Here is a 72,089-nt window from a genome sequence, read left to right as displayed (position 1 = left end):
ATGTTAGGAACCTTGTTAGAAATGGAAGCTTTATGCTCCACCTAGACTTGAAAAATTAGAAATTCTGAGGTCAAAACAACAATTTGTGTTTCAAATACTGACATTCAGGATTAAATGAAATCATGTGCTGAGGTAGTTTTTTGCTTTCCCAAACTGTATTAGTTATAAGAGGAAATATATATAAAAGTCACAAATTGTAATATTTTGTTAGCAAATGTTACTTTATGCAACATAAACTAGTGTTCCTGTGTAGGCTTAGATTTTTCAAAACCAATTACTTCTCAGCCTTTTGGCTAAGATTAAGTGTAGATTTTCCAAAACCTACCTTGCTTAGTTTCTTAAATGCTTTAAAAATCTTTCTATCTTGCTGACCAGAGGTAACAGAGGAGAAAGGTTAATAGATAAAGGGGATGTGGGGAGGCAGTTCTTTGTGGTAATTCTAATCTTCATTGTCAGGATATCAGCAGTCCAGGTCAATAGCAAATATCAGACAAGGATCCGATTGCAGGAGTTTTTGGAATAGGTAGGAGTCAGCCTAAGCAGCAAGAACAATCACAATACCACAGGAAGTTCCTTCGTGAATTTCTCTCTAAGAAGTGAAGACCACTGAAGACCAGAGAAGCACTCCAAGGAAAAACAATGCAAGAGCTTCCTCTCAATGTCTGTGTGGTTAAATTTATATTACATCGCATGCCCTCTTAAGCATCATCTCCTGAGAAATATCATGTGCCATCTCATGTGCCTGCTTTAGCAAAACATCTTCCCACAAGACGGCTTCCAGGAAAAAAAAAAAAAAAAAAAAAAAAAAAAAAAAAAAACATCTCATGACACAACTGAGTTTCCAAAGAAACCAGAAATTTAGACTTTATCTTTATTTGTTGATCCCCAATATATTATATTATTACCAACAGAATCTTGTGTCAAAAGTCTTCAGAACATTTCACAAATTTCAAATAAGCTCATTTTCCTCTTTTATGTTGAACAAATCAGATTATTTGAAGCATATTTGAAAGCTAAGGCATAGAAATATTTATTGGAAAGACTGAAAGGAAACTATCAAGTATTTTATAGTTAGTGTTTACTTAGTATTAGATTCATCAGGAAATAGATGTAATGTAAGCAATAAGTACATTTTTTAAATAAAACACTGGAGGTAAGGTGTCGAATATTTATATATTTGTCCATAATATGGTCCAACAGAGACATTTTGAAATATTAAAGGTTCAGTTACTGCTAAAGATTGTTTCTTCGGGATTCTAGACATGCATATTTGAGTTCATTCAAACATATATATCTTTACATTTTCTACAGCATTAATTACAACAAGCAGTAAGATTTACAAGTATGAGAGGAAAAACAAGGGTCAAATATAGGCAAGGCATGAGGATGGATATTAGTCTAAATTCCTTGCAAGAAATGCGAATTACATTGGGACATGTATCTGTAAACATATATGGGCGCTACATAGCTGTAGACAGCAAATTAGCACAGTAATTCACTCATGCATTTAGAATGCAAAGAGTTTCCACAGTCTATATCTACAAGCAGGAGATGCTGCTTTGCTTGTATTGTTTAATTTGTTTCTAAAAACTTAGGGAACAGAGAACTAATGCCTAAGAAGATGAGTATCAAAATTTAAATAGAGACATGTTTCCTCTGAAATTTTCACTTTAAACCTGACTCATGTACAGAGAAACACAAGGACTCACCGAAATATATATATCTATATATATATATATATCAGTAGAAATTTTGTAATACCATTTTTAAATATTTACGGGGTTGGGGATTTAGCTCAGTGGTAGAGCGCTTGCCTAGCAAGCGCAAGGCCCTGGGTTCGGTCCTCAGCTCTGAAAAAAAAGACAAAACAACAAAAAGACCAAAAAAAAGAAAACAAGGTAATGGGGGCTGGAGTGATGGCTCGGTGGTTAAGAGCACTGACTGCTCTTCCAGAGGTCCTGAGTTCAATTCCCAGCAACCACATGGTGGCTCACAACCATCTATAATGGGATCTGATACCCTCTTCTAATGTGTCTGAAGACAGCTACAGTGTACTCATATACCTTAAATAAATAAATAAATCTTTCTTTAAAAAATATTTACAAAATGCATATATAATTATGTATTATATGTAAATTTATTCAGGTAATTTGAATAATTTTCCAATCAAATCTATATCTTTGCTCAATTTAGTTTACTATTACATTCCAGGTAGCTCTCTCCCAAATCAAGTTCTACAGAGCTATTCTCAGTTAGAAACATGACACCTTCTTATCTTCCTTGCCATATTAGTCATGATAGGAGCAATCTCAACATCTGAAAAACAATTGTATTGTTGCCAAATGCAATAAAATTCTACTTGGTCTTTTAAAAAGTTTGCATTATGGTAGATGAATTAACCAGGCTCATAAATATAAATTTCACATCATTTCATTTTGTGTAGAATCTAAATATTCAAGTATTCAGATGGACAGATGTTAATGGTAGTTACCAGCATCTAGGTTTATGGGTAGTGAAAGAAAAATTATGGCCAAAAATGTCCAAAATCTCAGTAAGACAAAAATGGTCACTTCTGGTAAACCATTGTGCATCAAGGATCACATTGCTTCACAAATGTCAATGTGTGTAAATTTGGTCCTAAGCCTGTGGTGATATATTGAGGTGATGTAGTGTATTGAGGGGGAATTTACATGGCATCGGCACTCACTTAAGTTTCTGGATTTGGCCTCTCGAAGAGGATACTGAGATCCTGAAATCTTCCTAATCATTTGTTTCCTAGCTACCAAGTGATAAGAAATATTTGGGATACATCCTTCCCATTATGTTTTGTACTGTAATATTCATAAAGGCTACAGAGCCAAGAGTTATGGGTTAAAATTTTGAAATCTTGAGACAGAATATCTTCTTATGAATTGTCTCAAGTGTATTGTCACATTAATAAAAAGATGAGAAATTTAAAACAAATACAAATGACAATTATAGTTTATGCTTCAGATTGCTAAAAGAACAAAATTTGAGTGTTCTTAGCACAATGGGTGAGTAGAGGAAATAATACATATATTAACTAGACAGACCAAATCATGGTATAGTGATACCATGGATGGTGCATACTATTGAATCATATAGGTACACAGTTACTAGCTTTCAAATAAGCTTTAAAGGAAAAAAGTGAGTTTGAAATTTAATATTGAAACAATTTTACTAATTTAATTCACTAATTTAAAGTCAAGCCAATAACTTTCTTGACTTCACAAAATTCTCAGCTTTTAATCTTATACTTAGCATTGCTAAAATCATGGCAGAGACCCCAAACACTCTGAGGAAAAGAGGGTTCAGAGAATAAAATATCAAACCAATTCTTTCCAAGACATTTTCCAACTAGGATGCTTATAAAGTTAAATTCAACAGGGAGAAACATCCAAGCAGAATTTTAATTATGCCAATATGCAATAACCTTTTCTGAGAGCAAAATCTATTTTTACAACATTTTTTTTCTGAGCAATTTCATGTTAGCAATTTTTTACTAAGCTAAATTTATACAATTTCAGGAACCCTCAATACCACCATTGATTATTAAGTAAAATTTCTATAAGTGAAGTCTGAGATGTGGGTTTTCTCTGCATGATTCATTTAGATTTTGTTTTCTAGTGACATGGACCAGGCATTCAGAATCTATTAGGATAGGAGGGCAGGCATGGCTGTACATTTAGCTGGTCTAGACTTGACTTGGGGGGAAATAGGTGTTCTGTATCATACATGGCTCACACTGACCATTTATGAGCTCTTGTTACAGACAGATTTACTATCAAATGAATTCAAAATGGATGACATGAATTAAATATCAGAAGCATCAACCAAAATATTGAATCTTGGAGCTGCAATGTTTCTGGTAACTATTAACATCATATTTTGTAAGTTTGGAATTCCAACAGAATCATGGGAATTACTTAACAAAAAGTATGTTTCAAAGGGAACACAGGCTCTATCTGTTTCTGGGAATTATTAACGGGTTTAAGTAAACTGTGGGTAACATGCAATCTCTGTGCACAATGGCTCTGAGTTTAGTAGAACATTTTGTTCTCAATTAAGGGCAAATCATCACAATTCTGCTTGAAGTTGGTGATCATTTCTTTTTTGAAAAATCTGTACAAACCCTAAGCTACATTCCTAACATCTCATTAATGATGGGTTAATAGCCGAGGTGCTGTTAACGCAGAAGGTCGGCCACTGTTAACTTTTTGTTTTTAGCACAAACAAAACTTTTCTCTTTTATTAACATTTTTTTAGCTTCCAATAAGACAGAAAACCTAATAGGCTTGATTCTAACTTCTTTCTCTCCTTATGTTTAAGAAAAGACGTCAAGACTAGTACAGGAGAAGATTGGTATCATCAAGAAGAACTGAAAAAATCTGGAGTCTTCTAGTGGAAGAAACATGAGGAATGTAGGAGCAATTGATACTGGCCACTCAAGCTTCTGTTAATGGCAACATCTTTGTCCAGGGCGACTGTATTGTGTTTGGAGCCTTCTATCTGAAGCTGGGAATTAACTATCAAAAAAATAAGTTGCAAAAGGAGTGCTAGGTAACTCTCTTCCTCGCCATTGTTAACATATTTAAGTAAACAGAGGTCACTTGCAACCTTTATACTTAATGGCTCTGGGCTGGGTGGAACATTTTTTGGATTAAGGGCCACAGTTGTTGAAACCATCACTCTTTGTTCCTGACATTGTCCATCTGTAAAGGAGAAGAAAGAAAGAAAAGAACAGAGTAGAAACTTGCTTTTCATGAATTTCACTTTTCTGGAAGGCAGCCACTCCTTTTAGAGTTAGCCAATATTCAGCTCTCCAACTACAGACAAACACAGAACTATATACATGTCTGTGAGGGCTCCTAAGAACACCCAGAAAAGCCTCCACAATTAAGAGGTGAAGTGAAAAGTTCCGATTTCCTGGCCTGCTGAGGGGGAAGCTCAAACACTTGAAGCTCAAGGCGAGGGGCTGAAAATTCTACTAATCTTGGTGAAAGGAACAAGGAGGCCTCCAAAAGGCAATAGCAATCCTATGTATGTCACCCTTGTCTCTGCCTTGTGACTTTGTTTCCATCTTTTTTATATCATCCTCACTCCCAGCTCAGAGGAATGTTCAACTTTGTACAGGTGGGCCCAGTACATATATGTCATCAGATACAGACTATTGTGGAGATTTGTTAAGACATACTCAAGTGGCATTTGGCTGAGGCAAGAGCCATGGGAGGACATGAGATATTTTGAGGGAGTATAAATAGAACTCAAGGGAAAATGAAGGCTGGATTGCATAGCTTTGTAAAACTTTATTGGTCTCAAGTTTCCATCTTCACTATCTTTATTTCTTGGAGGTCTGGCTATTTCTCCTGGCTCAGGACACCACAGCATTTGCAGAACTGAATTGCAAATATCCTGGGAATGCAGATTGGATTTGCTCCAAAGAAATATTTCTAAGCAGGTCCACTTGCTCTGAATCCTAATAACCTTCCTTTTCCACTTCCTCTTGTGGGTGGTGGGCTGGAAGGGAGGTTAAAGCATTTAAGAACCCTTATTAAAAGTATGATTTTGTTGGTAAATAATGCTGTCCTTTCCATGGGTTTACTGGATATTCTCTGTATTTACATTTCAAATGTTATCACTTTCCCCCCACTCCCAATCCCCCCCCTTCACTTGCTTCCATGAAGGGGCTCTCTCTCCCAACCACCCTCGCGACCTCAGTGCCCTGGCATTCCTCTATACTGTGAAAACATGCCTTACTGGACCAAAGGCTTCTTCTTCCATTGATGCAAGACACTGCTATCCTGTTGTAGATTGTCCTGCAGCTGTTTGTATTTTGATGTTAATTCCACCTTCTTAAGAAAGGCTGTCTAGTCCTGTACTCAGATGACCTCACCAGAACCTTCTTCCCATTTTAATTAGTAAAATAAAAGTGAGAGCCTGTAATTGGGTAGGAGAAGGGAAGGTAGAGAGAGGGTCCAAAGGAAGAGAGAGAGAGAAGGAGAGAGGAGGATGAAGATGGAGCTCTGGAATTATGAATTAGATCTAGGTGGACTTAATTGGAGATAGGTAGCTATGAACATTTTAAAGATTTTATAGGTCTTTTATCTCATGTAGAAGGGCAGATTGTATCTTTGTCCACTTGATGTACTCTTATTGTGTAGAGGATTTGTGGATTGAGAGTTTGATATATAAACATGAATGAAAAGCTATTGGGCCTTAGAGTCATGTTTGTGCCGGACAGGGCTGTAATTCCACTCAAAATGGGGGCAGAAGAACCAAATCAGGCAGAGTAAAGTGCCAGGGAAGGAAGCCGTGTGGAGAATATGGCAACTCCATACTAAGAGCAGCACCTTCAAAATGAGACCACAGTGCTGATAAAGAGATAAGCAATTATTTTCTTAATATTTACTGTAACACTATATTTATTAATAAGTATATTTTCTTAATGTTTACTGTAACTCTGCTACATATGCAACTGAAGGCACAGGTCTCTCCATGTTTGCTCATTGGTTGGCATTTTAGTCCCTGGGAGTTCAAAAAATAGAAGTAGGTTTGAATTTGAACAATCTAATCCTATATACAGGAAGGGAATTTTTGTACTGATATCTGGAGCCCAAACACCTGTTTTGGTGTCTGTGTAGGGACAGCCACAGACCGCATGGTTATGATGCCCATTTTACCAAGGAGCCAAGCGTTAGAGCTACTTTGTGGAATATTTTTTGGGGGGGCTTTTATTCTATTATTATTATTATTATTATTATTATTAATTATTATTATTATTATTCCATTTGTTACATCTCAAATAATATCTCCCTTGATTACCCCTTCACAAAGTTCCCATCTCATATCTGCTCAATCTCCCCTCCCCTTTGCCTCTAGGAGGTTGCTCCCCACATACACAGTCCTACCTCATCATTCCAGTGTCTGTCTGTGCTGGGGCATCAAACCTCCACTTTCTAGAGTCTTGCAGTCCCTTGGAAATGACTTTAGAAACCACTGTCCCTGTGTAAAGTCCATGCAGCTATGCAAAGAAACAATTGAAGACAATATAAGTGCAGAGCCAGTAGAGATAAGTAAACACAAGTAATTGCCAAAAGATTTACATGTATGGCACTGTACTTTCTACTTTTCCTCCTCTTTAAATTAAATTATAGTGCTTCTGCATGCCAACAACATGTATGTGCACATACATGGACACACAAACATGCAACAAATGACTATTCACTAAATTTGCACATAAATAGATATATTTCTCACACTAGAGTGGGCCTGAAGTTTAATCAAATCATGATTGGTCCTGCCACTATTGTACAGGTAAGCAGAACTAGCCTGGCTGGCCTATTCTATATGGTACAATATCTGTTACCAATAGCTAGTTAAGACATGAATGACATTTTATCAGTGGTGGCCTTCACAATACCTTACTGCAAAAGGATTTAACCATCTGGTTCTAATGAGTATTCAAGACAAACAAGAGTAGCATGGGTTGCATGGTGATACCTCAAGAACTTGCTGCCTCAGAATATTCAGGGAGGACTGCTGTCTTTGGCATTGGAGATTCATTTAAAAGCCCATGAAGTCTGGTAGCAGTGCCATCCACATATACAGAGTACTTCATTTTTAAATTATATTTTTATGACTTTTTAAAATACATTTTTACTTAGCTTATTTTGTAGTATGTTTTTCATGTAATTTTCCCCCAAAGATATGTGACTTTTTCACAATCACCAGAGAAGTTTAACCTTTGTCCTTTCCGTATTCTCATGCTCTTGCTCCTGTACAAACGTTTCCACCCCAATTATTTTCCTATTCTACCTTTACATCACAAGTGTTTTGCTATTTTTCCATATTTAGACCTCTTCACATTCTCTAAACACACTTCTTAGGGCTCTTTCTAGGTTTCCTAGCCTCTGGTGAATCTTACTACACTAAGACACAGTCCTGAAAATTCTAATCTGAGATGCACACATGAATGAGAATATACAGCCTTTATTTCTTCATAGAAGAGAACTAACAATAAAAGTTATGCTCTGCAGTTATCATTTATAAAATTTTCAATGAGTAATACAACTCAATTAGTATTTTTCTGTTTTGATTACATTTATTGGAGTACATTATATATTTCCATTGATTTAGTAGTAAACCTATTCAGGGTTTCATTTTCTATGAGGTTGTATTCAAATTTTAAATAAGTAACGTTTTCTATTGTATGAAAATATACAAAATAAAATAGAGGCTTAAAAGTTAAAATCACTTTTCTGAAAAGTTAGCTGGAGATGCACTAACATGTAGAGTTTGTGGGAGTCAGCTGTGCTCGACTCACACTTGTACCTTCATTTCCCAACGACTGCTATAATGAAAGAATCAATTATCTATTGTTCAGACTCTGCTTCTCCTGTGCAGGTGAAGTTCAAGATTGAATTGCAGCAGTCTGTATCCCGGAGCTATTCAATGCAGACAAAACCAAGCCTCTCACAAGCCAGCTCTCTTAACACACAGTGATCAACATCTAGTGAATTTCTTCCCACACTAAATCCAGGAAGGCCTATGCTGAAGCTTGAATGACCTTCAAGCCTCAGCTGAAACACAGATACACTGGGTCAGGTAGTGAGAGCACAGTCAACATTCCTGAGAAGGATAAGTACCTTACTTCTTGTTTCTTTCCTTTGATTTTTGTCTTTGTTGTTTGTCTGAATTACGCACTGCTTGTTTTGAAACTGATCCCATGTAGTATTCTATGAAGAAGGTATCATAAATCTATGCTTTCTGTCTGAAATCCACAAACTCAACCTGCCTTCTATATGCCTGTTTGTCTGAATAAGCAAATGCTACTCTTAATTAGGAAAACTCCCATTTCAGTGAATAGATGTATATGCAAAACCCCTGACTGTTAGAAATCCTGAGGTAAAAGGATGGCTAGTTCTTAGCTCTAAACAGAACATGTATGTAACTCGCTCCAAAGCTCAGGAAATGCTGCAGAAGATAAAATTGAAAAAGTATGCAAAGAAGAAGATAGGAGGAAAGGCTATGAAATGTCATCTTGTGGTCATGACAAAGAGATTACATTAATGAACTCACAGCAGCTGAATTTACCTTCTAAGTACCTGCAGAAGACTGACCACTGAGCCAACAGTCAGTCATTGATGAGAAAAGGTGTTTGTGGAAACCTACATCTCCATAATGAATTATTGGCTATAGATGGGTGATGAGGGAGGAGTGGGTATTGTCTTCAGTTGTGTATCCACTGCTTAACCTATCAGGATTCAATGAATGGTTTGAAAGCAATAGTTATATGTGTTTGGGTTAAACCCAATGGGTTACCAGAGTAAGAATTATGAAGGTAAAAAGAGGATTTGTAGAGAACAGTGATATGAAGTGTGTAAGACAGAATTGATAAATAGCAACCAGATGCATTATATATATGCATATAATTGAAAAAAATAATAAATATTAGGAATACGTTCTTTTTGTTTAGGCTTCCTTGGCTGGACAAAAGTTTGATCTCTTTTCTCTTTCTTTACTCTGTCTTCCTTCTTTCTTTTTCTTTTTCTCTTCTTTGTCTTTTTGTTGTTTTGAAAATATTAGCATCTAATGAACCTCCAAAAGTGACTTTAAGCCACCAGAATACAAGGATATCCAATATTTTTAATCTTCTTCAGCCAATCTGGTGAAGAATTTGGCCTTCTTGAATATGACAGGCTGTGTAGGGAGCTTTTCCTTTTCCTAGAACTTCATAGTAGCCTACAACAACCTGATTGAGAACAGCTCATCTTGTTTTTGTAGCAAAAAGTACATATTCCTACTTTTGTTATTTATTAGCCAGTGTCTGCTCAATAACCAATATCCACAGTTTATCCAGGTTGACAGTTTGGGAGAAGCTATGATTCCTTCCTAAATGGTAATTTCTACTACTAATTTTCCTAATGTAACCTAGGTGATAATTCTTGAAGTTAATTCCCTGGAGATACATGCCTACAGCATTCCAATGGCCTTCTTGTGCTTGTAAAGCTTACTGATGCAGACGTGGCTCACATGGTCCGGTCCTCGAATTTCTGGGTGTTCCTCAATTTGGATGGCATGGTGGTTGTAGAAAAACAATGCTGTTATCCTTTTCAGTCATACATTGTTCTGTAATTAGTGGGGGTTTTGTTTGTTTTTTATTTTAGTTTCTTTTTATTTTTCTCATCTGTTTTGGTTTGCTCTCTAGTAGAAAGTTCAAAAACATACTACCATCCTCAATTCCTTAATACAATCTATTTCTCTTGCCTCTTAAATGAATATTTCTTTTTTTTTTATTATTTTACAAAGTCACTGCTAAGATGACCTTCATATAACCAGGCTTCTCTTTCTCTCTCTCTCTCTCTCTCTCTCTCTCTCTCTCTCTCTCTCTCTCTCTCTCTCTCTCTCTCCCATGTGTATGTGTGTGTGTGTGTGTGTGGGTGGGTGTGTGTGTGTTTATGTGTTTATGAGTGAATGGGTATAGAAGTGGAGATAATTGTGCATGTATGTGTGCAGTAGGTATAAACATATAAAAGTCATAGGACAACTTTGGTGTTCATATCTGTACTATTTTCCTTCTTTTAGATTATTGTTGATTGTGAGACAGAGTCTTTCACTGTGTTAAAGTATCAATTAAGTTAGGCTGTCAGATCAGAAAGTGCAGTAGCTCCATTTCAATTTTAATGTACTTTCTTGTTGGAAATTCAGAATTTACCAATCTTCCAGTTCTCTTTCAAATTTGTAAAAATGTCCTGTTCTGGCTTATATCTTCATGCTTGAATTACCTAGAAGTCAATCTTTAACCCCCAACTTCCACCCTAGCAACAAATAATATATGAATCAACTTATTTGACCCTATACCATTACACACCTTCAATTTCCTGGTAGATCTTAAGTAAACATCATTAACATGAAAGTATCCCTAAAACTGAGTCTTACCAAGGCAACTATTTAATAAAAATCTCCATTGCATTATTTTTTTAAAGATTTCATACTTCTACAAATTGAACATCAATTCCCTCCTGCCCAAAAGATTTTGTTCTTGCTAGTGATTTTAATTTAATGATATGTGTCACATTGTCTTAGCTATTGTTTTATTGCTATGAAGGTACAGCATGACCTACACTTTTACAGAAAAAGCATTTAATTGGAACTTTGTTTACAGTTTTATCATCATCTATCGTTGTGGGAGCAGACAAGAATAGTACTAGATGAGTAGCTGAGATCTTTACATCCTGATCTACGGGCAACAGGCAGAGATAAAAAATAATTGGCCTGTCATGAGCTTTGGATCCTCAAAAGTCTACTAGCACTGACACATACTGACTCCAAGGCCACACTGACTTCAGCAAGACCACTCCTCTGAATCCTTCTCAAACAGTTCCATCCCATCTTGAGTAAGCAGCAAATTACAGGACTCTCAGTAATTTTCATTCAAACCACCATACACATTTACCCCAGTTGTTGAAACTAAACATTTGAGAGTCTAAGGTCTCTATCTTTGTTGTGGTTTAAGTTATTCTGTTTCATCCTGTTAAAACTTATATATTGAAAATCTCTGATTAAAATCAGCCTGGATCCTTTAATGTAGTAATATATTTTATATTTTAATATAGTAATATATTTAAAACAGTAATAAATATATATATTTATATATTCTCTTTTACTATTTTCAAATAGCAGCATTAAAACATGAAAAAACATCATATGAGTACACCTCTATCTCTAAGTCAGTGATATAGAAGATTTATTCCCATAACAACCAGTCAGTAAATCGCAAACACATTAAGAAAAGGTGAGAAATAAAGATCTGATGATTTTAACTAATGAAATATTATAATCACTCAGTACAGTGAGAGCTAACGTTCTCAATAAAAAAGTTCATACCTAAAAAAATTATTGGAAACAAACAGAATTTTTAAGTGCTATTGATGTAGTGGTTGGGCAACATGATGTAATGAACTGAAAGACAAAAGAAAAGTATGTAGAAGACTGTTGAAACATTGTTATATATGAAAATGTCTGGTATAATTTCATCTACAGAAGCATAAATAAGGTACAACAGAGGACCTATAATTTAGTATTGCCTCATAAACCCAGGGTAATATCAGTTTTAAAATGTTACTTTTTAAAATATATTTTAAAATTCATGATGGAATTATTGATTGTTAGGAAGAGATGAAAGAAAAATGTGATTATTAAGTAAGGTACTATGGGTTCAAACCGCCTAATTTTCAGAGCCATGAATAATGAGTCAAGAGAAATAAGGGTAGAGGAAGAAGCAGCCATGAAACTTAGCATGAAACACAATTTCAACACTAGTCTACAAAAGCCTTTACATTAAGGTAACTCAGTTTAGCATTAAAAAAATCCAATTAAAAATATTATTCCAAGATATTTATTCTGTGCATTCAAAAGTTGACTGTCATTAATCAGAAAGAAAGTAAGTCGAGATATGTAGAAAATCTCAAGCTTGGGGACTAATTTTAGGTGCAAATTTGTATTTACTGGCACACAGAACTATCTGGAAGCAAACAGATAAAAATGCTTCCTAAGTTTTTTTGAGGAAATTATATTGCCAAAGAAACTGCAAGCATGGTCTAAAAATAGTCTATGACTGTTTGCTGAGTCTTAAAACCCTCTACTAAAATAACCCACTGGCATTAGATGAGGCTTTGACATGAAGCAGCTGCCACAGATATGTTTCCCCAAAGAGGACAGAGTCCCTATCACCTACTTTAGATGTGGCCACAGAGGATAAGAGACCAGGAAGGAGTTTCTGAGTGGAGGCAGAATCTTTGCAAAATAGTGCACAAGGGATTTTATCACAAAACAAAATTAAGTTTAACTGGACCATTTCCTGAACTCTGGTGAAGAAAATTGAACAAAACATGTTTCAAGGATTTAATTACTTCTTCATATCTGGGTCTTCTATCCTTTCTCAGCAAATGCTGCTATTGTAATTTCCATGCCTCCATTGAACGAAGCATGGACCAAATGCACCTTGGAGAAAAAAAAAGGATTTTGTCTCACACATCTAATCACAGTTAATGAAGGAAGTCAGAACAGGAACTGAAGGCAGGAACCTGATGCCAGGAAGAATAGGAGGGCTTTTACAATTCTTTGTCACAGTCTCCATAGTTTGCTTTTTCATATGACTCAGTATCACCTGCCCAGGGTTGTATGTACTGGAATGTGGTTGTTCCTTGCATATCAATTATTAATCAACAATATAGCCAAACACATGGCTGCAGGCCAATCTGATGAAGATTATATTCTCAATCGGAGTTACTATTTCAGGTTACTCTAGCTTATGTTTGACCAATAATATATAATAAAACAAAATAATAAAATAAATGTTATACTAAAATTCATAACTTTATTGGATAAAGAAAATATTAAGATTCTTTTCATTCTATACCCCCCCCCCCCAAAAAAAAACCAAACGCAGACATGAATAATGTTCTCCGGATTGTGTTGAATGCTCATTGAATTGAGCTGATGGAAATGGTTCTGAATCATTTTACTGAGAAGGAAAATGAATGTTTCTTAAGGAAGGAGGAAGGATAGCCTACACAAGTGATTAACTGACTGATTCGTGCTGAGAATGAGTGACTAATTTTTGAGTAAATATTTCACATTTTTTGGCTAGGCATCTACAGGGATTACATCTTCCAGTTTTATTTATAGTTAGTTGTAACCAGGGAAATAAAATTTAATTCTTTCTTTCATATCAGAGATTGGAAAAAGAGATATGTAGGCTTCATAAAAAATAAAAAATAATATTTCCTGGACAAAACAAAAGAAAAGAAAGATGTCTAATATGTGTAGGGTCTGCTGAACCAGAATAAGAACACTGCAGAATGACACCTAAAACTGAAACTATCATTAAAATCTTGCATTTTATAGCAATTAAAAGGATATAGTTATCATTACTAAATGCATTATAATTTTACATTTTAAGTTATATTTCTAAATAACATATTACTTGGGAGATTTACATGTAGATCATAAACTCAGCTATCAAATATAGACACAGACATGTACACACATAAGACAGGAAAAAGAAACACACAAAGAGAGCCAAAGACAGTCAGAGAGAGAAAGAAAGAGAGAGAGAGAGAGAGAGAGAGAGAGAGAGAGAGAGAGAGAGAGAGAGAGAGAGAGAGAATCCTATGCTTCTTTCAAATTGCATTATCTATCACATGGTAATAGAGAAAAAAATAAGAAATACTCTATTTTTAAAGCTTTCAGTGTTATAGACAGCAAAAAAAAATTCTCAGGATCAACATGGTTATCAGGTCAAGTTCAATAGAGAACAAATATCAAGAGTTTAATTGAAATTTTAAGTAAAATCTTTATTGTACTAAAAATTAAAACACCAAATACTAATGATAAAATAGAATATAGTTGATGAGAGCTAAAGTAAGTTATTCTTCCATAAGATGGCAATGGCAAGAAAATCTAGTCTCTGCTAATCTACCATAAACATGATCAACCCTTCATGTTATATAATAAATATCTGATCATACCTGTACTGCTCTGCAGTATGCCTAATTTCATTCTGTGGTATTTGTTGTTTGTTTGTTTGTTTGTTTGTTTTCAGTCTCTTCATAGTACATTTTAAGTACTCACTTATAATTAGATATTAGACATGAATTACAGAATTACCATGCTACAAATCTCAGAAGCAAAGAAGATAAGTAACAAGGAAGGACAAAGGGATGATGCTTCTCACTGAGAAGGAAAAGTCTATATCAAGGACACATGAAAGAAAGGAGCTGTGTGTGAGCAGGGGTAGAGATAGGAACAGGAAGGACTCAGTATTTGGAAGATGGAAAGAGAAAACTGGGAGTGAGACTTAGAGTCAGAGGGAGAGGGAGCGTCTCTGGGACTGGCTAGAAATCTGGAACAATGAAAACATCCAGAAACTGATGAGGGTACTCCTAGCTAAGTCAACTAGCTGTTGTAGATATTGACCCTGGAATGTACACTTCCATTAGCCAGACAAGGTTTTTAATAGACAGATGGTGACACTAGTAAATCCATAAAATTTTTGACCCAGAATTTGCTCTGCAAACAAGAAATACAAGAGAAAAGATGGGGTAAAAACATGAGGAAATGGCCAACCAATGTCTGGCCCAGCATTAGAGCTATGCCAGGAAAGAGAGCCCACCCCATGACACCACATGACAATATTAATGATATTCTGCTTTACCTGCAGAAAGAATCCTAGCATAACTGTCATCCCACAGGTTTTACACAGTAACTGATAGAAACAGATGCAGAGACCCATAGCCAAACATTAGGCAGAAATCTTGGGATTCTTTTGGGTAAAAAGTAGGAAGAATTGAAGGAGCCAGAGAGGTTAACTACCCCACAATAAAGCCTACAAAGTCAACTTATCTGGGCCCATAGAACACACAAAGACTGAACCACCAACCGGAGGGCATACACTGCATGGACCTAGGTACTCTGCACATGTGTAACAATTTAATTTTAGTTTTGGACTAAAACATCATGAGCAGGGGCTATCTTTGTCTCTGTTGTCTGCCTTTAGATTCCCCTAACTGGGCTCCCATGTCTAGTCTCAGTAGAAGAAAAATTCCCTAATCCTACTGCAATTTGATTTGCTAGGTGGGTTGATATACTTGAGAGGCTTTTCATTCTTTGAGAATGAAGAAACGGAGAATGGGGCAGGGACATAAATGGAAGTGACTAGGAGAAGACTGAGGGGGATCTGCTAACTGAATGTAAAATTAATTCGTTAATGAAATTATAATAACTTAAGAAATGCATTGAATAGAAACAGAAAACTATGTCAAGTACTGTTTCACACTGTTCCATGAGTGTAGAAGCAGAGACAGGAAACTCAGGAATTCAAGGCCAAACTCAGCTATTCAATGAATTTAAGATCAGTGTTGACTACCTAAGACCCTGGCTCAATGATCCCTAGAACACATATAGTTCAAAGAATACTGACTAATTTAAATTGTCAAAAGACAATTTAAATTTTGAAATACACATGTTTACAGATGTGAGACAAAATCAAAGGAAAATGAAAGTTTATAAGAATGATAATTAATGGCAGCCATATAACCTCATATCAACAACAGTGGGAGATATTTCAAAGGTAATAAAATTAGAGAAAGTCTTTTTTAATAAAATTAGAGAAAGTCTTTTTTATAACATAAGTCACACATAGGCAACAAAATTATTATCTTCTATTCATAATAACTTGCAAATATACTTTATAATTTTATAAAAATATACACTGGGCTGTACAGTGAGAAATAATAAGGCCAATTATATATTTACTCTGGTTACTCATTTTGAAGAATAATATTTCTTGAATTTGATGTCACCTAGTAGACACATTTTGGGTGTGTCTAAAAGCACATTTCATCTGGAATAACAAAAGACCTAGAATAACTAAATCTATCCTCAACAACAAGTAAACATCTGAGGGAATTACTATCCCTGACCTCAAGCTATATTACAAGGCAATTGTGCTAAAAACTGCATGGTACTGGTACAGAAATAGGCACGTGGATCAATGGAATAGAATAGAAGATATAGCAATGAGCACCTCACATATATGGTCACCTGATTTTTGACAAAGGAGCTGTAAACATTCAATGGACAAAGGACAGCCTCTTCAACAAATGGTTTTGGTCCAACTGGCACACACCATGCAGAAGAATGAAAATAGACCCTTTCTTATCTCCTTGTACAAAGCTCAAGTGCAAATGGATAAAAGATCTCCACATTAAACCATGTACACTCAAACTATTAGATGAGAAAGTAGGGAAAACCTTACAACACATAGGCACAGAAGAAAATTTCCTGAACAGAACACTGCTCTAAGGTCAGATTGACAAATGGGACTTAATGAGATTGCAAAATTTCTGTAAGGCTGAAGATACTGTCAGGAAAACAAAACGGCAGCCAACAGAGTGGGAGAAGAGCTTTACCAACACCACATCAGATAGAGGCCTAATATCCAAGGTATACAAAGAACTTAAGAAGCTTGACACCAGAGAATCAAACAACCCTATTTAAAAATGGGGTACAGAGCTAAACAAAAAGTTCTCAATTGAGGAATATCGAATGGTTGAGAAGCATCTAAGGATTTGCTCGACATCATTAGCCATCAGGGTAATGCAAATCAAAACAACCCCAAGATTCTACCTCACACCAGTCAGATTGGCCAAGATCAAACATTTAGATGACAACAGATGCTGGTGAGGATGTGGAGAAAGAGGAACACTTCTCCACTGTTGGTGGGGTTGTAAACTGGTACAACAACGCTGGAAATAGTCTGGCTATACCTCAGAAAATTGGACATAGTACTATCTAAAGACCCAGTTATTCCACTTCTGGGCAATACCCCAGAGACACTCCAACATACAAGAAAGACACATGCACCACAATGTTCATAGCAGCTCTATTTATAATAGCCAATAACAGGAAAAAACCCAGATGTCCTTCATAGATGTGTGGATACAAAAATTGTGGTACATTTACACAATAAATTACTACTCAGCTATCATAAAAAATGACCTTATGAAATTCTTAAGAAAATGGATGCATCAAGAGAATATCATCCTGAGTGAGATAACCCAGTCACAAAAGAACAGACATAATATGCAGACACTGATAATTGGGTACTAACCCCAGAAAGCTCTGAACACCCAAGAAAAATACTCACAGACGGTGTGAAGTTCAAGAAAAAAAGACAAGAAAATGCCATTATGTTTACTCCTTACAAACCAATAAAACCTTGACTAATTCCAGGTTATGTCTTGTTTTACATTTACTTAATGTCATACTAACTAGTAGGCTCTTAATGCACACTATCAAACCTTATTTTTAAAAAAAGCCAAGCAATGACAAAAATGTACTTGTATATCTTTATGCAAAAATGCTTAAAAATTGTACATTTATCTTTTTTTTTTAAATAAAGTTCTTCAGTAAAAAAAAAAATGAAATAAAAGGGCATTTTAGGAGGGATTTGACTAAGCAGAGGATACACATCTCAAATGTGATTGATTCATGACAGGCAATGGCTGGGAATATGCAATTAATAAAACCTTTAAAAAAAAAACTCAGATGTGTTTCAGCATTTATATTTTGGATTTTCCTATTTTCTCAGATGCACACAGCTTCAACTGCTATGGCTCTCAACAATGTCTACTGCCATGTCTTCTCAAACAGGAGGGGCTGTACCCACAGCCCACAACCCCAAATAAATCATCTTTCCTTTTAATTTATCATTCCTATCAAATGTATAATTTTATCTACATGGATATATAAAGTTCTAGGCAGTAGTTGTCATTTTATCCAAATATGTAGATTCCTTATACAAAATTTCTCATCCTAAGATAGACAAGCTAACTTATAAAATGAAGACATTTACCTAATTAAAATGTAATATGAAAAGGTTTTTATCTCTCTCCAAAAATACTCTCAATTTGGTTGTTTTTGTTTCCAAAACAGACTTTATTGTCATCCATATTATATTTTCTTTGTTTTTTTTCTATTTATTCTCAGACACATGCTTTTGCAATATTATACTATGTTAAATTACTTTTCCTCAGCATTTTTTAAACGACTTTATTTTACAAAAAAAAGATAAATGTACAGATTTTAAACATTTTTTGCTTAAAATTATACTTTTTGTCAGTACTGGTTTTTCAGACATTAAAATAATTTTTCACATAAAACCATGTGAATATATTTTTTTTAGTCAGTACTTGATTTTTTTCAAGGGCCCGACAGTACGCATTGAAAACCCAATAGTTACAATAAGCGTAAAGTACATGCAAAACAAAACGCAACATGGAAACATTCAAAGTCTTCTTGTTTTGTAAATATATGTATTTTTTTTTTGTTTTCTTTATTTCTTGGACTTCATACAGTCTGTGAGTTGTTTCTGGGGGAGTGCAAGCCTCTGGGGTTAGCATCCCACTATCAGTGACTGCATATTATGTCTGTTCTTTTGTGACTGGGTTATCTCACTCAGGATGATATTCTCTAGATGCAGCCATTTTCTTAAGAATTTGGTTAAGTCATTGTTTCTGGTGGCTGAGTAGTATTCCATTGTGTATATGTACCACAATTTTTGTATCCATTCGTCTTCTGAAGGACATCTGGGTTCCTTCCAGCTTCTGGCTATTATAAATAGAGCCGCTATGAACATTGTGGTGCATATATCTTTGTTGTGTATTAAAGTGTCTCTGGGGTATATGCCCAGAAGTGGAATAGCTGGGTCTTCAGGTAGTACTATATCCAATTTTCTGAGGTATCGCCAGACCAATTTCCAGAGTGGTTGTATTAGCTTGCAACCCCACCAACAGTGGAGAAGTGTTCCTCTTTCTCTGCAGCCTTGCCAGCATCTGCTGTCATCTGAGTTTTGGATCTTGGCCAATCTGACTGGTGTGAGGTGGAATCTCAGAGTTGTTTTGATTTGCATTTCCCTGATGGCTAAGGATGTGGAGCACTTCCTCAGATGTTTCTCGGCCATTCGGTGTTTTATTCACATCTAGCTTGCATTTTCTTAGTTTATGTCTGCTAGGGGCTCTCATCAGCAAAGATATTCTTTGGAAGCTTGTTGAGGCATGCTTAGAGAGCATGAGCAATGAAACAGATTTAGGAAACAGAGTTCAGTTACAATGCTTCCTCTACAGTCTCTGACATAGATCTGCATGGCAGAAAATGACTGAAGGCAAAATATTCTTTAAAAAGTCCAATGGATACCCATAATGGTAAACATCTGAAATATCCAAAGTTGGGCAGAAAACTAACTCTCAATATACTCAAGAGTTTAAACATATATCCACCTGGGGTTTTTATTGTGAACTGTTTACTAATCAAACAATCTAATCTTAAAATATTCAGATATCCTCTCTCCTTTTGTTGTTTTGCAATGTAACCAATACTCAGGTACTCAGTGTTGGTCTATTACTCACAAATTAAGAGTATTGAATATAACTTCAGATGCTAACTATAAGTCTGAGTTTCCAACAATTTCTGCACTTTTTGACAAATTGTCAATAAATATTGACAGTTACCAGCATCCTTCCTGTTCTCAGCAGATACTAGGACAGTTCACACTATTTGAGAAATAATATAATTGTGACTATAAATTTGTTTCAGCCAAAACATAATAAGATAAACAAACAAAACAAAATAAAAACAAAACACATCAAGCACATGGTTAATCTGGGACGGTCTCAATTGCAGAACTTGCTGTAGAATTAGGATTCTAAAAAACATTTCAAAGCATCACAAAAAATCATATCACTGTGTTATTATTCTTGGGGAAGTAGGAGGAATGAAACTACTGTCATGCAGGTCATTATGACATAGCCTTTCTTGTCTCCTGACACCATGGATACAAAAGTAACCTTAATAGAAGCTATTTTCCACTTATCACCACTCTTTATGATGCATATAAACAATGAGCAGGAAAAGTGCATTAGTCTCCTCGTTCAGTGTAGTTATAACAACCAATTTGTTAGAATTCCCTTCTTGTCCTTTATCTATAAAACCAGACATTCCAGAAGCCATCATAACACTTCTGAACAGCTATAATAAACATGTTTGCCCAAATGGCCATCTTTGTTTTGGATCAAATAAACTCACTATTCTCATGATGCAGTAATCATTTTGGTTTAAATGTAAGTGTGTGTGAACACTTGGTCTCTATCTGGTTTGATGTTCATTAAAGCTGTGTAGAAACTTCAGTTTGATTTCACTAGAGGAGTTGGTTCATTGGGGATCTGACATAACTTTTATGGCTTTCTCCAATTCCTTTGTCTAAATCCTGTCTGAGAACCAAATACTGTCCACGGCTTAGTGCTCATGGTAAGGTAATCCTCCCTTACTATGATAGCTTGAGTCACTTTTTATGCCACGAATCAAAATAAACTCTTCTTTCTCTAAGTTGTTTTTTCTCATACCAAGATAAAAAGTAATCCAGGAATATTACTTCCACTTGTGCTTTGGTTGACATCACACTCTTTTGACCAGAGTAAAACAATGTGCCCAAGATATTCTCATAAAATTTAATGTACAGAAATTTTATTGTGAGTTTAGAGCATTGAAATAACATTAGAATTTCAGATACAGCTTAGATGGAATTAAATATTCCTTGGGCTACCATGGTAGAATGATGAGAAGATAATAGTCCAGAAGTCCTAAATTTAATTATATAGGAACAAAAAAATGGAAGGAAAGAGAGATGGTGGTCAGGTCAATTAGTAACCATATGCAGGTTCAGGAAATCCATGAAACTATTTTATGATCATTACCGTGTGTTAAAACCTTAGCTATATTCTGTATTCTATAGAGAACACATCTTGCCTTCAGCTCTAACTGATCAAAATGTTTCTCTTCATAGTCAACCTATCCCAAAAATACAGGTGACCTGTTCTCTCAGGCTCAGTGAAAGTTGGTTCAATAGAAGGTACGATTCTCTCTCTCAGATTCCCTTTATGCAGGGCTCTACTGTACAGTTCTGAAGAGATTTTTTTTTTCAAATTGATTCTTAGCCTTACATCTGAGACTATCAGAATTTGACCAAAATGAAGTCTGCTTTTTTTAGTGGATATCATCTGTAATGGGTGAGTACCATTTTTTTTCTTCAGAATTAACTATGTCTTAAGGCTTACAATTTAATTTGTTCTTGTGCTATGCTTTATTGTGTGTGTGTGTGTGTGTGTGTGTGTGTGTGCGTGTGTTCTGTTCTTCTAACACTCAATAAATTACCTTTGTTAAAAATGTGTTTTCTATTTAATAAATCTATTTGTAGATATGAAGGCTTGCTAAGTAGGAAAGAGGTTAAGAGCATTTTTGATGTTCCAGAGGACCAAATTGTAATCACAACAACTACATCAAGCTCATAAGACAGCCTATAAATTAAAAACAACTATAGGCATTTTTTCCATGCCAACACATACAAAATAAGTAATAAAATACTTTCAAATAAACAAAATTAAACACAATCTATTAATGTGCACATCTACAGTGTAAAGTGTCCCTAATAACAGTTTATTTTCTCAGCAACACTAAGAAACTCATATTCACACATTCATTGGTGTTTCACTTGGTAAACTGCAATTTTGCTCACTTCATGGGTTCCCATGCTATGTGATTGACATTTTACCTAAATGTTCTATATAGAAATCATGTATAATAGATTTTCAAGTAGCATAGTTTCTGAAAGAATGATTCTGTCCCCACCCTTCTGCCTCCCTCTTAACTAATATGAGATTATAAAACTTAGAAGCAACTAGTACCATATGGTAGAAGCCAGCAGAGATGTCATGGCTGACTATGTGCTGAAGAATCCTTTTCTTTATGGGCCTTGGACTAACTACATTCAAAGCTTTCAAAATATTTTTTATATGCTAAAAATTGATCCTAGGATCTTACAGATGGAAAAATGTACTCTACTAGTAAGCTAGATCACCACCTCAATATTATTACTTTAATCTTCTACATAAATAAATAATAAATATATAATTAATTTGACAGATATTTCAATATTTAATATGAGATTTTTATATACTTTAAATTACAAAATGAACAAGTTGAGAAGAGCAGCATTTTTTAGCTGTTGTTCACTTACTGAAGACAACATTGAAATAAAAAATACATTTGTTTCTATTTATAAAAGACAGTGAAGTATTTGTCCAAAAGGTTTTAATAAGTTAACCCCTCAGGAAATAATTTTTGATAATACATTCATGTTAGTAACATTAACAAAAACTTTTAACATGTTTGTCAAGTGATACTGTTTCAGGTATCCTATAACATCAATAAAATTTTTATATATCTTATGAAATTTTAAAATAAGGCATTGGAAGAATTCAATTTGATACACACTTAACTCAATACTTAAAGACATGAAATGAAAATTGAAGTAAATATAATAGTTACATAATTATCAATTAGATGAGAAATTGACTTGTTTATATGTAATAATGTATTTATTTATGTATTTATTTGTATGATTTTTTTCTCTGTTGATGATAAAGGCAGTACTGCCCTCTTTCTACTCTATTTCACCAAGTTCTTGTTTTCTTCTGCTCACAGTCTTCTCAGGCCAGAGAATAGATTTTCTACTCATGCCTCAGGGATGGAGTAACCTGGCTTTGGTTTCTGATCCTGCCACTTATGAGAATTTCATAGTTTTTAAAATTATTGTTATTATTAAATTACCATCTTCCAGGTTGACTTATACCTGGATACTCTCTGAAATTCCATATTTTCACATGCATTTAATGTGTGCTTTGTTTTGGAGAATCTACTGGAAGATCACAATGGCAGCATGGTCCAAAGATGTTATAGCCATGCAGGAATGGCCGTCAATTTAACAACATTCTCTGATTGCCAAACGATTTTCAGTGGGGATACATGTCTTAACCCATACCATGTTTCTTGTGGACATCATTCATCATATACACTTAAACTCTCTGGTAAATTAAAGTGTCTAACATATTTGCGATCTAGTTTTGGAAAGCAAACCTACTCTATAATCATTAAAACCTAAGCCACCATCTCTTAACTTTCCTAATAACCCTTATACAGCGTTTACGACATATAAGATAAACTCATAATTTTCAATGCAAATGAGAATTTCCTCTTCGACAGGAAACTAAAGTTTAAAAAATATTTCAAGTTATAAATTGTGCATGAAATAATTTAAGTGGATAATATTTTTGGTAAGGTTTTAGGTTGGTTAATGTTTCAGCAAAATTACCTTTTTATGCTATATTTGCTTGATTTTTGAAGCATGTAATATAGTATTTGCATATCATCATCTCGAAATATTTATCTATACAAATTAAACACCAGAGATAAACAATACATTATGCTGAATAAATGTATCAACACTATATTTTCTAGAGTAAGGACTTATTCAGAGAACTTAACAAATTAACACTATTAAAATCCAGTTGCCTTTAAATTAAACATAATTTATATTTTAATAATATATGATGAAGTCTATCTTATTAACATCATGGTTTAGATTAAAAAAATAGTTCTATACAGAAAATGAAAAGTTCCATATGAGTGACGATATGCACTTATAAAACAGTAATTTCAATGTTTCCAGTAAAAGTTGGTAACAATTAATATTATAAATTATTCCAATAGAACAAATATACTTGTATTATGGCAAATAATAAATGAAATTTTTATTTTTACTTCTTTATGATTCACTCATTGTATATTCAAATATTCCATTAAATATTATCTGAACCTTTCAATATAATAACTAATAAAAGGAATTTCGTCAATAGAGAATAATAAAGTTAAAAATTAGATGCATACGTACACACATTTTATTTTATTTCATACTAGTCATATCTTTGCTATGAGGCAATCTGTGTTCCAAACACAAATTAACACACTATTTCCTAAAGTAATCAACATTATCCATTAAACATAACCATCTAATTACTGTTTATAGAGTCTTTTCCCACTATTTGAAATTCTTATTAATTAACCCGTTTTAACATATCCCTGCTATCAGATAAACATGAAATTAGTGGGTTAAAACAATAAGAAACATCTGGCAGCCTGCACCTTACACCAGGGCTGATCATAAACTTTTCTGCTTCTCTTAAAACCCCACAGTGTGAAGGCTTCCTAGGGGAACAGCTTTACTCAGGGCAACAGGTAACAGAACCTCCCAAACAACCAAAGCAGCTAGAAACCCCTAGGAACCCAGCATACTTAGGATCCTCCCCCTTCACTCACACCCCCCTAAAGCCAACACTGTTCTGGCCTCTTCCTTCTGCTGAGGCAGGTCAGCAGCTTGTCTGGCCCGCTGAAGATCCCACAGTATGAATGCCTCACAGGAGGTCTGCTACAGCCAGGCCCACAGGACTCCAAGGTAATCTGAAGCAACCCAGGGACACGGGAAGCAGGCTCCACAGAGAGACACCCAGACCAGCAAACACCAGGGATAACCAGATGGAGAGAAATAGGCAAGCACAAGACCATAAGCAACAGCAGCCAAGATACATAGCCATCATCAGAACCTAACTCTTCCATCACAGCAAGCCCTGGATATACCAAAAGACCTAAAAACCAGGATGCTGACCTAAAAACGTATCTCAAGAATATATTAGAGTCTTTTAATGGGGTTATAAATAAGTCAATGACAGAAATACAGGAAAGCTCAGGTTAAACATGTAGATGCCTTTAAAGCGCAAACAAGTAAATCTCTTAAATAAATATATGAAAACACAAACAGGTAAAAGGATTGAACAAAGTAGTCTAAGACCTAAACCTGGAAGTAGAAACAATAAAGAAAATACTAATGGAGACAACCCTGGATATGGAAAACCTAGGAAATAGGCCAAGAACTACAGATGCAAGCATCAACAACAGAATACTAGATATAGAAGAAAGAATTTCTGGCATAGTAGATACCATAGAAGATACTGACATCACTGTCAAAAATTTCAAAATATAAAAATCTCCTTACCCAAAATATCCAGGAAATTTAGCACACAATGAAAAGACCAAATCTAAGAATAATAGGAATAGTAGACAGCAAAGAATAATAGGAATAGTACACAGCAAAGGTTACCAGCTCAAAGAACCTGAAAATGTCTTTAACAAAATTGTAGAAGAAAACTTTGCCAATCTAAAGAAAGAGATGCCCATTAATGTACAAGAAGCTTATAAAACACCAACTTCTATAAAATAGGCAATAAAAAAAAAACCCTTTCATCACACAATAATCAAAACACTAAGACACAGGACAGATAAAAAATATTTAAAGCTGTAAAGGAAAAATATCAAGTAAAATAGAAGCAGACCTTTGAAAATTATACCCAACTTCTCAACAGAGATCCTAAAAACTAGAAGAGCCTAAACAGAGGTCATATAGATGCTAAGAGAACACAAAATCCAGTGGAGGCTACTATACACAGGAAAACTCTCAATCCTTACAGATGGAGAAACCAAAATATTCAAAGAAAAGAAACATTATCTGTCTACCAATTTAGCCTTTCAGAGGATTCTAGAAGGAAAACTCCAATACAGGGCAATACAAAGAGAGTACCTACACCATAGAAAAAATTAGATATTATTTCTCTTAGAGCAAAACTAAAAGGAGAAAATCACATATGAATAATGCCACTTAAAACAACAAATATAACAGGAACTAGCAATCATCTGCCTTTAATACCTCTCAACATCAATCAACCCAATTCCCCAATAAAATGACATGATATGCCAATAGCATCTAGCATTTTTGCTGAATTCAAAACACACACCTCAATGACAAAGACAATAGTACCTAAGAGTAAAAAGACTTGAAAAAAAAAATCTTCCAAGCAAATGGTCCCATGAAACATGCTGGAATTGCCATCCTAATATCTAATAAAATAAAATTTCAACCAAAAGTTATCAAGAGAGATGAGAAACCACACTCAATATTCGCCAAAGGAAAAATCCACCAAGAGAAAGTCTCAATTCTAAACATCTCTACTCCAAATGTAAGGTACACACATTTGTAAAGGAATCCTTACTAAAACTTACTAGACATTATATCTGAGACCCACACAATAAGAATGGGACACATCAAAACCCATTTTCTCCAATAGACAGATTATTGAAACAGAAAATCAACAGAGACAAGGTAAAACTAATAGAGGTAATAAACCACATGGATTTAACAGGTATAGACAGAATATTTCCCCCTAAGACAAAAGAATATACCTTCTTCTCAGTACCTTCTGGTAACTTTTCCAAATTGACCATTTAATCAGTCACAAAACAAGCCTCAACAGATACAAGAAGATTGAAATAATCCCATACATATTATCACATCACAACCACCTAAGGCTAGATTTCAATAACAACAAAAACAAGAGAAATGTCACATACCCATGGAAACTGAACAAATCCCTACTCAATGATAACTGGTTCAGAGAAGCAAATAAAAAGAAATTAGAAATGTTTTGGAATTCACAGAAAATAATGACCCAGCATACCCAAACTTATGAGACACAATGAAATCAGTGCTAAGAGGAAATTTCATAGTACTAAGTGTCCTTTGAAAAAATTATAGAGATCTTATACTAGCAATTCAACAGAACACCTGAAAGTCCTAGAACAAAAGAATCAAACATACCCAAGAGGAATAGAGGCCAGGAAATAGTCAAACTTAGGGCCCAAATCAACCAAACATAAAGAAAAAAAATCAACCAAATCAAAAACTGATGCTTTGCAATAATCAACATGATAAAAACACCCCCAGCTAAACTAACTAGAGGTTCCATAAACAGTATCCAAATTTACAAAATCAGAAATGAAAAAGGAAACATAACAACCAAAACTGAAGAAATTTTTTAATATTATCAGACACTATTCCAAAAGTCTATACTCAAAAAAAAAAAAAAAAAAAAAAAAAAAAAAACAAAAAACAAAAAACAAAATCGGGGAAATCTAGATGAAATGGATGATTTTCTAGACAGACACCAAGTACAAAATTTAAAACAAGAGCAGGTAAACTATCTAAACAGGCCCATATTCCCTAAGAAAATTGAACAAGTCAATAAAAACCTCCCAGCAACAACAACAACAATGGCTTTAGTGAAGAATTCTATGAGACCTTCAAAGAAAAGCTAAAACCAACACTCCCCAGATTTTTCTATAAAAATACAAACACAAGGAATACTCCCTAAGTCAACCCTAAGTCATTCTCATAAGCCAAGGTTACTCTGATACTGAAACTACAAAGACCCAACAAAGGAAGAGAACTTAAGAGCACATTCATTTATGAGTATCAATGCAAAAATACTTAATAAAATTCTAGCAAACTGAATCCAAGAATACATCAAAATCACAAATCACTACAAATAATTATGCTTCATAACAGGGATGAACCCTTTCTTTTTTTTTAACGACTTTATTTTACAAAACAAAGATAAATGTACAGATTTTAAACATTTTTTGCTTAAAATTATACATTTTTGTCAGTACTGTTTTTTCAGACATTGAAATAATTTTTACATAAAACCATGTGAATATATTTTTTTAGTCAGTGCTTGATTTTTTTCAAGGGCTTGGCAGTATGCATTGAAAACCTAATAGTTATAATAAGCGTAAAGTACATGTAAAACAAAACGCAACATGGAAATAGTCAAAGTCTTCTTGTTTTGTAAATATATGTATATTTTTTTGTTTTCTTTATTTCTTGGACTTCATACAGTCTGTGAGTTGTTTTTTGGACACCCCTTCATGTTAAAATCTTCAAGAGATCAGAAATTCAAGGTCCATCCCTAAATATAACAATACCAAATATGTCCTTCCATACCAAAGAGGCATGTGCTCCACTGTGTTTCTAGAGGCCTTACTTATTTGTGATAACCAGAAGCTGGAAACAACCTATATGTCCTATAATGGAAGAATGGATACAGAAAATGTGGTTCATTTACCAAATGAAATACGATACAGCTATTAAGAATGAAGACATGATAAGTTTTACAGGCAAATGGATGGAACTAGAAAATATCATACTCAATGAGGTAACTCAGACCCAATAGGACAAGCATGATATGTACTCAATAATATTAACTAAAATTATACAGAAACCCAGGATATAATTCATAGAACTCAAGAAGGCTAACAAGGAGAAGTGACCAGGTGAGAATGTCTCAGTCCCACTTAGAGGGGAGAAGAAAGTGATCATGGAGGAGCAGAGAAGGGGAAGGATCATTTTGGGGGGAGCAAACAGCATAGGGAAGAGAGGAATGTGATCAGATGTGGGAAGGACAAGGAGTTAAGCCATGAAAGCCAGAAGAATGAATGGAAACATGCAAACTCAGGAGATAGATATTGGAAGGACCCCTAAAATGTGCCAGAGACCTAAGAGGTGAGACTCTCAGGACTCAAATGGAGGAACCTTAGATAAGATTTCCAACAGTGTGGAGAGGGAAATTATAGAATCTACCACCTACTGGGCAAGACATCCACTGGAGGGTTTGGGTTGCTATCCCACATTCAAAAACTTTGACCTAGAACTGTTCCTATCCAAAAAAATTACAAGGTCAAAAATGGGAAGAGACTGAGGGAAATTAGGTTCAATGACTGACCCATATGGAGATATAGCTCAAGCAGAGGCTCCAAGGCCTGACCTTATTATTGATGCTATTGTGTCCTTACAGACAAGAGCCTACCATGGCTGCCCAACCAGCAGCGGACTAAGACAGATGCAGATTCACTCAGCCAATGGACAGAAACCAGAGAACCTTGTGGTTGACTTAGGGAAAGGCTGGAAGAATCTGAGGAGGAGAGCAATGCTATAGGAAGACCAGTAGTCTCAACTAAGCTGGACTTCCGAGATCTCTCAGATACTGAGCCACCAATCAGGCAGCATACAGAAGCTGGTGTGATGTCCCCAGACATGTATACAGCAGAGGACTGCCTTGTTTGGCCTCAGTGAGAGAATATGCACCTAATTCTCCAGAGATTTGTTGCCCCATGCAGTGACGAAGCCTGGTGAGCGTTGGGGGAACTATCTTGGAAACATGGGGAGGAGGAATCAGATGAGAAATGGTTGAGTTAGAAAGGGGAGAAAGAATAACAAGTTGACTGTAAAAAAAAGACTAAAGATAATTTTTAAAAGGCTTCAGTATCAAAATAGAAAAGAAAGAAGTAAAAAAACAAACAAATATCAGCCTGTAGGTTCAGCTTTGTACATGTTTGTACCTGTACCAGTTGGCAAAGTCCAACTCATGATGTTGTGTCCTCACTCCCCAGTGAGTCTTCTGTCTTCTTCATGAACTTTTAACATGTAGTGACATTGTCTCAGAAGCATAAACAAAGCTATTCTGCCTCACATAAATGCAGCTGAATAGTAATGTAAATTCCATTTGTACCTTAATTTCTACTTTTCATATAATATATTATAGTTATATTCCCTGGAATTTGGACATACTTAAGGAGCCATGGTGTTCCTTACATAAACTCACTGGTGTGCTATTACACTGTATTTCTAGGGATATAGTAAAATTAAATAGCCTCTGCAAATATAAATGACACGGAGGCCCAGTTAATACTTGCAATTTTTCCATTTTCTTAACCCAGCATTTATTAACGATCTGCTCTATGTGAAATATCAAGAATTCCTTGAGCAACAAGATCAAGAAATTTTCAGTTATACCAAGTTTTTTCTATGATAGAAAATGTTATTTTCAGTGCTAAGAATATAACAAACAGCTATGCACAAAATTAATAAATATATAAGGAATTTCATATAATTACTAAATTTATAGTAATTCCCAAATAACAAGTGGTGATCAGCTTATTAAAAAGAAAACATTTCTCAGGAGTTCAAGGTCAGATGCTAAATCAGAGTAGGTGTTAGGAGACTCACAGTACAGTTGACATACACCATGTAAAAATCTACTCTTGTCTTTTAGCTTTTTAATTTTTTAATAAGATAAAACCCACTTTCGCTAAAAAGGACTAGTAAATTTATTTATCTCTGTCAGATATACATCTACATGTCTACAAAAGTGATCCCATTACTGTGAGGCTTCAGATGCATAATGGGAAAAATAATGGTAGTCTGTCCTGTGATCAAATGGTAGCATAGTGTATAGGAAATCAGGGGAGAACATTAAATACAGTGGGATTGGTACTAGAGTCAAAAGACATTTTCTTTGTTACTATAGAAACAGCAAAAAAAAAAAACAACTATTTTTAGAGCTCTGTTCCCAGATTCAAGCAACCATGCCCGTTATCAGTATGTTTAGAGATGCTAGAAACATATGCCAAGTAACATAGCTAGAAATGTAAGCTTGAAGGTAATTTATTTTTCAAGAAAATGTTAAAAATACATCTCTAACCTCAGTTAATGTTATTTATGTAACTGAATACCCATGCTGAATACAGAAATTATGCAAGGAGTATTAGTTTCTGTGCACATCATTAATGAAACAAGTTATTTTACATTGGGTTGTTAAGTATATCACACTACAGTATTAAAAACCATAAACACTATAATTAACTTGGGTTCATGAAAACTCAATTAGTTGGCCTCTGTTATCACGTTAGCTAATTTCTTTCTCCTTCAATAAACATCTATAGAAAGTCAGGCACCCTGCTAGGGTCTAGTAATTTAAGAATGACAAAAGTATATTTCCTGTACTGTATATATTTCTATAACTCTGACTTAAAATTCACCATGTTATGAAACATGATAAAAAGCATAGGACAAACCAATGCCAATTTTATGAAGAATTTGCTCCCAAACTGACACTTTAGGTGGTTTATAATGTTCGCCAAGCAATGAACATGAAAAATGAATTTGTGGTTAAATGTGCAATTCTCTTTGTACTTGATCCTTAATGAAGCTTCTCTGGCTGACAGGAATCTGAACTCCATTTGTGTCATGTGTTCAAATGCTTATGTGCTAGGTGAATTTGGTAAATTTTATGTTTTTTGGAAAAATGGAAACCATAAAATGAAAATAAATAATATAGTACAAAAATTTCAATTATCAAAATAAATTTAGTGAAGGTTTTATATGAATAAGAAGCTGATAATTTAGGGCATTTTTCTTATTCTATTTAAAACTAACATTTAAGGGTTCTTCAAACAAATATAATTAGTGAATATATTTGGTGAGGAAGTGATATGACCAATAGTTTTACCCTGGTCAAAAATTCAAAGAAGGGGAAATATCCACTGATGTTCTCTGAGTCCTGTAGATAGAAAACTAAATGATGCTAACATAAAGCTTTTTTTCAGAAAAAAAATATACTTTTTTTCTATACATTTTTTTCATTTGAAATGTTTTAAAATTTGATAGGACACAGTCCTGCCTGGTGCACTAACACTGAAGTTGTTTATTAGTCAATTTTTCTGTTTTAGATGAAAAAAACAGTGTCTTAAAATTATGATAACAAGTTATTATATTGATACACCTATTAGAACTATTACCTATTGGTTAGGAGATAGTAAGTTCAGATCATAAAGAAGTAAAAGAAAGTGCCATAAGAATTTATTTTTGCTATCACCTGTAAGTTACAAACAGAAAGCTTACACAGTATTTTAAAAAATACCTACAGATATCTTTAGTTTTAATTGAATTTTGAAGATATTATCATGACACATAATCTTTCACTAACACAGATTTTCTAATTTCTTCAGATACTTAAATATTCTCCTACAAAAAATAAAATTTTACTCTGATCCCCGTTAATCCTTTGTATTCTTACACTCTCTCACATGTGTTCTAGCACATGGGTGCACACACGCATGCACACACACACACACACACACACACACACACACACACACACACACAGTCTCACACATTAAAATTATTTAATCTACTTTGGTTCTATCTTTCTTTATCTCCTATTACTCCACTCATTCTCACAGCAAACATTTTCTTCTTCCAAAGACCTTGACATCCTATATTTTTGTCTTCTATTCCTGTGACCCAATGTATATTATTGTTATTATTATTATTATTATTATTATTATTATTATTATTATTATTATTATTATTCCTGATTTTTGTAAGAATCCAGATAGATGGATAGGCTATTTACTTGATTTACATATTCTTATTCTCCATCCCATATAGTATGTATTTTTTTCCCATGTAGTTTAGAACCCTGTTGTATTTTTCTACCTTGCCTAATGTTTCTACATTTGGTCTACTTTTCATTATATATAATGAAAATATTATATTTTCAACTTCATTTCTATATCACTTTTGATTTTAGAGGCCCAGAAATGAGTAGCAGACTGACACAGGATTCTTCTGGTTTCTGCCTGCACCCGGAGCTGAACCTGTGCCACAGTTCTCTGTACCCAGATCCAGATGAGAAAGGACTGTTTATCAATCTAAGGTATCATAGATACAAATTCTAATGGGATCAGATATCCATCTCAACAAAGGTGAGCAAGAACTTGTAGAGACCATATCCAGCACTGATATTAGAGATTTACCTTGTCTTATTGTATCTTGTTTTGTTCTGTATGAATGGTCTCTTGAATACCTGCTCTTTTCTGAATAGTAAAGAGCAGAAAAGGATCTGGAAATATGGGAAGGTGGAAGTGAGCTGGGAATTGTGGGGAGGACTGTGGTCACGATATACTCTTTAATACAATATACAAGAATCTATTTCCAATTCAAGATACAAAATCACAAATAGCAGAAGGCCATGGAGTCTAGAAATACAAACAGATCAGTCTAGAAGTATAAAACTTCCAGAAGCTGAAGAGTTTAAGTCTTTAAGGTCAGAATAAAGGTTTTTATCACCTATACTTCCATAATTTGGTGAAGACTTGCAGGATGTTATTTAATTAAATGATGTATTAACTATATTAAGATTTAATACATTACAAAATAAAATAATGTTTATTTAGAATAGAGAAAATATTAAAATTGAATGTATCTCAAATTGAGCTTTCTCCTTAAGCAGAGTTAACAAGTCTTTTGGAGTTCAGGATCTCAAAAGTAATTATGCAGTAGCAACCCATGGTGATCTGGAGAGGTGGGAGTCGCTGAGCTGCACCCATAGGGTCAACATGGACACACTGAAGGCCTGCATTGGAGCCTCAAGTTATGCTGGTATCTGTCAGCCTGGGGTTACAGACAGAAGACTACCATCACTGTCCTCTGAGAGGCTCTATCCAACAGTTTACTGAAACATGATACAGAGACCCTCAGCCAAACATTAGAGCAAACTGGAGAATTCTTGTTGAAGAGTTGGGAGAAAAATTGAGGAATTTAGAGGGAACAAAAACTTATGACTTAGGAGTCACCTAACCTGTACTCTTGGGGCCTCCCAGAGACTGAACCATCAACCTAAGAGATTAGCCCCACACACATGTAGAAAATGTGCAACTTGGTCTTCGTGCAGATGCCCCAGTAACTGGAGTGAAGGTGTATCCTGACATTGTTGCCTGTCTGTGGATCCTGTTCTCCTAACTGTGCTGCCTTTTCTGGCCTCAGTGGAAGACCATGTGCCTCATCTTTCAGTAATTTTAGGTCCCAGGCTGAGTTGGTATGCAGGAATATCTCCCCTTTCTCAGAGGTGAAGGAAGAGTTAATGGTAGCAAGAAGGCATGTGAGGGGGACTGCAGGATAGGGAGACTGCGATCAGGGTGTAAAGTAAATAAATAAGTTAATGAGAAAAAAGTCACAGAAAAAAAAGTGCTGAACTGGAATAACCAGAGTCACGAGTAAAAATAAAAAAATACCTTATTTTGCTAAAACTTATCAAGAACAGAACCAAGTAAACCCATCAATAGATTGCATTCTTAAGGCACTAGAGACGAAGTGGAAGATTCGTTAATGCTGCCTTAAAACTCTTAGCCTCAGGACACAAAAATCCAAATCTCAAAAAAGAAACTGAAAATCCCAGTGTCTTCATGGAGCTTTATTTCAAAATCAATCCAAATTTATAAAGAATAAAATTATTCTAAAAGTTAATGTTTATAAAATAAAAATTATTATATATCTATACTTATTAGATTGCTATTTTTTGTATATGGCCCTTATGATAGCATTTTAAATGTCTATTCTATACCGAATGGTTTTTTACCTGAATTTGAAAGGTTTTGTTTTGGTTTTAGTTTATGAACATTAATCCATATTATTTTGCGTTACCATCATGCTTCTTAAATATCCCAAGTACTTTTTGAGAAATATTGTCTTCCCTTTATTGCTAATCAACTAGAAAGTCCTTACAGAATCCAATGATCATTGAGATTTTTCTTGGGTATTCAGAGCTTTCTGAAGCAGTTATTCTTAGGAAAAAAAAAAAAAAAAACCAATAGATGTATTGCACCCTCTCAGAATGAGGTATACCTAAACCTCAAAACATTAATAACTCAAGAGCTAAGAAGATAGTCTTGTGACAATTTTTGGTATTTAAAAATCATTATGCTTAATCTTTATGCACCAAGAAAACTTTGACTACTTTCATGTTATATTTTGTTTTACATATACTTTATGATCATTGTAAACATTAATATTTTGATGCATACTATTAAACCTTTAAAAAGATCAAGAACGGACAAAAATATATTCATATAGTTTTATGCTAAAATACCTTTAACAATCTGTAGATGTATCTCTGGTTTTTAAATAAAGTTGTAAGGGAAAAAAGGTACCCAGTGGTCAATGACTAATTATTCCTTCCGATTGATTTTAGTTTTAAGAATAAAGATAATAGATATTTGTTCCTCGAGAAGTAATTTTTGTGTAGACACACCATGAATAAGTGTTTTACTAAAGTCCTCAAAATAAGTATTTTTACACAAAATAGATATTAAAAACTTATATGAATATGATTTTGAATACATTTGTGATATGCAAAAATATATCTAATCATTGTGAATCTTGTGACAAATTAATAATCTAACAAATGATAAATTTAGCAAAGATTTCATTATAAAAATTTATATTTTTTAAAATAAAATCAGTTCAAATTTTATTTTCCCTGAGTGAAAAAAAGGATGTTCAGGATTAGTGTAGAAAAAGGAGGCAAGAGAGCAGAGCCTGGCCCATCTGCCACCCGGAACGGCGGCGCATAGAGGCTGAGCAACTGGTGGGTGGGATCCTGGGCTGCAGGGGAGCAGAGAGATCTCTGTGGAGTGCACACGGAAAGTGCACCCCCTGCCATGCCATAGAGGCTGAGCAACTGGTGAGTGGGAGACCTAGGCTGCAGGGGAGCAGAGAGATCTCTACAGAGTGCAAACAGAAAGTGCACACCCTAACTTGCCCAGCCCTGCCTTGCCCAATCCAGTGATTGGGAACAGAAAATTAGAACTTCTGTTTCCACCCGGAGGCGACTTCAGGACACAGAGCGGAACCTGCCCATCTGCCACCCGGAACAGCGACTCATACAGGCTGAGCAACTGGTGAGTGGGAGACCTAGGCTTCAGGGGAGCAGAGAGATCTCTGTGGAGTGCACACAGAAAGTGCACACCCTAACTTGCCCAGACCTGCCATGACCGATCCAGCAACCAGAAACAGAACATTGGAACTTCTGCTCACACCCGAAGACTCTGACGCATAAAAGAGGGCTTGGCCCATCTGACACCTGGACCAGTGGAGAACCAGGGTCATAAACCAGAGACAACGGAAAGGCAAGAACATATCACTGACAACAAAATGGCAAGAGGAAAGAGAAAGAGTATATCTCAAGGAAACCAAGACAATCTAGCAACACCAGAACCCAGCTATCCCATAACAGCAAACATCGGAATTCCAAACACTCCAGAAAAAGAAGACACAGACCTGAAATCATACCTCAAGATGCAGATAGAGATACTTACACAAGAAAGGGAGGAAAAACAAAAAGTTTCAGAAGCTTTTAAAGAAGAAACAAGAAAATCACTCAAAGAACTCGAAGAACAAGAGGAAAACAGAACCAAAGAAATAAAGGAATGGAAGAGGGAAATTAAAACAGAAATTGACACAATAAAGAAAACGCTAAAAAAGATAACCCTTGAGTCAGAACACCAAAAAAAAAAAAAAAAAAAAAAAAAGTCAGGAGTCACAGAAGCAAGCATTTCCAATAGATTACAAGAGATCGAAGAGAGAATCTCGGGGGCAGAAGACAACATTGCAAACATAGACAAAACAGCCAGAGAAAATGCAAAAAACAAAAAGATCCTAACCCAAAATGTCCAGGAAATCCAAGACACAATGAGAAGACCGAACCTAAGGATAATAGGAATAGAAAAGGGAGAAGAGTATCAACTAAGAGGCACAGTAAATATCTTCAACAAAATCATAGAAGAAAACTTCCCTACCCTCAAGAATGAGATGACTACGAGCATAAAAGAAGCCTTCAGAACTCCAAATTGGTTGGACCAGAAAAGAAATACTTCCCGACACATAATAGTAAAAACAACAAGTGCCCAAAGTAAAGAAAGAATACTAAAAGCAATAAGGGAAAAAGGTCAGGTAACATATAAAGGCAGACCAATCAGTCTCACACCTGATTTCTCAACAGAGACTATGAAAGCTAGAAGAGCCTGGACAGACATCATGCACCCCTTAAGAGAGCAAAAGTGCCAGCCCAAGATGCTATGCCCAGGAAAACTATCAATCACCATCGATGGAGAGACAAAGATATTTCAAGACAAATCAAAATTCACACAATATCTGACCACAAACCCAGCACTACAACAAATTATAAGTTTAAAACCCAATACAATGAGGGAAAATACAGCCTAGTAAAAACAAGAAAACTCCTAAACAAGAAAACTATAAGAAGAAAAAACACAGACAGAACTCGACCCAAAAAAGCAATAATGGCAGGAAACAGAAACAACTATTCCTTGGTATCTATTAACATAAATGGTCTCAACTCCCCATTAAGAGACATAGACTATCAGACTGGATACATAAACAAAATCCAGCCTTTTGCTGCATACAGGAAACTCATCTCAGAGACAGAGACAGACACTATCTCAGAGTAAAAGGGTGGGAAAAAACTTCCAACATAACAGCTCCAAGAAGCAAGCTGGAGTGGCTATTCTAATATCAAATAAAGTAAATTTCCAACCAAAAGTTATCAAAAAAGATAAGGAAGGACACTTTTTACTCATTACCGGGGAAATCTGTCAGGAGGAACTCTCAATCATTAACATATATGCTCCAAATAAAAAATCACCCACATTCATAAAAGAAACTTTACTAAAGCTCAAAAAATACATTTCACCCCACACAATAATAGTGGGAGACTTTAATACCCCACTCTCACTTATGGACAGATAAGGGAAACAGAAACTGAACAAGGACACTGCAAAACTAGCAGAGACTTTGAACCAACTAGAATTAATAGATATATACTGAACATACTATCCTAAAGTATAAGAATACACCTTCTTCTCACCACCCCATGGCACCTTCTCAAAAATTGACCACATAATTGGACACAGAACGAGCCTCCATCGATATAAGAAGATTGAAATACTCCCATGCATCCTCTCAGATCACCATGGTCTAAAGCTCGTCTTTAACAACAACAAAGACAACAAAAAGCCCACATACACATGGAAACTAAACAACGCTCTGTTAAAGGATAGCAGGGTCAAAGAAGAAATAAAGAAAGAAATTAAGGATTTCCTAAAATTCAACGAAAACGAAAACACAACATACCCAAACCTATGGGATGCAATGAAAGCAGTATTGAGAGGAAAACTCATAGCCCTAAGTGCTTCCAAAAAGAAACTGGAGAGAGCTCACATCAGCAACCTGACAGCACAGCTAAAAGCCCTAGAACAAAAGGAAGCAGATACACCCAAAAAGAGTATACTGCAAGAAATAATAAAAACTAGGGCAGAAATGGACCAAATAGAAACAAAAAGAACCATTGAAAAAATCAACGAAACAAAGAGTTGGTTCATTGTGAAAATCAACAAGATTGATAAACCTCTAGCCAGACTAACTAGAGGGCAAAGAGAGAGTATCCAAATTAACAAAATCAGAAAGGAAAGCGGTGACATAACAACTGAAACTGAGGAAATTCAAGAAATCATCAGATCCTACTACAAGAACTTATACTTCACAAAATTGGAAAATCTGGAGAAAATGGACGAATTCCTAGACAGATACAAGGTCGCAAAGTTAAACCAGGACCAAGTAAACCATCTAAATAACCCTATAACACCTAAAGAAATAGAAGAAATCATCAAAAGCCTCCCAAAAAAAAAAAAAAAAAAAAAAAAAAAAAAAGCCCAAGTACAGACGGGTTCAGTACAGAATTTATCAGACATTTATTGGGGATATAACACTAATACTCGCCAAACTATTCCAAAAGATAGAATCAGATGGAATATTACCCAACTCATTTTTTGAGGCTACAATAACCCTCGTACCTAAACCACACAAAGACCCTACAAGGAAAGAGAACTTCAGACCAATCTCACTTATGAACATTGATGCAAAAATACTCAACAAAATCCTTGCAAACCTAATCCAAAAACACATCAAAATTATCATTCATCATGACCAAGTAGGCTTCATCCCTGAGATGCAGGGATGGTTTAACATAAAAAAATCCATCAACGTAATCCACAATATAAACTAACTCAAAGACCAAAATCACATGGTCATCTCACTAGACACTGAGAAACATTTGACAAAATCCAACACCCCTTCATGTTAAAAGTCCTGGAAAGAACAGGAATCCAAGGCCCATACCTAAACATAATAAAAGCAATATACAGCAAACCAACATCCAACATCAAACTTAATGGCAAGAAACTTGAAGCAATCCCACTAAAATCAGGGACTCGACAAGGCTGCCCACTCTCCCCCTACCTATTAAACATAGTACTGGAAGTCCTGGCTGGAGCAATTAGACAGCAAAAGAAGATCAAGTGGATACAAGTCAGACAGGAAGAGATAAAAACATCACTCTTTGCCGATGACATGATAGTGTACTTGAGTGGTCCCAAAAATTCCACCAGAGAACACCTACAGCTGATAAACAAGTTCAGCAAAGTGGCTGGATACAAAATTAACTCAAACAAATCAGTAGGCTTCATATACTCAAAGGACAAACATGTGGAGAAAGAAATTAGGGAAAAGGTACCCTTCAAAATCGTCACAAAAACTATGAAATACCTTGGTGTGACTCTAACTAAGCAAGTGAAGGACCTGTATGACAAGAACTTCAAATCTCTAAAGAAAGAAATTGAGGAGGATCTCAGAAAATGGAAAGATCTCCCATGCTCATGGATTGGAAAGCTCAACATCTTCAAAATGGCCATCCTGCCAAAAGCAATCTACAGATTCAATGCAATCCCCATCAAAATTCCAACCCAGTTCTTCATCGAATTGGAAAGAGCTATGTGCAATTTCATATGGAATAACAAAAGACCTAGAATAGCGAAATCCATCCTCAACAACAAAAAAAAATATCTGCGGGAATCACTATCCCAGACCTCAAGCTTTATTACAAGGCAATTGTGCTGAAAAGTGCATGGTACTGGTACAGAAATAGGCATGTGGATCAATGGAATAGAATAGAATATCCAGAAATGAGCCCTCATATATATGGTCACCTGATTTTTGACAAAGGAGCAGTAAACATTCAATGGAAAAAGGGCAGCCTATTCAACAAATGGTGCTGGTCCAACTGGCACTCAGCATGCAAAAGAATGAAAATAGACCCTTTCTTATCTCCTTGTACAAAGCTCAAGTGTAAGTGGATCAAAGATCTCCACATTAAACCAGATACACTGAAACTATTAGATGAGTAAGTAGGGAAAACCTTAGAACACATAGGCACAGGAGAAAATTTCCTGAATAAAACACCAATGGCTCAAGCTCTAAGGTCAAAGATTAACAAATAGGACTTAATGAGATTGCAATGTTTCTGTAAGGCTAAGGACATCGTCAAGAAAACAAAAGGGCAGCCAACAGAATGGGAAAAGATCTTTACCAACACCACATCTGATAGAGGCCTAATATCCAAGGTGTACACGGAACTCAAAAAGCTAGACACCAGAAAATCAAATAACCCTATTAAAAAATGGGGTACAGAGCTAAACAAAACGTTTTCAGTTGAGGAAAACTGAATGGCCAAGAAACATCTGAGGAAGTGCTTGACATCCTTAGCCATCAGGGAAATGCAAATCAAAACAACCCTGAGATTCCACCTCACACCAGTCAGATTGGCCAAGATCCAAAACTCAGATGACAGCAGATGCTGGGAGGCTGCAGAGAAAGAGGAACACTTCTCCACTGTTGGTGGGGTTGTAAGCTAATACAACCACTCTGGAAATCTGTCTGGCGATACCTCAGAAAATTGGATATATTACTACCTGAAGACCCAGCTATTCCACTTCTGGGCATATACCCCAGAGACACTTTAATACACAACAAAGTTATATGCACCACAATGTTCATAGAGGCTCTATTTATAATAGCCAGAAGCTGGAAGGAACCCAGATGTCCTTCAGAAGATGAATGGATACAAAAATTGTGGTACATATACACAATGGAATACTACTCTGCCACCAAAAACAATGACTTAATTAAATTCTTAAGAAAATGGCTGCATCTAGAGAATATCATCCTGAGTGAGATAACCCAGTCACAAAAGAACAGACATAATATGCAATCACTGATAGTGGGATGCTAACCCCAGAGGCTTGCACTCCCCTAAAAACAAATCACAGACTGTATGAAGTCCAAGAAATAAAGAAAATAAAACAAAACAAAAAAATATTTACAAAACAAGAAAACTTTAACTATTTCCATGTTACACTTTGTTTTACATGTACTTTAGCTCATTGTAACTATTAAGTTTTCAAGGCATACAATCAAACCTTGAAAAAAATCATGTACTGACTAAAAAAATATATTCATATAGTTTTATGTAAAAATTATGTTAAAATCTGAAAAAAGTACTGACAAAAAACGTATAATTTTAAGCAAAAAAATGTTTAAAATCTGTACATTTATCTTTGTTTTGTAAAATAAAGTTGTTTTATAAAAAAGAAAAAAAAAGAAAAAAAAGAAAAATGAGGCAAGTATCTCAGAAAGGCAAGAAGTCTCCTGCAGTATTGTCAGCACCTGACAAATTAAAGTTAAAAAAATCAGACAAAATGTATGTCAATTATTCCCTCCCTTTTTTATTAATTCTGTCACTAGAAAATTTTCTCAATATAGCTTTCTGAATATCTCACCATTGCTTGATATTTATAAAATATCTGGAAGTAGAACATGTATTTTTATTTTTCATAATATGTTAAGAGTTTGATGCTTATAAATCCTGTCAGACTGATATCCCTAGACACCAAAGTTTTCAATTCGTATCTTATATGAGCCTTGGGAAAGAGCATCCTTCTCAGTGATCCCAGCCAGCACAGTTACAACAAGGCAGTTTAAGCAATAACTGGATGGCTTAGGGCTTGGCCTTCTTGCTGGATCTGTCAGCCAATGCACCAATTAGCTCAGCTACAGTTTTTATAATGTGTACCAATTGCATTGGAAAATGAATACATGAATGTAGATTTTATATGTGCCTCAAGAAACAAAGGGCCTAAACTAATTGCAAAAGCTGTCACTGTTGTCAGTGAGCCACTGAGTTGAAAAGTTTATGGAAGATTCTATCATTTTGCTTTGTGCCTTGTCATAGTTTCACCCTCACGGTTTATAGGCATTGGTGTCAAATGGAAAGCAGTGAGATATTAACAAATCAAATCAACATGGCTTTTATTTTTTGTATTAAATGTTAAATGACACTGAAAATAGTGAATAATTTCACTTTTTATTTATAATAAAGATTAGAAATTCTATTTCTAACATTCTTAAGCAAAATTCAATCTTCATGAAAACAGAGTTTAAAATATCATAGGACTATTCTCTGCAAGTTCTTTTCCTTAGAATTGCAAGTGATTCTTGAATAGAATGATAAAGCATTTCTTTTGGAATTCTTTTTAAAATCAAGTTGTCTTGTATATCTATGAAATCATGGATGAATGAGAAATCACTAGGGGAAGAGATGGAGTTTTGTTGTTGTTGTTTGGTTTTTGTTTTTGTTTTTTGGTGGTGGTGATGTTGGTAGTGGTGGTAGTAGTATTGGTGTTGGTGGTAATGATGCTCATGGTGGTAAACAATCTCCAGAGAATCAAGACCAGGAGCATGGGTAAATAAAAGAAGCTTTTTCATGGACAGTGGCTTTTACACTCAGGCAAAGCAAGAAATTTGATGTATTGTTTAAAAAAAAAATACCTGAAGAACAATAAAAGATGCTGATGCTATTTAATTTGCGGCAAAATACTAGAGAAGAAAGTGAAAAGCTATAGTTTGGGTAGAAAACATCCTTTTCTGTTAACAGTGTTATGCTGAATTTTTGACATTAGGAAAGAGATGGAACATTTGCAGAGTATATGGGGGCAGTGAAAAGAAGTTAAGACATGAGGTGGGTAAACTTGAAGAACATATTGGTGCCAAGCTCCTATACACCCCACCCCTTTTTGCCTCCTGGCTTCCAACAGAAGAAATACCTTCCCTTGCTTTACAAGTACATCAAAATGTGCTTTTATTCTATCCCAGTCCCATGTGCACCATAGTGTCCTATTATTTTATCAAAGGCCACAAGCAGTAGGGCCATGATCATGTCCTGAAACTAAGAGTCAAACCAACTTTTTCACTTATATTTGTAAATTGATAATCTCAAATGTTAAGTCACAACTGACAGAGATGCCTAACATACAGTATGGCTGGCTTAAGTGCCAAAGTGTGAAGGATCAAGGATCTAGACTTCCAGTAATCTGCGGAGAAAAATATGTTTCCCAGATTAAGAGAAGAACATGTGCCCATTTCAGATTGTGAGATGAAAACCCTCTTTCTATCTTGTTCCCATTCTTAGATTCCCAGTAGATTCTTTTTACTCAGTCTATTGAGCAAATTTTTACTTAGAAAATGTCAGCATCTGCTGGAAACCTTCCCACAGAAACACTAAAAACCACTGTGTTTTCAGCTCTGATTATAACATTAGTCAGTTAATCTGATACATAAAATTTAGCAAGACTTTAATATGACATAAATTTTAGGTTATTTGGAAGAGATTTAATGTACAGTTTTGAGAGGAGCAAGAGCTGGTTCTTTGTTTAAGATATATCTAAAAGAAAACATATATCCTTTACTTATGTACTTACTTACCCATAGTACTAAAACTGTAAGATGAAAGTTTAGTGGACATTATTTGTCAATTGAAGGTAAATGAAGGTAAATTTGGATTATATGTGGAGGCATTAAGAGTTCTCTGCTTTCCATGTGGATAGAAGCTGTTGTAGAAACAAGAATCACACACTCTCGAGGCAAGATAGGAGAATGACAGAAATTATTTCATCTTATAAAATCTACATTTAAATGATAAAAACAATAACCAGCATAGGATAAATAGAAAGAAATAGAAGAAATAATTAATAACCACAAGTTTAGTTTGATTAGATTTGACTTAGTTGAATGACTTAACAAGTAAGTTCCTGATCCAGCAAAGGGTTTTTCAAGGAGTTAGCATACAATATAAAAAGTGGAAAATCTGGCAGAGTAATAAGCTCCCGCTTGAGCAATTGTAGCTTTATTAGTTTAAAAACCCAGCTCCCGGCTTATTCCTACAGTGTTAACACAATGGGAACAAGTATTCTAAAACTAATGGTGTAGAGGAGCCAAAGCACTGAGCGTTCTCTGTGAGACAAGAGTTACCCAGGTGTGTAGCTGCTGCCTGAGGATAACTTCTGTGCTCAACAAGTTTCTTCTTGCAACTAAAACAAAATATTATCAATGATGAATTCACCAGCTCTCCAAAAGCCTGTGCGTAACGCTTGAAAAAAAATTCTATAACCGCTAGACAGCCAGATTATGGATCCAAGTGTATACATATTTTTATCACAGCCTGAAGGTAATATAGACATTTATAAGATTAAGAGAACAAATTTAGTCACACCTGTTGGTGTAATTGAGTCTATCTATATCCACTGACAGTTCATATAGATGTTGTAGCTATTCAAGAACTTTGATGCAGCCCATTACCACTCTCAAAAATGATGAAATGCTCAAGAATACTTTCCTTTCACCATGTTTTGGGGAAGTATACAGAATAGTGATCAGAACCATGGGCATATGTGCACGTTATCACACATACAGAGGCAGAGAGGCTCCCGAAGCTGCTGTTTCACACTCACATGTTGGCCCAGCAAGGAACTGCCACCCAACCTAGGCATGTGCACAATGATGACATAGAGAAAAATCTGCTACTAATACAAACACAGAGACATCACACATTTCTAACTATCACCCTGGGAGAAACCGAGTATGAAAGCGTTTTCTAATGACCCAGGAAAATCTAGTAAAAATGTACATTAGAGTGACATTGGAAGTTATTACAAGGGGAAAAATAGAGATTCTATATCCCCTTCAAACAAAACTAGAGACAATTTTCTGTCCTTTTGAGAGAATTATCTCTGAAATAAAGTTAATATCTCTTCATGAGCCCAATAGAAGTGCCTACATTGTACAGATTTGCACACTTAATTTAAAACTCCTTTACTCTCTGTGAATGCTGTACATTGACATATTCTTGTGGTAACCTTTGAGCATGAAGAACTCTTTGAAGCTTCTCCTGGTTTATTTTCTGTTATTGCTATGATTCATTAGTTAAAACAGTGTTGACCACACATTAGAAAATATTTCATATTTTAGCCATGGTACTTATTTTAAAGTAATGAAAAGAAGTACTACCTATGTGTAAAATAATTTATACAGTTTTTAAGAAATCTGGAAAATTAGGTCATCCTAAATGAAAACCCAAGGAGGCAAGTCAAGATCCCAAATCATGCCAAGGAACTAGTTCTAAGATGTCACTACCCTCCCTCACAGCCTAAATCTGGCGTCACTGACACTGTTATCTCTGTCACTGAAGCCATTCTGCACACAACTGCAATAATTCTACATTCTGGTCACTTTAAGTCTATTCAGCAGATTGAAAATTTCAGAAGACACACCTGAGAAACCATTCACAGACCATGTGAGAATGCCTCATTTCTCAGGGGCAGAGGAAGCAAATAGATGACATTCCAGACACATAAGTTAGAAATTCTCTCATAAGGAGATGGCCAAAAGAATGACCATGTCTGCAACATAAAGGATCAACAAACAGCTATTAAATAAATACATAGATAAGACAATAAATGAGTCATTTTGGTCACCTTGCATCAAATAGCACATAACATATAAATAATGAATGATCCTGTAATGCAGAGAAGCATATTCTGTAATAGTAATGATCTCTGCATAAGTAATCAGTGAGTATTATTGCTATTATAAAATTTCCATTTATTTTTAACATATACATAATTTGTGTACATCTATGCCTTACCAAATGATGGATGGTATGTGTGTGTGTGTGTGTGTGTGTGTGTGTGTGTGTGTGTGTGTGTGTGTGTGTGTGAATGTGTGTATAAGGTTGAACACACCTGTTTTATTTTATGTAAATTTTCTTATATATCATTTTATATGATGAAAATATTTAAATTGTTTCCTTTAAGCATTTTGAAAAAAAATGAAATGAATCATCAGTATCTATAGTCACCCTCTGTGCAACAAGACCCAAGAACTTATTTCTCTCATCTAGCAATTATTTTTTATAAGAAAAGGCCCAGAGTGAGCAGGTGACTGAGAAATTTCAAACTAAACTTTTTGGAGAGTGCAAAAGGGGAGTTTAAATTAAAACTACCAAACTTATGCATCTTGTTTAAATGCTTTACAAATGGGACAAGTTAGAAAATGAAGTACTGGTATGAACTGATAGACTGAAAGTCTATTCACTGTTGGGGCTAGAAAAGATATTTACACACTGCACCAGAAGACACATTGGTCAAATAACTCCCTAAAGTCTCAGAAAGTATGCAGATATTAAGAAGGGATAAAAGGGTGCTGGCTATCTGCATAACTCACACTGGAGACATGGTGTGATTAGTTCATATAATTCACATTATTCCTGCACAGCGGAGGAGTCAATTAGTTGTGTCCATATGTTAAAAACACTTGAAGAAATTGCACTAAAGAATTATGAGATTTTTGAGCTGTAACCTTAGCAGTATGTATGCTAAAACAGAAAGACCTTGAGTCAGAGTCAGATTATTGTACAGAGCATTTTGCACTTCCTCCTTGTCAATTAGAAAACAAAGAAGGTCATAAATCAGAGTAACAGCTGTGATTATCATTATAAAATTTTAACCTAGAGTTGCCAGTTTATGGAAATCACCTTCATTGCAGATATAATTAGTTAGGAGGGATTTACCCTGGGCAAAACAGTGACTAGATAGAATGAGACTGTAATCCATTGTCATCTGTATTCTTACAATCAAGGGGAACTTTGCCACTAAAACACACAGGGAGAAGTCCACGTGGTGATTATGCTCAAAAAAAGATCAGCTTATGGGTGCCACAGAATGGCAAAGATTACCAGCATCATCAAGGAGGAAAGAAGAACACAGACCAGAATATTCTACAATTCCTTTCAGAAAGAACTGGGCTTATGAATAGACTCATTTAGGTCATAAGCTTTCTAGAGTTTTGAGAAAAGCAGAAATTTTTAGAGGGTGGAGCCTGACAGTTTGTGGTGCTTCATACAGTGAGACTAGAATATGAGTGTCACTTCCCCAGAAGTCAGTAGAAATCAACTACCAATTAAATACAACCACTGCCTCCATGAGTGCTTCCTCTACCTCAGCATTACTTTCCTTCCTTCTCACTGTTTTCTTTTCTCTTTAGTATAAAACTCTTTTAAAGAAATAAGCAGAGTTTTTTGTGTGTTTGTTTGCTTTCTTTTTGTTACTTGTCTTCAACTCAACTGATTTATGGTAATTTCTTCTAATAGGAGCACATAATGTGTTTATCACCACTTCACAGAAAATGCTTCCTTGAAAATCATAAATTAACCTCCCCATTTGTGTGTTTCATTTCATGGTGTCCAGAATCCTATCTTTCACCACTTCAGCTTTTAGTTTTATTAATGATCTTATCTTTCTTCACTAGTATAGAATATTCTCTGGATATATCATTTAGATTTTGTGAATTTTATAATTTATATTCAATCTTTGTTTCTTTTCCAGCTGCTGTGATTAAATATTCTCACTAAACCAAATTAAAAAGAAACAGTTTCTTTATACTTTGTTCCAGGAGTAGACAGCAGAAAAGACAGGGCAACAGGCAGGAAAGGCAGTTTTGACGGATTCTAGGCAGTCTTGGTTCATGCTCTTAGTTATCAGGGGTTAAATGGAAAAGTAGTCCTGGCTATAAATTCAAGACCCACACCAATAATCCATACCATCTCTGCAAAAACTACCATGAAACCAACTGGAGATCACATGATCAAAAACATAAACATATGAGGGACAATTCACATACAAAGCTCAATACTCATTCCTTTTACTCCCCCACACTGGAAACATGCAAATGATTGAGTACAAATGCCATCTCTCCGGTGATGTAGTTACACCCCAACTCTTTAATAGTAACCTGGTGTTATAAATTCTAGAAACACACTTCAGATATTTTGCTAGATGTGTCTACTTTTACTGTATCAATATCTCTAATTGGGAATGGATATGGTATCATTTCTGCTATCAACATATGTTCTTCCATAGGTTCTGCCAACTTAACTTTACAAAAACAATTTAAAACTTTAGAAGTCACAATGAATCTTTCTTTTTCTATCACATTCTGGATTCAAGAAGACATAAAACTTAAACATAAGATTTTAATTGTGGCTTCCGGTTTCTGCCTGCACCCAGAGCTGACCTTGTGCTAGAGCTCTATCTACCCAGACCCCACAGAGAGAAATCTGGTCTCCCAGGCATGCTGACAAATCTGAGAGCAGAGGTGAGTCTACCACTTCTGCTCAAATTCCCAGGAGAAACCTGCCAGGACACAGGAAATGAGTAGCAGACTGGCACAGGAATCTTCTGGTTTCTGCCTGCACCCAGAGCTGAACCTGTGCCACAGTTCTCTGTACCCAGATCCAGATGAGAGAAGACTGTTTATTCAGAAGTGCTGGCACACCTGAGAGCACAGGTGAACACATAAGAGAGCAATGCTATGCTGGGGGACCGGCCCTGAGCCTTCAGGACACAGCAATTGGGAAGCAGTTTGGGACAAGATCATTCAGGTTTCTGTCAGTGTCCTGTGCTGACTCTGTGCCAAATTCTCTATATCCAGAACCTGCTGGGATAGATCTGGTCCCCCAATATTGCTGACATACAAGCCTACAGGAGGGTCAATCCACTATCATAATCAGCAAGACCAGCTAACAAAAGAAATAAGCAGATGGCTAGAGGCTAGTTCAAGGACCTAAGCAACAGACAAAGGTCATATGGCATCATATGGCATCATCAGAACCCAACTCCTCTACCACAGCAAGTCCAGGATACCCCAACACATTGGAAAAGCAAGATTCTGATTTAAAAATCACATCTCATAGTGATGTTAGAAAACTTTAAGAAAGTCATCAGCAAATTCCTTAGAGAAATACAAGACAACACAGGTAAACAGGTAGAATCCCTTATAGAGAAAATAACAAAACAGGTGAATGAATTGAACAAAACCATCCAATATAAAAATAGAAATAGAACTAATAACAAAAAGTATATAGGTAGAAAACCCTGGAGATAAAAACGGAGTATTCATCACCAACAAAATACAAAAGATAGAAGAAAAGAATATCAGCAGCAGAAGATACCATAGAAAATATTGACACAACAATAAAATAAAATGCAAAATGCACAAAGCTCCCAGACCAGAACATCCAGGAAATCCAGAACAGAATAAGAAGATCTAACTGAAGGATAATAAAAATAGAAGAGAGTAAATATTCCCAACTTAAAATACCTGTAAATATCTTCAAATTTTACACAAAAAACTTCCCTAACCTAAAGAAAGAGATACCCATAAACATACAAGAAGCCTACAGAACTCCAAATAGACTGGACCAGAAGAGAAATTCCTCCTGTCATATAATAGTCAAAACACCAAATGCACAAAACAAATAAAGGATATTAAAAGCAGTAAGGGAAAAAGATTAAATAACATATAAAATCAGATCTTTCCAAATCACTCAAGACTTCTTCACAGAGATTTCACAGAGATTAGGAAAATAAGAAGATCCCGGGCAGATGTCATACACATCCTAAGAGACCATAAATGTCAGTCCATGCTACTATATAACATAATAGAAGACAGCCACAAAAACACAATTCCTCCTTTAACAACAAAAATACCAAGAAACAATAATCATGGATCCCTATTATCTCTCAACATCAATAGACTAAATTATCTAATTAAAAACACATACTAACAGATTGGATATATAAAGAGGACCTACCATTTTGCTGCATATGGGAAACACATCTCAGTGACAAAGACAGAATCTACCTAAGAGTAAAATGATGAAAAACAATTTTTCAAGCAAATGGTACCAAATAACAAGCTTGGAGTAGCCAAAAGTTATCAAAAAAGGTAAAGAATGAAACTTCATACTTGCCAAAGGAAAATTCCACCAAGATGAACTCTCAATTCTGAATATTTATGCTCCAAATGCAAGGGCACCTACATTCATAAAAGAAGCCTTACTAAAGCTCAAAGCACACATTGCACCTCACACAATAATAGTGGGAGACTTCAACACCACACTCTCATTAATGAGCAGATCATGGAACAGAAACTAAACAGAGACAGAGTGAAACTAACTTAAGTTATGAACCAAATGGATTTAACAGATATCTATAGAACATTTCATCCTAAAACAAAATAACATACCTTCTTCTTAGAACCTCATGGTACGTTCTTAAAAATTGATCATAATAGGCCACAAAAAAGGCCTTAACAGAAACAAGAAGAATAAAATAATCCCAACTAACTTATAGGACCATCATGGACTAAGACTGCACTTCAGTAACAACAACTACAATAACAACAACAACAACAAGACAGAAAGCTCACATACACATGGAAGCTGAACAATGTTATACTCAATGATAACTTGGTCAAGCAAGAAATAAAGAAATAAATGATAGGCATTTTAGAATTTAATGAAAACTATGGTACAACATACCTAATATTATGGGCCACAATGAATGCAATGCTAAGAAGAAAACTCATAGCTTTGATTGCCTCCAAATGAAACTGGAAAGAGCATAAACTAACAGTTTGACAGCACACCTAAAAGCTCTAGAACTAAAAGAAGCAAATACAGCCAGGAGGAGTAGACAGCAGAAAATAATCAAGCATAGGGCTAAAATATACCAAGTAGAAACAAAAAGAACTATTACAAACAATCAACAACCAGGAGCTGGTTCTTTGAGAAAACCAACAAGATAGACAAACCCTTAGCCATACTAATCAGAGGGCAAAGATGGACTATCCAAATTAACCAAATCATAAATGAAACATAACTACAGAAACTGAAGACATTCAAAAATCATCAGATCTTACTACAAAAGCCTATACTCAACAAACCTGGCAAATTTGCATGAAATTGACATTTTTTCTAGATATATACCACGTAGCAAAGTTAAATTAGAACCATGTAAACCATCTAAACAATCCCATAATCTCTAAAGAAATAGAAGCAGCTATCAAATGTCCTACAACAACAACATCAACAAAGCCCAGGACCAGATGGGTTTAATGCAGAACTATATCAGACTTTGTAGGAGACCTAATACCAATACTCTCCAAAGGATTCCACAAAATAGAAACAAAATGAACACTATCCAGTTCCTTCTATGAAGCCACAATTATGCTTATACTTAAACCACACAAAGACCCAACAATGAAAGAAAATATCAGACCAATTTCCCTTAAGCAAAATATACTCAAAATTATTGCAAACCAAATCCAAGAATAAATAAAAAGGTTCATCCATCATGATCAAGTAGGCTTCATTCTAGGGATGCTGGGATGGTTCGATATATAGAAATTCATCAGTGTAATCCAGTATCTAAACAAATCAAAGAAAAAAAAAACTTACATGATCATCTTAATGAGAAAGAACTTCACAAAATTCAACATGCATTCATGGTATTAAATCATTCTTTGAAGAAAGAACAAAAATATTCACAGGAGGCAATAGGGAGAGAAAGGTTGAGGCAGAGGCCTCATCCAGACACTTTCTCACATGGATATCTAGTTCATATACAGGCACCAAAACATAGGCAATATTGCTGATCCCATTAAGTACATAGTGTCAGGAACCAGATATGGCTGTCTCCTGAGATCCTCTGCCAGATCAAGATAAAATACAGAAGCAGATGCTCACAGCCAACCATTGTACTGAGACTGGGGTTCCCAATGGATGAGTTAGAGAAAGAATTGAAGGAGCTAAAGGGGTTTGCACCCTCAGTAAAACAATATCATCCAACTAGATATCCCAGAGACTATCCAGAGTACACTTGGATGGACCTATGTCTCCAGCTGCATATGTAGCAGAGGATGGTCTTTCTGGCAATCAATAGGAGGAGAAGCTCTTGGTCCTTCAAAAGTTTGATGCCCCAGTGTATGGGAATGTCAGGGCAGAGAAGCAGGAAGGGATGTGTGGGGGTCACCTTTGTATGAGCAGTGTGATGGGAGCATGGGATAGATGGGTTATCGAGGGAAAACCAGGAACATGAATAACATTTGAAATGTAAATATAATATATCAAATAAATAAAAAGATTTCAAATGTGACAATATGCTTTTGTCTATTTATCAAACACAAGTTGAATAGATCAGCATTTATGTTACTAAATTAACATGCAGATAATTCTTCCATTCTACTTATCTTTCCTTATCTAAATCTAATTACATGGGCTTCTACCATTCTCTATTAATATGTGTGACATTTTTGAGAGGACTCGCTTGCAAATTCCTTGTTTGTTTGTATTTAGTATGTGTTCTGAGTTTTAAGCTGAAAAGAAATAGACTTTAAATTCTACATAAAACTTTTAAGACAGTTATTGCAACTTTGATTAACTGTATCTGTTGAGTATCTGAAACATATTAGAATATTTTTGAGCATTCTTTTAAATAACACAATGCCCTTAGAAAGAACAATGGAGATCCTTTAAAATCGTTTTACACATTCATTTTTAATCCAATATGTCCAATTAGTGTTTCACAAATATGAAAACAAGATATGAAACTGGAATAAAGCTGTGTTGGAAGAAGGTGTTTAAGAGTTGGATGGGGAAATGGAAAATTAGTGGGTAGATATTAAAAATACAATGAATGAATGAAGAAAATTTCAAAGTAAATAAGAATATTATTTTACAAAAAGAGGGCTTGTATGTAGATTTACCAAACCTGAGTGGTTTAATCTGAATGTCAGAATTTCATAAATCCTAAGTGTTATTTTTTAGTTATTATTACTTTTATGTTTTCCAATCCAGTAGTTGCCTGAATTCTGGTTTTCAGTCTCTCAGTTCCTCATCTCATTCTTCCTCTCCTCTGTCTCCAAGAGGATGCCTCTCTCCGTACCAGACCTCCCCACACTCTGAGGCCTCACATCTCTCATAAGTTAGGTGTCTCTTCTCTCACTAAGGTCAGAGCAGGTAGTTCTCTATTGTATATGTGCTGGACAGCTCAAATCAGCTGGTGTATGATGCCTGGTTGGTGGCTCAGTGTCTGAGAGATCTCTGGGGTCCAGGTTAGTTGATACTGTTGTTCTTCCATGAGGTCGCCCTCCTCTGACCAATGGTTGGGTGTAAGTATCTAAGTCAGTCTCAAGGTTCTGCCTTCTGGAGATGGCATATAGGAAGTTATTTTGTGACTTCTCCGGGATGTGTAAAAGCAATTGTTTGAACTACTGCACACCTTTCTCAGTTTTTCTTTCTCCATCAGAAACTGCAAACACGTCTTAATGGAAACAAGGCAAAGTAAGTGGGGAAAAGTAAATGTAAGTATCACATTCAATAAAAGAAGGTCACAGGCTAACCAAAGACCAAACACATTTGGCTTTTCACAGTTGGTACAATTTCAATAAAGTTTTCTATAACTAACATAGTAAGAGAATGTAATGCACCGAATACCTGATCAAAGTGATAATGCTGCTTACAGCCATCTGACTTTGACATGATCAAACTAAATAATTGTTCCTCTGACTTAGATCAAAAAACCATCTAGAACATTGACATCAAACTGCCCATAAGCCAGTTTAAAGATCATTATTTTTTACCTGCACAAAAAAATTTTCATAGTACTAACATAGAACAAAACATTGTGTACCAATAATTGTCTCAAAATGCAAAAAACACTACATTAATACTGGCTATAGATTGGCTTCGTTCAAAGTGTTTGGGAAGTTTACGTATCAGAGGTTTAAAATGAAATATCTCCGTGCAGGAACACATCCTGCATGTCAACACCAGTGTAGCAAATTTATCTTATTTTGTCAAGGGAAAATCATGCTGCTTTGATGGGAAGGTATCTGTATCTGGAAAGTGGAATATCGAAGCCTCTCTCAAGAATGAAGAGAGGCATAATGATCCAAGATTTCTCAAACTATTTTTTGATCAATGTTACTTAAATATATTTACTCGAATTTCTTCAATATTCTCAAGTTGATTTTTTTTCTTTACTAAAATTAAACTATTAAAACTGTACAGTTCTGAATCTTGTGTGGGGGCAGGCAGCTGACCACCTCTGTGTCTGAAAGTTCTCAATATTCTGCTTGAATAAGGAAACAAAAGTACAGTGAGGTATTTTTAGATGGGGATTTTAATTCATTAAAAGATTCAGTATTTCACGAAGGAGCCAATGGGAAGCTCCACAGCTTCACGAGTGCTATTGTATTTGTACAAAAGTTTATTGAGATTTCAGTCTGCAGGTATAGTCAAAGTGATGTGTTAGTGTTTAATTATATGCAAGTTTTTAAAATAATGTTTGTATTTTTTAAAAAAAAAACCTTTGCACATGCTGTTTCATAAAGTTCTATGGTCACTCAAACCTGCCTCATTCCTCTCTTTGCATTACAGCCTTGGTGATGGTAGAGATGCCTTTATACTTCTGAGAATTTTTTTCCATATCAGAAAATAAACACACAGTATGTACAGTCTGCTTTCTCTTCCTGATCACATGATATTAACTGTGGCATCTCTATTTCTTAAGAGAGCTTTGAACAACTATGAAAGATACTCCAACTTAGTTTTTCTTTTAGTCTTAAATCAAAAGCAAGGTCAAAGGGGAAACAAACCAAAACAACCAACCAAGCAACCAACAAAAAATCCATAGTACATCTATATTTCCATTCTTGTTTCATGTTGAAGAGTCTTAATTATATAACATGTAAGTTTAAGTTTTAGTGAAATTCACTATTGTATAGTTATTCAAGAGATACCTCGTAGATTTTCACTATTTGTTGAATGTTTGAGGTATTACTACAAATGAAACGATTCATACTTCTTACATTTGATTTTTTAACAATTTTTGTAAATTGTATGTTACAATGGGATATTTTTTTTTGTTTTCACTTCAGAAAAGACTCAATATTAAAGATGTAGTCTTTAATTTATGACCTATTTAAAAGAACACCAGACATCCTCTTTAAAACTTTCAAGTAATTATGCCCAATAATTAAATGATCAAGAAAGACCCATTCTACTTGGTTTAAGTGACTCACAGGAAATTGAAAGTAATGGTCTATCAGACATAGTTGTGTATAATTACTTTCTATTAATATTTGCAATAGACCAGAACTTCATCTGGAAACACACAGTGCTATTGGGGATATTACAGAAGACTCTATAAACCATGTAGGCTTGTATAATGTTGTACTAAGTAGCATTTTATTGTGGTTATATAAGAAAATAACATATTGTTATTGCTATTAGTACAGCAAACATGGAGATAGAGACTTCTGGAATAAACCCTGATGGGGTGATCTCTGACTGATGTTCACATTTTGCTCTCAGCAATACATACTTACAAACAAAACAGCATATATTTACTATGACCTTGGGGAAACATCAGTTTCCTGCAGATAAATTGACCAACACATATAAAGGCATGCAATTCCAAACTAATCAAACATAAAACAACTTAAATAACTGGTACTCAGGAAATGAGCATAATAAAAAGACTGCAGAATCATGTCCTTATCTTGAATTCCTTTTACAATAGCTTCAAGTGTTAGAATGATGACTATTGCTGGTATAAGTGCTTCAGTAGTTTTGACTCAAGCTGTTCACAGCCTTTAGGCATTGCTGTCAAGCAGAAAGCTCTCACACAAGGGTTCCTTCTGATCCAGCCCTGAGTGCTGTCTCTGAGTAAATGGAGTATAGAGGAAACAGACACACAGTCTATAAGAAACTAAGATTCCTATCTAAAGGCCTTTGAGAAAACATACACTAGTAAGATTACCTGCCTACAGGACAAGATCCACAACAAAGGGTAACTCTAATCCTGGATCCCGTTCCAGATTCTTTCTACTTTGTTTAAACCAAAATCACACTTGCTCTTGCTGCTTAAAAATGTCCACTGTTCTCTAATTAACAAAATCAAACCTTGAAGATGTAGCAGTGGTCATTCAAACTAAGAAGCTAACACAGTTAATAAAGACAGTTTACACAATGACTGTGGTTTTCTTTAGTCCTTATGTTATAGCTCTTAAAAAGAAAAACATGGGAAATATTATCGTTTAGAATATACCTTTACTACTCTTGAACATTCAAAGTATAATGAAGAAATAGACACATGCTGAGAACTGTGCTGATTCCCTATTCTGTCAGTTAACAATAACCTCAAGGAACAAGTTCCTTCTCAGCCTCAGAAAAGAGAGTTTTAGGCAAACATAATGTAATAGAATATAAGAGAAAAAGGAAATCATTAGAATTACATCACTACCCAAGCATTCATTGTTTTGAACAATCAAAATGCTCGTTAAGCTATTAATTTTAACAATTTGATAAGGGCAAATTTACTCCTTAAAAATTTCTACAGGAAAACTTTTCTTTTTTCAAATTTCTCCCAGAGTTTAGAGTTTTGCCATTTAAATTCACAAAGGGAATCAGGCTACACCTCTATGTATAGAGAAATTAACATATAATCTACACAGAATATGTAGAAACACCTGGGGTGTAAAATGCATGAGAATTGATACTTAGAGATGGTAAGTGTGTGCGTACTATGGAGGATATTTCAGTCATGTAAAACATGCATTAAAATTTTCACTCTGCCAAGCATTGAAAAGGTTACAATAAAGTGTGTGAAAATATGTTAAATTCATACATGTTGTTGAAATGCAAAAGAGTCTTTCGAAATTCATCCAAGTTTTTGTAAAAAAGAATCTTACGTTGCAGTTGTTTTTACATGTTACAATTATAAAATTAAGATCGATGAAGATAAAACTTTGCAAACTAAAGCACACTTCTGTTTTCCCCCTCTTCTGTATACATTATGGCTGCAGGGTACCTATGCTAATCACCATTTGCCTAATACCATTTCAGAATTATTCATGTACTCCTTTGATGCCTTTCCTCTGATATTTCTTTCAATCCCTTGGAAAGAGCTGTTGAAATTCCAATCACATATTACCTTGTGAAGCTTTTCTTTAATGGTAGTGATCGAAGAAACTTATTACAAGTGTGAATGCAAGGGATAATGCCTGGGCCAACAATGACAGAGCCACCATCCAGCCAGAAAGGAAGACAAGAGAGTCACATGAGAAGGGTAGAGTATAAAGGAGACTTAAGTATACAAGATGTCACAAAGCAGCTTCATGAATGGCATTTGGCTCACACAGCTCAGGAAAGGCAGCTCAAGAAAAAGACATATACAAGTGTGTGGTGTGTGTATGAGTGTGTGTCCTCAGTCAGTTCTTGACAAACACACAGCAGAGAACAGAGGATAGGCTGATATGAGGCTCTACCATTGTATCAGTGTGTATTCATGACTTTGTCTGATCTTAGTGATAGACAGCTTTGCATACTTTGGCATGGAAGATAAATTCTTAGGCCTTGGGTTCCTTATGTGATTTTAATGGTCAATGTGCCCATTGTATCAATGAACAAAGAAACATTCTACAACGAATAAGTGATTTACTAAAGATTCCTGTCAGGTGATGTAGCCATCTTGCTTCCTCACAATGGAGTCTTCCTCCTCCTGGGGAACTTAGTCTCCTAGGGAAAGACGGAGACTGGAAAGCACTGTTTTCTAGAGTAAGAAAAAGTGAAGCAAAGCTTCGATATTCTTTAGCATCCTACAAGTCCTTGAACAAGTTTGGAATTTCCTGGGTCCTTTCTTTGTATGTGTTAGCATGTCTATTGTTGTCTTTGTTCAGTGATATTGGTGAGACTTTATGCATATAGCTTTGATATTCCTTTAAGAACTCCATGTTCGGATTCATAATCTTTCTCCTCCCTCTTCTGTAACGATCCTGAGATTAACAATAGGGTGTGTATTATACATGTATTCTTTGCTACTAAGCTGAATTCTGAGGTCTGTCTGCCTTTGTTAGACACAAACAGTAAGCTAGCTGGTTGGGACTCTGCCCTGAAATACCATTCCTACTATACCTGGGCTTAGATTTAAATTTTTTTTGTCCCAAGCTGATCTTGAACTTGGGAATCTGACTGTTTTTGTAAGTACAAACAGAAACCGTAGCTGGATGGTATCTTGTCCTAAAATCACCATTCCCCAAATCTCTTTATCCCCTTCCTTATTATCATTCTGACCAGCTGACTCACAGTGCAGCTGCCTCAGTGCTTTTAGCTATTTAAAGTTTATATGCAATTCATATACAAATAAGCCTTACACCCTCACCAAATATCAACATTCATAGAGGCCCACACCTGCTGTTCAGGGAGCAGAAACCATGTCATGCCATCCCTACAATGGCCAAGATGAACTTGGCAAATGATTAAAAAAATGAGGTCATAAATTCAAAAAATATGGGAAGATTTTGAACAAGCAAAGGGAATGGGAAATGATGAAATTATATTAATAGCCCAATAAAAATATAAATTGTAAAATAGTTTGTGGGAACTTACTACATTTTTGTAAAATTCCTAAGGTCTCTGTCACATGAATTTGCAAAGAAACATGATGTATAGTACAGATTATAGATTTTATTATAGATTTTGGTAAGTCATAAAAAATATTAAAGTAAAGCACTTCCAAGGAAAACAATAGGCAATGACTAGAGGGGCCATTGCCCAGACTTACATTATAAAATAGAGTTTTAATACACTTATTGAAGTTTCCCAGGCAACAGCTTGTAGAGCAGTTTTTCTAGATGACTGACAAGTTTAGTTAATCAGTTTCTGAGGGGAAAAAGAATATATAATATTTTCAAGATAGAACAGACTATAATATTGCCTTGCCTTCAATCTAAAAAGACTGAGGAACAGGTAGAGCTCAGATTCCACTCTAATAGCCAAAAGAATGTAGCTTTATGTTAAAAAAAATATTCAATGAACAACATTCTGACACTTCAATACTTTTTGCTAAAGTTTAAAGAGATACAGTTTGCTATTTTTAGTGTTACTAGGGAATTAGGAAAGAGTGGAATATCCTCAGTGTTCATCTAAGCTTCCTAATATGTACCCAGCAATCTAATGGAGTACAATTCTTATTCATGTAGGATTAGTTGAAATACGTAAACTTTTCATTGCAGAAAAGCAGTGACTTATACAGTAAAATCTTATTTGTTATTTTGTGTTTTCTCTAGGGTTAGCATTTCTAAAGAGAGATTGATGGGGATCACACTGTCTTTTTTTTTTTTTTCCTAACAACATTATGTAAGAAGAGAGATACATGCACAGATTTTTTGAAGCATTTTGGCAATTCTTTCAGAGGTTTGATAGCATGCATTGAAGTCCCGCTAGTTACCATAAGCAAAGAGTACATGTAGAAAAGAACATAACATGGAAACAGAGTTTTCTTGGTGCATATAGATTAAACATAATGATCTTTGAATACCAAAAATTGGCAAAGGACTATATTCCTAGCTCTTGGATTATTGATGATTTACGGTCTAGGTGTACCACACTCTGAGAGGGTGCTATTATCTTATTTTTTTTCCTCAGAAGAACTGAGGCTTTCACTATTCAGCTTTTGTTATTTTTGAGCTTCATGTGGCTTATAAGTGGTTACTAGTATATTCAGAGCTTTCTGGGGGAAGTATCCAATTATCAGTGATTGCCTATTATGTATACTCTTTTGTGACTGGGTTACCTCCCTCAGGATAATATTTTCTAGATGCATCCATTTTCCTAGGAATTTCATAAAGTCATTGTTTGAAATAGTTGAGTAGTTGTGTAAATATGCAACAATTTTTGTATCACTTCATCTACTGAAGGACATCTGGATTCTTTCCAGCTTCTGGCTATAATAAATAGGGCTGCTATGATCATTGTGGTGCATGGGTCCTTATTGTATGTTGGAGCATATCTGAGGTATATGACCAGAAGTGGAATAACTAGGTCTTCAAGTAGGACTATGTCCAGTTTTCTGAGGAACTGCCAGACTGGTTTCCAGAGTGGTTGTACCAGCTTACAACAACACCAATATTGGAGGAGTGTTTATATTTCTGTGCATCCTCATCAGCATCTGCTGTTATCAGAGTTTTTGATCTTAGTCATTCTGACTGTTGTGAGGTGGAATCTCAGGGCTGTTTTATTTTGCATTTAGCTGATGACTAGGGAAGTTGAACACTTCCTTAGATGCTTCTCACCCATTCGATATTCCTCAGTTGAGAATTTTTTGATAAGCTCTGTAACCCATTTTCTAATAGGATTGTTTTATTGTCTGGAGTTTAACTTCTTGAATTCTTTGTATGTATTAGATATTAGACATCTCTCAGAGTGGGGTTGGTAAAGATGTTTTTCTGATCTGTTGGCTGCCATTTTGTTTCTTGAAGATACCATAGCCTTACATAAACTTTGCAATCTCATTAAGTTCCATTTGTTAATCTTTGACCTTAGAGCTTGAGCCATTGGTGTTTTATTCAGAAATTTTTCTCCTCTGCCTATGTGTTCTAAGGTTTTGCCACTTTTTCTTCTAATAATTTCAGTGTCCCTGCTTTATGTAGAGTTCTTTGATCCACATGCACTTGAGCTTTGTACAAAGAGATAAGAAAAAGTCTATTTTCATTGTTCGGTATGCTGAGTGCCAGTTGAATCAACACCATGTGTTGAAGAGGCTGTTCTTTTACTATTAAATGTTTTCAGCTCCTTGGTCAAAAACCAAGTGACCATATGTGTGAGACCTCATTTTTGGATCTTCAATCTGTTCCATTGATCACCATGCCTATCTCTGTACCAATACCATGTAGTTTTAACACAATTACCTTGTAGTATAACTTGATGTCAGGGATGGTGATTCCCACAGATGTTTTCTTGTTGTTGAGGGTGGATTTCAATATTCTAGGTTTTTTGTTATTTCAAATAAATTTGCAAATTGTTTTTTCTAGCTCTATGAAGAATTGAGGGGGAATTTTGATGGGGATTACATTGAATCTGTAGATTGTTTTTGGTAAGATGGCCATTTTCACAATATTGATCCTTCCAATCCATGAGCATGGGAGATCTTTCCATCTAATGAGATCTTCCTCAATTTCCTTCTTAAGAGATTAGAAGTTCTTGTCATACAGGTCCTTTACTTGCTCAGTTAGAGTCACACCAAGGTTTTTTATATTGTTTGTGACTATTGTGAAGGGTATTTTTTCCCTAATTCCTTTCGCTGCATGTTTGTCCTTTGAATAGAGGACTGATTTGTTTGTGTTAATTTTGTATCCAGTCACTTTGCTGAACTTGTTTATCAGCTGTAAAAGTTCTCTGGTGAAATTTTTGGAGTCACTTATGTATACTATTATGTCATCTTCAAATAGTGATATTTTCGCTTCTTCCTTTCCAATTTGTATCACTTTAATTTCCTTTTGCTGTTTAATTGCTCTGGCAAGGCCTTCCAGTACTATGTTGAATGGTTAGTGGGAGAGTGGGCAGCTTTGTCTAGTCCCTGATTTTATTGGAATTGCTTCAAATTCCTCACCATTAAGTTAGATGTTGGCTATTGGTTTCCTGTATTTGGATTTATTATGTTTATTTATGGGCCTTGGATTCCTGCATTTTCCAAGGCTTTTAACATGGAGTGGTGCTAAATTTTGTCAAATGCTTTCTCAGCCTTTAGTAAGATGACCATGAAGTTTCTTTCTTTGATGTAGTTTGTATAGATGGTAGATTACCTTGATGAATTTAATATATTAAGCAATCCTTAAATCCAAGGGATGGAGCCTAGTTGTTCATGGTGAATGATCATTTTCATGTGTTCTTGGATTCAGTTTGCAAGAATTTTGTTGAGTATTTTCACATCAATGATCATAAGGGAGATTGGTCGTTCTCTTTCATTGCAGTGTCTTGTCTTTCTGTGGTTTAGAAATGAGAATTATTGTGAACTCAAGAATGAGTTAGGTAGTATTCCACCTGACTCTATTTTGTGAAATAGTTTGGCTAGTATTGGTATTAGGTCATCAATAAATGTCTGATATAATTCTGCACTGAACCCAACAGGTCCTAAGTTATTTATTTATTTTTTGTTTGTTTTTTTGTTGGAGGCTTTTGATGACTGCTTTTATTTCTTTAGGTGTTATTGGATTATTTAGATAGTTTACCTGGTCCTGGTTTAAATTTGGTATCTGGTATCAGTCTAGGAATTCATTCATTTCCTCCAGATTTTCCAGTTTTGTTTAGGATGAACTTTTGTAGTAGGATCTGATAATTTCTTTAATTTCCTCAGTTTTAGTTGTTATGTCTCCACTTTCCTTTCTGATTTTGTTAATTTAGATACTCTCTCTTTGCCCTCTAGTTAGTCTGGCTAAGGGTTTATCAATCATGTTAATTTTCTCAAAGAATCAGCTCTTGGTTTTGTTGATTCTTTAAATGGTTCTTTTTGTTTCTATTTGGTCATTTCTGCTCTGAGTTTGATTATTTTTTTGTCATCTACTCCTCTTGGGTGTATCTTCCTCCATTTTTTCTAGAACTTTCAACTGTGCTTTCAAGAGGCTAGTGTATGCTCTCTCCAGTTTCTTTTTGGAGTCAGTCAGAGCTATGAGTTTTCTTCTTAGTATTCCTTTCATTGCACCCCATAGGTTTGTGTATGCTGTGCTTTCATTTTCAATAAATTCTAGAAAATCCTTAATTTCTTTCTTTATTTCTTCTTGGGCTTTGCTATTCTTTAGTAGCCCATTGTTCTGCTTCCATGTGTATATGGGCTTTTTGTTGTCTTTGTTGTTTTTAAGGAACAGCCTTAGTCCATCATGATCTGATAGGGTACATGGGAGTATTTCAATCTTCTTATATCTATTGAGGCTTGTTTTGTGACCAATCATATGGTCAATTATGGACAATGATGTGCTAAGAAGAAGGTGTATTCTGTTGTTTTAGGGTGAAATGTTCTATAGATGTCTATTTATCACAATTGGTTCATAAACTCTGCTAGTTTTACTGCATTCTTGTTCAGTTTCTGTTTCCATGATCTGTCAATTGATGAGAGTGGGGTGTTGAAGTCTCCCACTATTATTGTGTGGGGTACAATGTATTTTTTGAGCTTTAGTAGGGTTTCTTTAATGAATATGGTTGCTCTTGTATTTGGAGCATATATGTTAAGAATTGAGAGTACCTCTTGATAAATTTTCCTTGTAATGAGTAAAAAGTGTCCTTCCTTATATTTTATGATATTTTTTGTTGAAAATCCACTTTATTAGATATTAGGATGGCTACTCTAGCTTCTTTCTAAGGGCCATTTATTTGGAAGTTATTTTTCCCATCCTTTTACTCTGAGATATTGCCTGTCTTTGTCTCTGAGATGAGTTTCCTGTGTGCAGAAAAATACTGGGTTCTGTTTATGGATCCAGTCTGATACCCTATGTCTCTTTATTGGAAAATTGAGTCCATTTATGTTAGCAGATATTAAGGAATAGTGGTTACTGTTTCCTGCTATTTTTGCTTTTTGGAGGTAGAATTATGTCTGTGTATCTTTCTTCTTTTGTTTTACTTGGTTAGTTATTTTCTTGCTTTTTCTAGGATGTAGTTTCCCTGCTTGTGTTGGGTTTTCCATCTACCATTCTCTGGAGGGCTGGATTTGTGTTCATATATTGTGTAAATTTAATTTTGTCCTGGAATATCATGGTCTCTTCATTTGGTGATTGAGTTTTGCTGGGTATAGCAGCCTGGGCTGACATTTGTGTTCTCTTAGGGAATGTATTATGTCTGTCCAGGATCTTCTTGCTTCCATATTCTCTGGTTAGAAGTCAGGTGTAATTCTGATTTGTCTCCTTTTATATGTTACATGGACCTTTTTACCTTAAAGCTTTTAGTGTTCTTTATTTGTTTTTGAACACTTGGCATTGTAACTATCATGTGTTGGGAAGAATTTATTTTCAGGTTTACTTTGGTGTTCTGAAGGTTTCTTTTATGGTCATGGTCATCTCATTCTTAAAGATAGTGAAGTTTTCTTCTACGAATTTGTTGAAGATATTTACTGTGCCTCTTAGTTGATGTTCTTTATTCTCTTCTATTCCTGGTATCCTTAGGTTTGGTCTTCTCATTTTGTCCAGATTTTTCTGGTTTTTGCATCTTCTCTGACTGTTTTATGTATGTTTTCAATGTTGTCTTTGGTCCTTGAGATTCTCTTTTCCATCTCTTGTACTCTGTTGGAGATGCTTGCATCTGTGATTCCTGATTTCTTTTTTAGGTTTTCTATCTCCAGGGTTGACTTTTTTTGTGTTTTTTTTTAATTGTTTCTATTTCCGTTTTCAATTCCTTCATCTCTTTGTTTGTGTTTACTGTAATTCTTTGAGTTTTTTGAGTGATTATTGTGTTTCCTCTTCAAAAGCTTCTACTTGTTTATGGTTGTCCTCCACTACTTGTTTATTCATGCTCTTCTCAAAGATCTGAATCATTATCTTGAGGTATGACTTCAGGTCTAAGTCTTCTTTTTCTGGAGTGTTTAGTAATTCACTGCTTGCTGTGGTGGGGGAGCTGGGTTCTGTTGTTGCCAGGATGTCTTGGTTTCCATTGCTTAAGTTGTTTCATTTTCCTCTTGCCATCTTATTGCCTGTGATTATACATTGTCTTGTTGTCAGTGATTGGTACCCATCTTTCATGTGGACCTTTGGGCCCGTGGGCTCAGGAAAAAAAAAAAAAAAAACTACTTCTGAGTGTTGAGCTTTTCGTGGGCAAGCAGTGAGTCTGGTAGCAGTGACTCTGCTTTGTCTTTGTGAGTTCATGTGTGTGAACTCTTGTGAGGTTGTTCTGATAGCTCAGCCCTGTGCCCACTGGTCCTGAGTACTACTGGCAGGGACATGGCTCTTTCTCTAGGACAAAACAGAGCATTTTCCAGATAGCACAGTACTTTCTGCTCTCTGAGAACTCCCAGTGTGCTCTCCCTGAACCTATGTGCCAGGCTCCCCTCTGGCTCAGGTGTAAGAGGGTCTGTAGAGTTGAACTTCAGGCACTGCTTTCCCAAGCAGTGCCCAGTTCCCACTGATAAGGGCCTGTGCCTTACTGAGGGTTTGTGGGTCTAATCAATTAGCCTGGGATTTACGGGCAGATCACAATTCCCTATGCTAGAGTTCCAGCTCCTCTGAACCAGAGAGCCGCCTTTTCCGAATGCTCCACTTAGTCCTCTCTGCACTTTGGTTACTCTCAGTATGGTCCCACCAGACCTGTGTCCCTGGATCTCCGCTGTTCCAGGTGGCAAATGGCCAGAGCATTTGATCCGCGCCCACGTGCTTTCCAGACTGATCTCGAGTCCCTATGCCAGAGTTCCAGCTCCACAGACCAAACCGGAGGGCCTTGTTTTTTGCAGGCTCTGCTTAGCCCTCTCTGTAATTTAGTTACTCACAGCGCAGTCTCACCAGTCCTGTGTCCCTGAATCTCAGTTGTTCCAGGTGCCAAAGGGGTGATGGTCTTGTTTTTAATACTTGAGTAGTATTTCACTACATTTTCCTTTTCCATTCCTTGGTTGAGGGGCATTTGTGTTGTGTGCAGCTGCTGGCTATTATAAATAAAGCTGAAATAAACATAGTAGACAAAGTGTGCTTGTGGTATGGTGGAGCATCCTACATTCACACACACACACACACACACACACACACAAACTCACACACACATGTACACACACATGCACACACACATACACTCACATTCAAAGGAATATATCTGAGTTTAAAGGTAGAACTATTCCAATTTTTCTGACAAACTGTCATACTGATTTTTAGGGTGATTTTACAAGATTGTACTCCCACCATCAATGAAGAAGTACTTGCCTACCTCAGTATCCTCAACAGCATGTGCTGTAAGGTGAAATGTCAGAGTCTGTTTGATTTGAATTTCCCTGATGACTATATACACCCATTGGAGATAGATACAGGTAACCCTCTCCTTTTCATATATACAAACCCTTCTATTTTAACATGACTATTTTGATTGCATGTCTTCTCTTTCTAATCTATCTAAATTCTAATATATGTATTTCTAATTAATTTAAAAATAAAATCTCCCAAAAAAGCAAATTTTCACAATGTAAAAGTGGCATTATATTAACAGATAGAGTTAAAAATCATCCCTCTCATTAAAAATAAGAAGGAAAATGCTTAATCTCTGATAGAGAAAGCTCAGTTTGTATCAAATTTACAGGTAGCTGTTGACAATGGTATTTATGTGTTCTATACTAAAAATGACAGTTGCAAGAGCAAAGTTTGGGAAGGAGATAGTCCACAAAGAACTGATAAGAATTTTACTGGGTCAAATGGTTGACCAAATTTGTGATCACTGGACAATAGGTAGCTAGTACAAGAAGAAGGAGCAAAGTCTCCAGAAAAATAATAGTAAGAAGAAAAGGTGTTTCAGCATTTACAATCTATTCTGAAGACTTCCTTCTTGAACTTTCCAACTTAAGTTTATTTTTATTAATTCATATTCAAACAATGTATTAAAGTATCTATGTACTTAAATCTAACATTATAAGTAAAAGATAGCAAAATTAAATAATACCATTACATTTTAACATCTTCATGATTGTGAAACACCCTATATAAGGGTTCTAGACAGATGATGGCTCACAATCCATATTATAAAATTGGTCAAAAACACAATACCTGCAGAACTGATGTTTGAGTTAAATGGTTTCATTTTATTGGCATAAAAAAGACATTATGTGAGACAAGATATTTAAGATCACTGTAGCACTATCAATTTTAAAGGTCAAATTAAGACAAAATCAGTTGAGGGAAAGTCTTAAGTCTTTTACTATTTTTTTAAACAGGAAATTTAGAAGGTACAAGTATATTACATGACAAATGATATATTCAGACAAAGTTGCAGAATCACAATATAGAGATTACATCCTTATCCCTAAGGTGTTCACAATCCTGCTCTATTTCCTGTGAGAAAAACGCTGCTCAGTTCAGATCTTCATTTCTAGTTTCTCAAGGCATTTTGCAGAGCAATCACTCCCTGACAGCCATGAAGTGCTGAGGTTCTTCTGGTTTTGCATCTTCATCCATGGGCTTCATCCTCATTTCATTTATTTCAACTGAATGCTGATATTTGTATAATATTACTTCTAGGATATCCCTCCTAGGATTCTGACCTTTATCCTCCAATCTAAAATGTCTTTTTCATAGGTCATCCCTTTTATAATAGAAAACCTCCATTCAGTAAAATCATCCTTTTCCCACCCTTATGCCATAAAGACTGGACCTTAAACATTCTCTGTGAGTTTACCAACTCACTGGATAATCTGTCTGTATGTAAATTCAAACTCAAACTCACCTTTATAGTTAGAGAGTTTTATAGAAAGTTAAAAGAATGATTCCTGGAATTGTCAGTGGTGTCAAGCATAAGATAACCGACAGAGGAGAGAAACAGAGCTTTTTTATCACAGGGAGTGGATATTCATAGATAGTACACAGAATAAGTAAGTTAGTGAGAGAAAAGTTGATTGGAAGAGAAACCAGTGGTAGAAGAGGTTCAATTAATTTGGTCTGCTGTCAGGATACTCATGACAGGGAACACAAATTGAAAGGTAAGTGAGCTTTCACTAAACTGAGCAAGCAAATGAATAATGCTATGCCAGTATGATGGAAAACAAGTCAAGGCCCATGTAAAGTCAAGTTAAAAGGAAGCTGCTTAAAGTTAGGCCAAAAAAAAAAAAAAAAAATTCAGAAAAGTAGAAAGAAAGAAAAACAAAATGTCAGTAATATATTTTTTCTCCTTTTCTATGAACAACGAATCATTTATCAATTACAACATTACTTCTTTTGTGGGAACACTTTCACTCAATGCAAAGTGAAATTAAGAACATTAAAATAAAATGTTTAAGTATCTAGTTATCTGATGACAATTTCATTTTCACCCTTTATCTAGTTATCTTTTGGTACTTGTTTTCCACTCTATAATATCGTCTTTGCCAAAAAAAAAAAAAAAAAAAAAAAAAAAAAAAAAAAAAAAAAAAAAAAGTTGAAAATGGTTGATTCACTAACAAATGGTAGTCATTCCTGAATTTTATTTTTCCATTTCTATACAAAATTTCCCCCAACTCTCTATTCAGATTTTCTCACATATACATTTATTTATCTGAGTTTTTCAAATCTTTATGAGATTCATTTTAAATCTTTTTTTTTTTATATCTTTAGCTGATTCTTTATACATAGTGATACGCTTTTGCTTATGGAGTGTGAACTTAAATCCAGTACTTAGTGATGGTACTGGCAGCCCATCTTCTTTTTTTTTCCTGCCTCTACCCCTGGAATGCTGATATTAAAGGTTTGCAGCACCAATTACAGCTGGTCTTCATTTTTCTTTTTTTTATTAACATTTCATCTTTATTGGAAGTAAAATTTTCTTTTTTTATAAATTGAACAACTTTATTTTTAAAAATCAAAGATAAATGTACATATTTTAAGCATTGTTTGCAAAAAAAATATATGAATACAGTTTTGTCAGTACTTGATTTTTTTAAGGTTTGATAGTATGTATTAAAATCTTACTAGTTACAATAAGTATAAAGTACATGTAAAACAATATGTAACCTGGAAATAGTCAAAGTTTACTTGATGTGTAAAGTTTCTTTTTTTGGGGGCCTATGTTTTTTCTTGAACTTCATATAGTCTGTGAGTTGTTTCTGGGGTATTCAGAGCTTTCTTGGGTTAGTATCCAATTTTCAGTGACTGCATATTATGTCTGTTCTTTTGTGACTGGGTTATCTCGCTTAGGATGACATTCCCTAGATGCATCCATTTTCTTAAGAATTTCTTAAGGTCGTTTTTCTGATAGCTGAGTAGTACTCCATTGTGTAAATTTACCACAATTTTTGTATCCATTCATCTACTGAAGGACATCTGGGTTCTTTCCAGCTTCTGGCTATTATAAATAGAGCTGCTATGAACATTATGGTGCATGTTTCTTTGTTGTATGTTGGAGCATCTCTGGGGTATATACCCAGAAGTGGCATAATTGGGTCTTCAGGTAGTACTATGTCCAATTTTCTGAGGAAGAGCCAGACTGATTTCCAGAGTGGTTGTACCAGTTTACAACCCCACCAACAGTGTAGAAGTGTTCCTCTTTCTCCACATCCTTGCCAGCATCTGCTGTCATCTGAATATTTGATCTTAGCCATTCTGGTTGTTGTGAGGTGGAATCTCAGGGTTGTTTTGATTTGCATTTTCCTGATGACTAAGGATGTCAAGCACTTCATTAGATGCTTCTCAGCCATTTTGATATTCCTCAATTGAGAACTTTTTGTTTAGCTCTGTACCCCATTTTTAATAGGGTTGTTTGATTCTCTGGTGTCTAGCTTCTTAAGTTCTTTGTATACCTTGAATATTAGCCCTCTATCAGATGTGACACCCCATCTTCAAACTCTTGTAGTTTAAATATTCCCTGTTTCTCCCACTCTCCCTCTCTCCCTCTCTCCCTTTCTCCCTCCCCTGCCTCTTGCTCACCCTCTCTCTCCTTCTCTTCCCCTCCCTCTCCTTCTCTCTGCATCTTAATTAAAAGAAAAATAATTTACTTGACCAAAAGCACATACCTTCTATGAAATAAAAAATAAAATTCCAAAATTACTTTATATCTTTATCATGCTTCTAAAATTCTACAAAATCTACAAATTCTGCAATTTTATATATTTGTTGTGCTACACCACTGGGCTTAGTAAATCCTGACCTATGATACTCCTGTCAAGCTGTATAGCAAAACTTTTATAAACATTTTCTAAATCGATGCTGAATAATGTCAGAGGTTACATTTCAATGTTTTTCCTTCCCTGCCGTAAATTGTCACTGTAAACACATTTTGTGTCACTCGCTGGCTGTTTCTTCTCCTTACTATGTATCACTAAATTCAGTAGGGAACATATTTCAAAAACCCTAATATCCTTTGTTCATATATAAGCCCATTAGTTCAAAAAACATTCTTTTCTTACTTTAAAAACTTTGTTGAGTGATTACTCAATTTTCCTTAGTCTGCTAATACAGGTGTTTCTTGGAGTTTTTTTCACCAAGCAGCCACCAATATATTACCTTTAGCTATTGTGACCCAGCTTTCCATTAACATCAGGGAAATATGAAAAACTTGTTTTCCATTTCCATCCAAGTCAAACTCATGGTTAAATAGTGCAGCTGCTAAAACAGCTAACAATTAAATATAAAATTTCAATCCCTAATAAATTCAAACATCTAAATAATTAGACAAAAATTGTGTGGAACTAAAACTATGCTGTCAGAAATCTACAGGATGGCGAAGTGCTTAAGCTAGCTTTCTCCTAAAATACTTTTAATTTTCAGGATCTCCTTTGGTGACCTACCTATTCAGTAGCCCTTTGCGGGGAATTCATGATTCTGACATTGGCATGCTGAATTTTAGACCTCCACACTGCTCCTAGTCTTTCAATTGCTCCTGCAGAACTATTGTTTCAACTCCAGACTTTTCAATCCTTTGATCTTTTCTGTAATTCTTAGTATCTTACTAACACCAAGAATACATAGCTTGTTTCTTCATCCCATATGATAGGGTGTGAGAAACTGAGTGTCCTGGGCCCAGCTATTTCCTTCAGCAGCTGCTACTCCACTCGTTCTTTAAACACAGTACCATGCCAAGGCTGAAAATTTTCTGAGGTGGCAGATTAGCATATTTGTGAATGAAGATGAATGAAAAGGGGGAGAGGAAGAAGAATAGAGGAATAGGCAGAAGGATGGAGGGAGGGGGAGTGAAGAAAAAGAAAGAGAAGGAGGAAGAGAAATGACAGAAGTAGGAAAGGAGAAAGAAAAGCAGATCTTATTATAGAATACTGTGTATAGATTACTGATTAACTTGTCTGGAATCCTCTACTCACTTTTGATTTGGCAAAAACAAAATTTCTGTATGCCTAAATCCTGCATTATTCTTTTAGTTGTTCATTCTCTTAATCCTATCTCAGCTCAATTTTGAGTTTCCTGCTGTGACCTATTCTGAACTGTTCTCTGATGTTTGATTGGATATATTTACAGCTAAAAGTCGACATATCATTCACTTGCTTATGAAAACTTCATCAAGTGATTATCAGCAAGGGGACATGGAGACTATATTAGTAGAAAATTAATAGTATCATTTGCAGATGCCATGCAAGAAGAAAGGCTGTGAGTAAGTAAACTTTCTAGAGATGGCTTACCATTTTGCACAGCAGAAATGAATGTATTCCTGAGAGATACAGCCCTGAGATGTTCATCTCTGGACTGCCTCTGGCAGCTGCTGTGCCTCTTCCTATTGGCTATATTCTTCCTGTATCTAGCATGGTGTGAGTGTTCATGGGGCGACCGCCCTGCCTATAGTGTGGTGTGATTTCTTCATGGGAGGGAGCCCACTCTATGGGGCAATTGTCCTGCAAATCAATATAAAGATGGACTTTTATAAAATAATGTTTAAATAAATTAATCATTTTACAAAATTCCTTATTTGATTTCAATAACTTCTGAGATTAAGGTGGTTAATAAGAAAAATTCAGGATACAGTTTGGGCTGTTTTGCCAGGAAGATATCATAAAAGTAGAACCAAGAGTCAAATGTTTTCACAAATTTTTTAGGGTAGTGAGGGATTTATAGGCTAAAAAAGAAGTAAAGTGAGAGCTTGTGTGTATTGCAGTCACATAGTTGTAATTGGGGAAAGGAGAATCATTTGAGATAGGTTAATTAAAGAAAACAATCATTCTAGAGTAGATTTGAGTGTTTAATCTTTTCAGCTAAGGATGTGGTCCCATGTTTCATATTTACGATGGAAAAACAGGGTTATGCCCAAAAAGTCTTCTATGATTTTACGAATATGATTATACGAGAATGTATGATTGGCTAGTTGAACTAATAATTGTTAAAAATATAAGACATAAGTTTCATATCTTGGTAAAGATAACTGTCATCAGATAGCACAGGAAAAAATGCTAAAATAGACTTTAAACTCATTTAAACTTTATTTTTTTCTTCTCTTTCTCCCTTTCTCTCCTTCTGTCTCCCCCCCTTCTCTCTCTTCTTCTCT

Source organism: Micromys minutus, assembly GCF_963924665.1.
Source record: "Micromys minutus genome assembly, chromosome: 6".
Classification (NCBI taxonomy): domain Eukaryota; kingdom Metazoa; phylum Chordata; class Mammalia; order Rodentia; family Muridae; genus Micromys; species Micromys minutus.
This window is presented reverse-complemented; position numbering follows the sequence as displayed.